Source organism: Momordica charantia, assembly GCF_013281855.1.
Source record: "Momordica charantia cultivar OHB3-1 chromosome 11 unlocalized genomic scaffold, Mcharantia_2.0 BLBB01000011.1, whole genome shotgun sequence".
NCBI classification, from domain to species: Eukaryota; Viridiplantae; Streptophyta; class Magnoliopsida; order Cucurbitales; family Cucurbitaceae; genus Momordica; species Momordica charantia.
The window spans coordinates 11990617-12062705 of NW_028275159.1; the positions used below are offsets into that span (position 1 = coordinate 11990617).

A 72089-nucleotide genomic window follows, 5' to 3' on the forward strand; every position below is an offset into this window, starting at 1 on the left:
ATTGAAGAACTCGACCCTTTCTACGATTTAGAGTCCAACTGGTACAATGTTCTTTTCTAGATACCTGCTTTGAAAGTGGATTACAAATCGTCTCGTAGTCTCGAGCCGAGGTGTTTGATCACGGGACTCCTCAATTTTGACCAGTGGTGCCTACGTGGTAGAGTGTAATCGAGGCAAGTGGGACCAACTTTAACCACATGGCCGTGTGTTTTACTCCCTTTAACAAAATTGATTACTCATTAATAAGAAAATGTTATCGAAATTTTAACTTCCAAAAAACTGATCAAACAACGCAAAAACTGATCTCATTCAATGAGTTTAATTAATTAAGAAAAAAGAAACTTCTCCATTTCTCAACAACAACTATCCTATAAATTAATGACTCGATCTCCATTCTTGACAAACCCAGTGAGATAATATTTGAGAATATTGAATTTCATTCGCCTACAACAATGAAACTCCATGGAAAGACACCATCTATTATGCTCTATTATGCTCTAATCTCAACATATTTTTCAACTTATTTGGCGAATGGAGCATCATCATCTGAAGTGGGCTGTTTTTTCATTTTTGGTGACTCTCAATCAGACAATGGAAATAATAACAACAACACTGGATTTGCTAGAGCGGATTATAAGCCATATGGCATCGATTTCTCTAAGGAAATGAAACCCACAGGGAGGTTCACCAATGGCCGAAATGTTGCTGATTTCATTGGTTTGGCTTTATATTTTTTTTCCTTAATTAAATTCGTCTTTCGTTTATATTTTGTTGATGCTGAAAATCGAAGAGGTCTATCTGTCCGCCCTAATATTCTCCGACGATCAAGTTAGTATTCACAAGAGGAGAGAAATGGTAAGCACCTTAGCAGTTTAGTGAAAAATCTATCATTGATCTAATTAGCTGCTTTTCATTTCTTCTCTCTTACGATTACTAACTTGATCGTAAAAAAATATAAGGTGGAGCACCAAAAAAAAACTCGTTGCTATAGACTTATTTGTTCGACGGTCACCATTTCGAACAACACATGGACCTTTCCAATATTCGACTTCAACATATTCGATGATGACAATAACACTAATAATCCTTTGCATTTTTTGTAGTTGAATTTTTGGGGTTCGATAATTATGTGCCACCATTTAAGAATATGTCTGGTTGGAACATTCTCAAAGGCGTAAATTATGCATCTGGAGCTGCAGGAATTCGTGATGAAACTGGGAGAACACAGGTAATTCTCTTTTTTCTAGTTCTCGTCGAGTGAGAGATTGAGTTCGTCGACTTTTGGGATGGTAATAGGTACTTTATCCACTAAGTTGTGCTCGGATTGACATAATAGAATAAAACTTTACTACGCACCAAGTAAAAGTTCTAACTGTCAAAGTGGTTAAGACATCTCTACTCCTTCCTTAGAGGTTAGAGGTATAGCTTAGCAGTAATTGACATGTATTTCTAACCAAAAGATTGTGAATTTGATCCTCCACCCCACGTGTTGTACTAAAAACATGTTTCATCTCATTTTAGACCTTAATGAACTTCACAAAATGAAGTCCTATTTTGGTTTTTTAACATTTTTTTTAGTTCAACAACATTTGTATGTAAGAATGGGGATTTGAATCTCGAATATCTTGGTCTAAGATATATGTATCAACGTCAAGTTGGCTTTGATTCTTTAACATTAGTTTTCCTTAACATTATCATCGTATGATAATCGTAACTATATCGAACTCTTTTATGATTGCAGGGAGAAAGATCAAGCTTCAACAAACAATTGAAAAACCATAATCTTATAATTTCAAAACTCCAACACTTATTGGGGAATAGAATTGCTGCTGAAGAACATCTCAAAAGTTGCTTATATATGGTTCAAATTGGAGGCAATGACTATCTCAATAATTATTTTATGCCACTTTCTTATAAAACTAGCACTGAATTTACTCCTCACCAATATGCAACGGCCCTCAGTAAACAGCTCTCTTGCAAATTAAAGGTTACCCCCTATAAGTATGTGTGATTTATAATGGAAATGAGAATTTGTTCATAGTAAATATAGAGTTGAAATAATCATCGATTTTGGCTTATTTCCTTAACGTTTTCATTTTTAGTTTCTCACTTTTAAAAATTAGGTTGGTTTATAAGAATCCGTTCGATAACGTCCATATTTTTCGTTTATTTTTTTTAATAAAGAAGAACATAACTGTGTTTGGTAATTGTTTCTTGTTTTTTTTCTTTTTTTTTTCAACGTGTTTGATAATTATTTCTTTTTTTTTCTCCCTTACCATTTTTAAATTGGACAAAAAAAAAAGGCAAAAGTTTTATATGAAAATTGATTTTTTCTTAATTAAGTATTCAAAATTTTTACGTTTTATTTATTTTTAAAATATGTATTATGCATTTTATAAGTCAAGAATGATAAAATATGTTTTTATTTAAATTTTAAAAAAAAAACTAGAAAAGAAAACTAAACTTGTTGTTTTCAAAATTTCTAAACAATTTTAAAAGTGTGGTTTGAAAATGAAACATAAATTGAATGCTTATGTTTCTCAAAAACTTAAAATTAAATAAGAAATAAGAAACAAAGAAATGAAAATGTTGCTTAGTTTTTCATTTTAAAAATATATATATTTTTGACATGTTAGTCAACTTTGAAAAACAAATAAATTAAATTTAGTCGAAGTTGATATATATATATGTATTTATTTATTTGTATATGATTTTTAAAATATTTTCTTTTTCTAAAAAAACAAAAGTTTAGAAAGCAAAGAAAACTTTAGTATAAACAAGTTCAAATTTAGAAAATCATCCAATTAAAAAACACTAAAGCTAGATATCAAATAAGGTCTAAAATATTTTGTTCTCCCGTGTTCAATTAGTTAAGACATATATATCATATCATTGACAAATTAATAAGTAATATTGTTCGAGGTTACATTGTAGGCTCTATATGGACAAGGGGCTCGGAAGTTGGCCATTTTCGGAGCGGGACCAATCGGATGTACTCCGTATGCGAGGGCTAACTTCGACACCAAAGGATCTCCATGTGTAGAAGAAATCAACAATGCCATTCAACTTTTCAATATTGGCCTCAAGTCTATGGTTGATGATCTTAATACCAAGTTGACTAATGCCAAATTTATTTTTGTTGATGTCTTCAACATTGGTACTCATGGTACTCCAACTTCAAATCAAGGTAACATATCTTTACTTTCTTTCAAGTATTTTTAAAGTTTTTCTTTAAAAACGTTCATTTTAGTTCTTATACTTGTTCATTTTAAATTCAAAAGGTCTATTTTAGTACCAATTAAAATAATAATAAAGAATAGTAAAGATTAAAGTGAATAAAAGATCAGATGTTTGGTGTGTTTCTCAAAAAAAAAAAAAAAATTGTTTTTTACATTGTTTGTGAGTGCTTTGAAAAATAGTGTTTTATTTTTTAAAAAATTAAGAAAAAAATATTTTTTGATGATTTTTTTAGTTGCTTTCTTGTAATTGATTTTGTGCCGATAGTGGTGCAAAATACATGAAACTTTTGGTTTGTTCTGTAGTGTTTTCAATATGAAAACTATTTTAAAGGCATCTTACCTAACAAGTTTCCTTATATATATATATAGTATTACATTTTCAACCACATTTTCACATGTCAATAGGGAGTGGACACCGACATAAGAGGTGAATCAACATTTTCATATATAGTGTCGTAAAAATTTGACAAAAATATAATTAATATAGACATAATATTAATATTGATAAAAATTGGGTATAATACTTATTTGTTATTTTAAATATTTGTCATATGTACATAATTTTCTAGAGACATCGACCGACATCGACATTTTATTAATATTGTTATAAAAATTGAGACCTCAACACATTTTGATTAAAATCAACATTTAAAACCTTGCTGATCTCGAGTCTCAGTCGAACCTTTTTGACATGATTTTCACAACACTTATATATATATGTGTGTGTGTGTGTGTGGTTGAATGAATTTTTGCAGGTGAAATGGTTGTAGATAGTCCTTGTTGTGAGGTTCCAGCCGGGAAGATTCAATGTGTTCCTCTTGGAAAAGTGTGTGGAAATAGGAAGCAATACCTATTTTGGGACGCAGTTCATCCAACTGAGATTGGATTCATGTCATTAGCAAGTAGAGCCTACAATGCCAAATTTCCCAACGATACTCATCCTTTTGATATCAATCGCCTTGTTCACCTCTAAAATTACCATCTACTTAATAAGGTCGAATACGACATTTACTCTACATTTCTTTGTCGGGTCACGATTTGTTCAAAAGTCCTCAACTGTTTCGTGGGAATTCAAGATGTTCGAAATAATATCATCTAGAATTTCATGTTTGTATTACTTTTTATATCAACTATATTATGATCATCAAAGCAAATATTTAGGGCTTCCTGTTTTTTATTTTTGGTTTTTATGTTTTTGGTTTTTTGTTTTGTTGAACTTTAACTCACAAGCAAGGACAAAACAGAACAAATAAAAGCTGAATGTAATTAATAACAGCAGCCGAGGACTAAACATAGTAGTTGAAACCAAAGTAAGGGCAAAAATTAAAACAGAGAGATAGGGAAAGAGATGGACAAACAGATTTATAGTAGTTGGATCCAAGTATGATCTACATCCACTTTTTCAGGCCATCCACTCTTACTGTAAGTGAGAAATACAACAGCATCAAGAGAAAATGAAGCAACACTCAAAGAAACCGGTGCCTCAAAAACCCCATCTCAAAATCGGAGACATTACAGCTGCTCTTCTTCTTCAATAACCTCACCACCCAGCTTCCTTCTTGAACAAGAAATTAACAAACCCAGAGACGAAGACAGCCCCTCACTCTAGTACAGAAAAACGCTCACCCAAATCACTCTCTACTTTTTCGGCAGCACCCACGACAGAAGAAATAGGGCAGAAGGTTGGGTAATGACCCGAGAAAAAAGACCCGCTTCAAAACGCCAACCCCCAAAAAATTAGGAGTTGATCTGGAAACATTTTCTAAACTGAGTGGGCTCCACCAAGACAATGAGGTGACAGTTAACTGGTCAAAACTCAATGTAGAAAAATTAGCTTCACCTTGACAGTTAATCGAGGTAATTTAAACAAAAGTAGTAAAAGTGGAAATCAAGCCTTAATAAGCGGTGCTCTGAAGCAACAAAGAACTTTGAGAGTTTTAAGGCAACTCTCAAGTTTCTTAACATCAAGGGTCTTGGTTAAGGCATCAGCTGCATTATCAAGAGTGTTAATCTTCTCTAGCCTTATCTTCCCTAGCCTTATCTTCCCTTCTTATACAATGACCCTAATAAAATGAAATCGGACATCTATGTGCTTAGTCCTTCCATGATACGTCTGATTTTTTGAAAGGAAAATAGCGCTTTGACTATCACAAAAAATCACAGCTTGATTCTCTAAAATTTCTCCAAGCTCTTCAATTAGTTCATAAAGCCACAAAGCCTCTTTAAAAGCATCTGTCACAGCCATATATTCTGACTCTATTGTTGACGGTGATACAACTGATTGCAATGAAGATTTCCAGCTGATTGTATTTCCCAAATATGTGAACACTAGCCCAGTTAAAGATCTTCTTCTGTCTCTGTCTGAAGCATAATATGCATCCACAAATCCCACTAATTTCCCCTGTATTAATATCTGATTTGTGTATAAAAGACTTTTCATGACTGTTCCCTTCACATACCTTATTATCCATTTTACGACAGCCCAATGTTCTTTCCCCGGATTGGACATATATCGACTGACAACACTAAGAGCATGAGCTAGATCCGGTCTTGTACATACCATAAGATACATAAGACTTCCTACGACATTTGCATAAGAAATAGAACTCACCTTTTTTTCTCCCTCTGGTGTTTGAGGTGATTGACTTGCACATAACTGAAAGTGATTTGCTAAGGGAGTACTTACTGATTTACAATTCAGCATCTTGAATTTATCAAGCATTTTCAAAGAGTATAGGTGTTGAGAAAGGAATATAGTCCCATTTTTCTTATCCCTTTTTATGTCTATCCCCAATATTCTTTTGGCTTCACCTAATTCTTTCATTTCAAATTCTCCCTTCAAATTATCTTTAAGTTTAGCTAATTCAAGTTTATCACTGTAAACAAGAAGCATGTCATCTACATACAGGAGAAGATATATGGAAGGCTTATCTTTGGCATGTTTGAAGTATACATAATGATCTAACATGCTCCTATTAAAGCCACAAGATAACATAAATGAATCAAACTTTAAGTACCATTTGCCTAGGAGCTTGTTTCAACCATACAAAGACTTTTTAAGCAAACACACTTGATTTTTTGTACCTTCCTTGACAAATCCAGTCGGTTGTTGCATGTAGATGACTTCTGATAGGTCTCCATGAAGGAATGCTGTCTTAACATCTATTTGCTCCAATTCTAAATTATAGGCAGCAACTATTGACAATAGAACTCGAATGGAGGAATGCCTAACAACCGGTGAAAATATCTCTCCATAATCTACTCCTTTTTTAGTAAAACCCTTTGCAACCAATCTAGCTTTATACCGAATTGGTTGTAATGGATCAACATCGTGTTTTAACTTAAATATCCATTACATACAACTAGCTTTTGGTTAGGCAGCTTTTCAACTAATTCCCACGTACCATTTTTATGAAGCGAGTTCATCTCTTCTTGCATAGCAGATTTCCATTTTTCTCTCTCTAGAGTTCACAGTTTCTTGGTATGTTAAAGGTTCATCTCCAACTTGATCAATTTCAGCTGCAAGGGCATAGTGAACCATACTTACATTGGCATATCTAATGGGAGGTCGTATTTGCCTTCTCTGCATATCAGGAGTAAGGTTATAGTCTTGAACGGACTGAGGTTAAATTGGAATAACAGTAGGTACTTCAGTAGGCTGTGCACCCATATCAAGTTCACTAGAATTGTGTGGAACAACAATGTCTGTTGTTAGAGTTGGTAGTTCCAATTCAATTTCAAGATTTTCTCTACTTGCATTATCTTGACTGTTTTCAATTGGTATCTCTTGTAAGGCTATTTTGGATTCATCAAAGGTTACATCCCTACTTATGATACATTTTTCTTCACCTTTTTCAATACACCAAAGTCTATAACCTTTAATTCCTTGAGGATAGCCTAAGAACAAATATTTTTTGGCCCTATTATCCAACTTGCCATCTTTTACATGTGCATAAGCAATGCACCCAAAGATTTTCAAGTTACTCAAATCTGGTGGATGTTTGGACCACTTTTCAAAGAGAGTTTTGAACTCTATTGCTGAAGATGGACTTCTGTTTACTAAGTATGTAGCTGTCATAAGTGCTTCACCCCAAAAATGCTTTGGTAAACAAGCATTAGACAACAAACATCTTACTTTTTCAAGCAAAGTTTGATTCATCCTCTCGGCTAATCAATTTTACTGTGGAGTTCCTTTCACTGTTAGGTGTCTATTAATCCCTTCTCTACTGCAAAATGATTTAAACTCATTGCTCAAAAATTCCAACCTATTGTCCGTTCTAAGATGCTTCACTTTTCTCTCTGTTTGTTTTTCAACAAGGGTCTTCCACTCAACAAACCTCCCAAAAGTTTCATCTTTAGATTTTAAAAGGTATGTCCATACCTTACTGGAAAAACATCAACTATGGAAAGAAAATATCTTGCTCCTCCCATAGTATGTATTTTTTCTGGCCCCCAAAGATCCGCATGGACATATTCTAAAATATTTTTTGAACAATGTTTGTCTTTTCCAAAGGAAAATCTTGTTTGTTTTCCATATATGCAATGTTCACAAATATCAAGTGAACCTATGGAAGATTTTCCTAAAAGTCCTTGATTTGATAATTCTTTCAAGCCCATTTCACTCATGTGACCAAGCCTCATATGCCATAATTTAGTTTGTTGCTGGTCCTTAGAAGAAGCTATAGCAGAAATACCAACAACGGTGTTACCTTCAAGAACATATAGGCCATTGTGAAGAATTCCCTAAGCTTTTACCATTGCCCCTTTAATAATTTTCAGTGAACCTTTTTCCAATTTGCACATATAACCCGATTTATCAAATACACCAAGGGATATCAGATTCCATTTTAAATCTGGTACATAATGGACTGAAGTGAGCTCCCTTACTTGGTTATCAAACATTCTCACTAAAACATTTCCTTCCCCTTTAATGCTACATTATTGGTGATTTCATAGTAGCACTTTTCCACCCTCAATCTCTTCAAAATTTTTAAACCAATGTTTATTAGGGGTCATATGAAAGGAGCATCCGGAATCCAGAATCCATTCTGAATTAAAATTCCCACCTGCCACAGTTAAAACTTCATCAGTATCAAAATTTTCAGTCAAATTTGCATTGTTATGTTCTTCCTCTCTTTTATTCTCATTCTTCCTTTTGTTCTTGAGTTCATAACAATTTCTCCTTATATGACCCTCTTTGTGACAATAGAAACATCTCTTTACCTTACCTTGAGATTTTGATCTACTTCTATTGTTGTTTCTATTTGGTTTCTTTTCTGCCCTTCCTCTTGCCAACAAAGCTTCACTATCCTTCCCTTTGTTTTTCTTCATCTCTAGATCTCTAGATCTTAAGGCACTTAAAACAATGTCAAGAGTTAAGCTATCCCTCCCATATTTTATGGCTGATTTCACTTCATTATAAGTATCAGGGAGTGAATTTAGCAAAATGATAGCCTTATTCTCATCAGACATTTTTTCATCTATATTGGCAAGATCAAGAACTACTATGTTGAAATCATCTAGATTTTGTTCAAGGTCTTTGCTAACATCCATTTTAAAACCAAAAAAACTTCTCCTTAATATAAAGTGTGTTGGTTAAGGATTTTGTGAGATAAATTGAGTCTAGCTTCGTACAAACTTCTTTGGCAGTTTTAGCATCATGAACTTGTCTCAAAACATTATCGGCTAGATACAAAATGATGGTGCTAAACGCTATTTCTTTAATTTCTACTATTTCTTCTTCTTTTAAAGTTTCAGACCAAACAGGTGAGTCATCTAGGGTTTGGAGGCCTTTTGTTGAACAAGGAGGGCTCTCATTTTCTTCTTCCATAATTAAAAATCTTCCTTCCCATCAAACCTCTCAACTTCAAACTTAGCAGTCATTTCAGAAGATAAAGAATCAAGCCAACTAGGCTTCAAATCGATGAACCTAACTCTAATACCAATTTGTTGAACTTTAACTCACAAGCAAGGACAAAAACAGAACAAATAAAAGCTTAATGTAATTAATAACATCAGCCGAATACTAAACATAGTAGTTGAAACCAAAGTAAGGGCAAAAATTAAAACAGAAAGATAGGGAAAGAGATGGACAAACAGATTTATAGTGGTTGGATCCAAGTATGATCTACATCCACTTTTCAGGTCATCCACTATTACTGTAAGTCAGAAATACAACATGTAGATCAGTAAAGACTGACAATGGTGTGGTTGCAAGTGAGGATGCCTCTCCCACATTCTCATGCTCGTGAAAATTTTTAATCCTCGTCTTCACCTCGTTTTTCAGTCCGAGAGATGTTCTCGAGAAAAATTATCGATTTTATAATTGTTTTTAATTATTTTTAGAATTAAAAAATAAAAAAGTGTAATAAATCTATATTAATTATTTAAAAAATGGAATCGAGGATGGGTCAAGACATCCGTAGAGTCATGAAAATACAAACTATTTGGACAGATGTAAATAAATGTTTGGAAGATAAATTTTAGAGAAAGAAATAAAAAGATTTAAAGAAAAATGAGTGAAAGAAAAGTTAAAGACAAAAAAAGAAAATTTTTAGAGAAAAAAGTTAAATCTAGAGGAAAAGATATGTTAAAAAAAATAGAAAAAAGAGAAAATATGACAGTGGAAAAATATTTAGAAATAAAAAACAGATTCAAAATGTAATTAAAAAAAATAAATAAATACAGAGATAAATAAAAGTTATGTGAAATAAAAGATGAAATTTTAGAGAGAAAAAAGTTAGGAAAATATTTAATTTTTTAGAGAAAGAAATGAAACAGATGAAAGAATAAAAAAATAAAAATTAGTAGAGATTGAAAATTGAGACAAATAATAATAAATATTTTAAATATGAAAATTTTAGGGTGAGAAAGAACTTTTTTATTAGAGATAAATATGAGAAAGAAAAGAAAAGGTTAAGTATTTTTTTTTAATTGACATCGAATTTCAAAATGATTTTTGAAAAACAAAAAGCAAAAAATTGAATTGGTTATCAACCCACCTGCTTTTAAAAAACTAAAAACCAAAAATCAAAAACTAAAAATAAAAATGATTATAAAGGCTTAGAGTACTAAAATATATTAGAGGTCATTACGAATAATGAAATATAACCGATGAGCAGTAGTTATGGACCGGTTTGTCAAAGAAAGAGATCATTAAACCTATCTTGCCGAACTAAGGTATGAAACTCTCATTTTTTATATATTTATTTTTTGTTTTATTTTGTTTTATATGTTTTTTAATAAGTTAAAGGGGTTCGGGAATCGTAAGAAATGAAAGAGATCAATTAAAAAATCCAAATTAGCAAAGTCTACTCATTAATTTAATTGCCACATAATTTTTCTATTAAATATCAAACAACATTTTTTTTTTCTTCAGAAGACTTTTTAGAACCATTTTTTTAAAGGTTGGGACTAAAGTGTTCATTTTAAAATTTAGAGATCAGATAAAAACTTATCCTCACACTCATGAACTAGAAGTATATTTTACACTTAATTTTTCAATTTTTTCAATGGCTTCATCTCAAAAACATTTTAGTTTTAGTTTTCAAAATGTTGACAAGTCTTTTACTTTTCCTATGTATCTTAAAAAAGTTGTTAAAAGGAAAGAAACTTGAATTTTTTTTAAAGTTCAAATACTAGAAGAGATATTTTAGAAGTTCTCAAAATGAAATAAACTAGAAAATGAATATAACTTTAAAAAACAAGCATAGTTCTCTGTCAATTTGATATATATCTCAAATTAAGAACTTATGAGTTCGATCCATACCCCACATGTAAAAAAATAAATAAATAAATAACTTACACCTTTTTATTTCTGATGTGTGATTAAATAATTTTTAAACATTACCATTCAAGGATTATTTTCAAATATCAAGAAACACATGCAAGCCATGTGAGTGCTCACCGGCTTAACTTCTTAAAGAAATCAGAAAATTTTTGGAATTTTACTAAAGATAGAAATATATATAAACAAAATATTTTATAATTAAAGATCTAAAAGGGTAATTGAACAAAGATTGAAGTGCTTTATTTCCACATATTTGGTTTTCTTCTTTTTTTCGTATATTATAATGAAATTAAAAGATGGGTCTTGCAACTTGAAATCAAAGTATAACATGAATAAAGAGACCTTACACTAAAAAAAATAACGAAACACAAACGAGAAGAACAACAACAAACAAAACATCAACAACCAACATAAAAACAAAAAAATAAACATCAGAATTGGAACAAAAAATAATACAACTCAATCCTGAAAAGAATCCCAAGTAAATCTCATCAAAGTTCGATCTCTACAATGAACACTATCACACACAAGCGTGAACACCACCCTAAATTATATGGTCAATTATGAATTCTGAAAGCGATGCAATATTCTCAAACTTACAAAATGATAATGGCAATTCAATCCTACCAATACAATAACCCAAAATAAAAAGTTAAGGTATATATTCTCGATTAAAAAGTCGATCAAATCTCCTCCTCACTGTGATACTCGAACTAAAAAAAGAAAGAAAAAAAAAAGTAATTTGACAAAATTAAGAAGCCAATTCAATTTGAAATTGGATTTTCAGGCTTCTTTTTCCTTTATCATTAATAATGTGAACAAAAAATATAGAGTGGATGAGTTTGTTTTTAGTTTTAGATTTTTTAAAATTGTAAAAACTAAAGAAAAGTTTAATCTTCTAGAATCTCATTTTATCTTCTTTAACAGAGTCCCTCTCTCTAATATATATAAATATTTTTCTAACTTAACTTTCTTTCTTCATCTAAGTTACCTTTCTCTTTCTCCAACAATATTTCTATCTCAAATTTAAGTAGTCCACTCAATTTGGAATTGGACTTTTTAATAATATTCTCCTAACTTTTTTTTAATCATGAATAAAGTGAACAAATTAAAAAATCTAGAGAGGAATATATTTGACATTTGAATTGTGTAATCAAATTTAGGGTCTAAATATGGTCTTCAACTTTAATGTTTCTATCCATTTTTTTTATTTTTGTTTGTAAACTTTTGAAAGTTTGACTTAGATATTTGAATATTTATCCATTTTATATTCTGTTCCTGCTTAAAATCTCAATTTGAATTTTCTAATTTCTGTTAAATTTCACATATAGCCCCATTTTTAATTTACCAAAAGCCAAAGTCAAACCCTTTTGAATCAAAATCAAAACCATTTTTAACTTATTGATCGTAATTTATAAAAAGAAAAAAGAATTTGAGGAAATTGATCAATATTAAAAACCATAGGAGAAAATGAAAGTCAAATGTCTGTATAACACTTTTTTTTCTTTAAGTATAATATGTGGGGTGGGGAATCAAACTCAATCGAACTCAATCACTAAACTATGCTCACCTTGGCAACATCTATATAACACTGATAACTTATAAAAGGGAAATTTTGAATAAAATACTATTGAGTTATAGTGATTGTTAGACGGATTGTTTTTGTTTGTTTTTTTTTAAATAGAAGATTGTTAGACTGATTGTTATGACTACAACCTCACGACTTTTAATCGAAAAAATTAGATCCTTCCATCATCTAATATTAAAAACTCCATCAAATGAGAGAAAAATGTCTCTCTCTTTGAGCTAACATAAATAAAAATACTTGCATAATGTCAAAACGACATAGCTCAGTGGTAATTAGTAATTACCTCCAACCATAAGGTTGTAATTTTGATCCCCAACTCCCACATGTTGTACTAGAAAAAGACAAACTCTTCTATAATTAATTGGTTGGATTTACGTTTTTCTTACATTTTCTAATAAATGGTACAAATCAATTCACTATTTCAAAATTTCCATTGGAAAAAAAAAAGTTAAAAGAAAATGGGAATTAATGGCTCATAAAGAACGGAAAAAAGGCCATCCTACCAAAGGGTACCATCATTTGTATATAAATGGGCCTTAAAGTGGGCCCACAACATGTGAGGGCCATTCTAAGTCGCCATCCAAATTCCAAATTTGGGCTATTTTCTTACACATATTGGAGAATCTAAAATTAGGGGCAACCAGAGGAATAGCTAAATTAAATAGTTTGATTTGAAAAATGGCTAAAATAATTAAATATAAGAAAAATAGCTAAATAACAGTTAGAACTGAACTACGTGATTTTATGTAGACAAATTTACCCTTCCATCAAAATAGGTAAGTTTATCCTACCATTACCCCTATAAATTCGTGATGAAACTACCCTTCAATAAATGTGTAATGCACCTAAATTGTAGGAAAGAAGACAGTGAATGGAAATTATAGAGTTCAAAAATTTTAAATAACATATAGATTTCAAATTTTCCAAATTTGTAAGATAAATCTGTTGAATACTTTGAAATAAAAAAAAAAGATTGAATCAAAGTGTAAAATAAACTATAAAAAAAAAACATAAAATCAAATTAGAAAAGTGGAAAAATAAAGATTGAAGCCGTAAAGTACTGTTTTTAAAATTATAGATGGAGTAGTTGAAGATTAATACCATATTAGGATCCATTATGGAAGGGAAGGCAACTCAAATGACTCTTTCTCACTTTTGCCCTTAACTCCTTCTTCTCACACTTGCCCTAACTCTTCCTTCCTAAAATCAAATAAAATTTGATTCAATCAAGTCTCAAGCCCCTCAAGCCTCGTGCGCCTCAAGCTTTCGGTGTCCCTCTTCGGCGTACACAATCTTCGGCATCCCTCTTCCCACTCTTGCCAGAACCTAAATAACCTCCTTCGAGTAAGCTTTCGGTGTCCCTCTTGGGGTACACAATCTCCTAGCTTCGTAATCTCTGATTCCTCTAGTTGAAATCAAAATCCCTTGATTTCAATAGTGGATAGCTTTATGCAAAATCCCTTGAAATCAAAAATTGAAATTCTAGGTGATTGTGTGATTTCAATTTTGAAGCTTCAATTAAAATCCTCTGTGATTTCAAATTGGGTACAAAATCCCAATTTTAGATTGTGGCATTCCTTCGGCAAAATCCCTTGAAATCAAAAATTGAAATCATCCATCGGCGTTCCTTCTCAAATCCTCCTTCTAAAATCCTCCAAATTTCGACGTTCCTCCTTCAAAGGTAAGTAGTCGACTGTTTTTTTTTTAATCGACTATTTTGTAATACTCCAAACCTCATTGTTTTTGTTATCCAACAGGTTATTCATCGATCGATTTTGAATGTTGTTTAAATAAATGAGGTTTAAATAATTGATCGTTTGTTAGCAACCTCCAATATTCAAGGGATTTTGTTGGACACAACCTATTTTTAGACACCTTGTAGATATGGTCAATTGGGGAGATTATATTGAAAATATAGTTTATATTAAATAATAAATAATAAAAATATTGTTAAAATTAGATTGTGTAGTTTAGTTTGCAAAAAAAAAAAAAAAAAATTAATAAATTTTCATTCTTAAATCTCATCTTAAATTTCAAATTTCAATAAATTTAAACCCAGACCTCAATTATGCGATGACTAATTCTCATATATCAAGAATTAAAATATTGCTTCTTAGAATGTAATAATCGTGGCATATTAGTCATGAATGATAACCCAGTCAAAATGGTCATCTACTCTATAGAATCCTATATCTACCCCGTTGTATTGACGTCTCTCGCTTATTTTGTGAGATAACCTCTAGTAGTCATATATTTACACATCCATCGTATCTCTCCTTAGGTAAATATTAATATATGTTTCCTTGATTGCTAATATGCATTTTTTATTTTGTTGGTTTTGGTTACCTTTTTGTCATATTTTATTCATTGATCTTTGTTCCGATTTAGTGATAAAGAAAGATTAATTATGTGATGCAAAATATGACTATTTTCTGCAGATCCTTTCGAGTAATGTTTCAGTAACTCGATGACTAATTCTCATATATCAAGAATTAAAATGCAACTTCTTAGAATGTAATAATCGTGGCATATTAGTCATGAATGTTGATGGACAAGGATAACTCTATAGAATCCTATATCTACCCCGTTGTATTGACGTCTCTGGCTTATTTTGTGAGATCACCTCTAGTAGCCATATATTTACATATCCATCGTATCTCTCCTTAGGTAAATATTAATATATGTTTCCTTGATTGCTAATATGCATTTTTTATTTTGTTGGTTTTGGTTACCTTTTTGTCATATTTTGCCTCGATATTTGTTTCGATTTAGTGATAAAGAAAGATTATGTGATGCAAAATATGACTATTTTCTGCAGATAGTTTTCAATCTATTTTCGGCGTCTGAACTTTCACTACCCGCGTAGATAGTGTTATATACGGGGACAGTATCTACAACTATGTCGTAGTCGCTGCACCTGACATCCGCCAACAGGGATATGGCCCACGCCACGTCCCTATCTACTAACAACCTCATAATTATCGACTTGTGAGTACCATTTCTGAAAAATGAAAGACGTGTAATTTTTTTTCCTTCTAGAAAATGAAGATCTCTAGAGATACATCCACAGAGTTGTTGTAGGATGGAATCGAATGGAATTGAAACGTGCCTTGTAATGAACCATTGATAATTGTTGTGCTCCTCCCAACTAAAATCGTCGCTAACAATGATTGTTCCCGTGTTGATTGATTTAATTCTTGAAAAAATGTAAAAATAAAATGGGTGGGGATTATACCTTGTATAAGAATATTAAAGAAACACTGTATTTAAGGTTGCTGATTACAGTGGAATGTTCCAACCAATTAGTTAGGTTTGTTTAAAAAAATTACACATTTTAAACTTGTTTGAATCATATATGTAGATTTGGTGGTTTAAATTTTGTGGAAAGATTTTAGGAATTATATAGATTTTGTAGTTAAAGGTGATTTCAATATTAAGTATGATATAGGTAGATTTTGTGGTTTAAATTTTGTGGAAAGATGTTAGGGATTATGTAGATTTTGTAGTTAAGGTGGTTTCAATATTAACTTGATAACCTTGCTAGTTTATGAGAGATTTAAGGGAATGTAGTGGGTAAAATGGGGAAAGACTGCAAGGGCAATATGGGCATGAAATGTGTAGAGGGATAGATAAGGAATTATACAACTCTCCTAAAATCTAGGTTTCCAACTTTGGCCATGTCATGCAATTTATAAAAATTTTGGCCATTTTGCTTAACGATAACTAGTGAGTAGCCATTCCTAAGGATTTCCCAAGAAATTAGTCACTCTCAAAATCTATGAGAAAAAGGAAAACTACAACTGTAATTCCCTTTTAAAAGTTATGGCTCACGTTGGTAATGATTTAGTTTTTTGTTTTTTATTTTTTTTTATTTTCTAAAGCATGTCTTCACGTTTTTTATAAACACATTTGAATTTTTAGCCAAAATTACTTTTTTCTAGCTTTTAAATTTTGGTATAGATTTCAAAAACTTCTTTTAAAAAGTAGATAGCAAAACAAAGGAACACTAAAGTGAAAGTAGTACTTATAAGTTTAATTTTCAAAAAATATAAAATCAAAAACAAAATGGTTGTCACCTTGTATTTTATTTGTTATTTTTGAAAATTTAGCTTATAAATACTATTTGCACTTATATATCATTTGTTTTGTTAAATACTTTTAAAAATGTTTTCAAAATTTAAGCCAAATTTTGAAAATCAAAAATATATATATAGTTTTGAAAAAGTAGTTTTTGTTTTTTAAAATCAAGGTAAGAATTCAACCAAAAAATTAGGATTAAACAAACATAATTGTCTCCCAGGATAGGACGGATATACCAACCTGTGAATGCAGCACTTCACACACAGGACTTAACGAACTCATAGTATTTAAGTATTCGTACGGAGGAAATGAGAGAATTTTGAGGGACCAATTTTCTTGTATTTCCAAAACCGAGAAGAACCACCTATTTATAGATTTTATAAAGTTACGTCTTTTGATAGAAGGACATAACCTTTATAAAAAGACGCACCAGTTCATAAAAAGTTGTGATTCTTCAATTTTAACAAAATAATTTTATTCAAAAAATTCCAACCATCATTATCAAACAATAAATATAGAAAAAATTAAAATATGTATATAACAGTGATTGTATTTAGTCAAGTATATAATTTTTTTTTTGATAAATTAGTCAAGCATATAAATTATTAACCTTAATCAATTGGTATGTATATCAATGGTTATAGTTAATCAATTGATAAGTATACTAATGATTGCTATTATTATATCTAATCAATATATATGTATAGGTTTTTCGAAATACTTTATTTTCAAGACAAATTGCAAGTTGAAAAGTATTAACAAAGGCATAAAGCTCTAGGCACCTAGGGGTGTGACAACGTACATGCTTCCCTTTACTCCATAGGGTCTTCTCCTCCGTTGCAGGGTTTGGTGGCCTGAAATTGACTTGGCTTCGTCGAAAGGTCTCATATCTAGAAGCCCGGCTTGTGTAATTCATAGGAATTTTTTATTATGGAGCTATTGGATTATAGAGTTGCCGTACTTTGAAACTTCGGGTACATAAAAGAGCAACCACCCTAATCATGTTCATAATTTTCTGTTTTTGAAAATTAAGCCGATAAACACTACTCCCACTAATGTACTTCTTTGTTTTACTATATATTTTTGAAAAAGTTTTCAAAATCTGAGATAAAATATTTTTTTATTATGAATAGAAACAAATTTTCAAAAACTTGTTCTAGTTTCTAAACGTGGCTTAAAATCTAAATATGTATTTTAAGAAAGGTGGGAATGAAATTATGAATAAGTAAGCTATAATTTTCAAAAATAAAAAATTGAAATGGCTGCCAAGTAGGATATTAGTAAGCCCATAATTTAAAAGCTATCATAACTGACAAGTCTCAAATGGTTACCAAACGCGTGTTGAATTTTTTCATCAAAACCGAGTCTATGGGATCCATCTCATATGGAGTGAAGTGAGAATTCCTCATTTTATATGAAGGTATAAATATTTTTTTATCCTTGTTTCAATATCACGAGTGGAGACGAGCAAAATGTCTCGATTAAGGTCAATCTCATGACCCTACATCATTCTCGCATAACCTCATTTTCCATGACTTTCCTTCCAAAGAAAAAAATTATGGGATAAAACTCGTTTTGAGATATTTCTTGTCTCCAAGAAACTTTCTAGTACTATGAGAGTACGTAGGTCTTTCATTTATAATTTGACTCGTCATTAAATAATACATATTTTTAATTTCATGGACATCGCACCAATCTTTAATGTCGATAACCATGCCAACTTTCTTGTTAATTTATTTAAAAAGAATTAATAACAAGGAACTATTTTGATCAAGGGCTAGAAATGTATTTATCACAATGAAAGTCTTCCAAATTTTGGGGTCAAAGACTTCATTTTATTTCTTTTCTTCTGTTTAACCAACTTCTTGGTGCAAATGTAATAAAATCCCTAGATTAATATATTTTACTTGTCACACAATCAAACTACCTTTAAAAAAATAATAATAAATACATGGACCCACCCTGAATTTTGTATTATTTGATAAAGTCAACAGGTAGTTAGAATTGGAAATTATTCATGAGGGCATCCACAAAAAAAAAAAAAAGAAAGAAAAATCCTTTTTTTCTTTAGTGGAAAACTTCAATGGGTAATTCCATTTAAAGATATATTTGTAGGCAGATATTTTTGTTAAACGAATAATTATAAATAAGTTTGATAACGATAATCAATATGTTTTTATTTTATATATTAGTAATTGATTTATTTTAATCGATGATTAAACTACCTACGAATTTATTATAGAGACAAAAAAAATTAATTATAAGTATAGCAATTACATATTAGCTTACGTGCTAAAAATGAGTGTAACCATGTTAATCAATTTGCAATTTTTTTTAATTATATTTTATATAAATTAGGTTGAATCTGCAACTTTTATTTTATGAGCCAAATGGATACAACTATTTTATTATAAAAAGAAAAAAAAATGAACACATCTATTTTTGTTGGAGTCCACCACATAACTTATAATTATTGATAATCACTTGGCTTAAACTCGTTCAATTATTAATAATTGTCACTCCTAAATTGTTTGAAATTACAACGGATGACCTTAAAATTTGAGATTGGAATCTTTCCACCCTACCATTGTACTAAAATAAAATTTTGATTTATAATCTATTTATTATTTTGAAATAATATTTTTAGATTTAAATATAGTCCTCAAACTTTAGTGTTTTTTTTTTAATTTGGTCCGAAAAATTTAAAAATTTTAATTGTTTTTTTTCTATAATAAAACTTCATTCAAAGACTAACACGCCATTAAGGCTACAGAAGATTGACACTAGCTTCAACACAAAAATCAGCTGTTCGGTTATTGAAATATTCTCTAGCCAAACTATGGCCAATTTTATTTGATTATCTACACACATGCCTAAAATAAACTTCTTAAAACAATCGAACCACCCCTTTTTAATTGTTGAACTTTACATTAAATTTTATGACTAAGATTAAAATTTTGTAAACTATTTTACAAATTTTGATTAAACTTATAAATTTACTCATTAGATTATGATGGTCATGTTTATTCATCCTTGATTTAAACTAGATTTGCTTTTAATTTTGGTTTTAATAAATTATTGTGTTTTAATTACTTAAATATTGATACGACACATATATTGGACTAGTGAATGATTATTTGAAGTGATGTGAGGAGAGTGAGCAACTAGTCCACATGTTATTATATATATATATATATAATTTAGATTCTTTTTATCCCTTATAGATTTAATTGGTAAACCATATTTATTTTATAAGTTTAAATTTACCAAAATATTAACAAATATATAGTATAGTATTTAGCTATTTAATTGGTAGATAATATTTATTAATTTTATAATTTTTGTTCCTATATCTTTTCAATATTTTATAAAGATTATAAGAATTTTATGGCCTCAGCACCCCTACCGATTTAAAAATGATAGTATTGGAAAGGAAACCAGAAACCAGAAACTTTTTTTTATCATTTCTAAAATTTTTATATAATTTTTAGAATGTTTCTGAGAAATGAAAAACAAGAAACATAAATCATTTTCACATAGCTAATCTTCCTAATAAAATTGGAAACAAGAAATAAGAAACGAGAACGTTACCAAACGGGTCCTTAAAAAATTTTTAGTAAATCACGCCTATAATTGCAAGAAAATAAATTTTATTGAATTCAAGCCACTTTGACATAAAATGTTTTCTTATGCATGAATGTTGAGTCCCATGAATGAACATAAAATCTCCAATTAAGAGGTCGTGAGTTCGATCACACACCCCACATGTTTGTATTAAAAAAACATAAAATATCAAAACAAATACAAGAGAATATTTCCTTCTCATTCCTCCATTTCTAAAGCATCCTTTAATAATGATGACAAATATATTTTGAAATTAAAGGAAGAAACCATAGAAAATACAAGATAACGATTCTATGTTTTCTTAATTCTTCCATATGGTAACTCTACTATTACATATTATGATCAAAATATAAGGAACAAAAAATTAAAAGAAAAATAAATGTTTTGTCTACTCCACACTTGCAACTAGATTCCTAAAATCAAAAGAAAAAAGAATAAATGAGCTATATCAAGTAAATATATAACTTTTTAACCTTTGAGACTTACCGGTCCTTGATTCCAAGAAAATTGTTTGATCACGATAAATGGATCGTCTTGCAAAGGTCTGGTTGGTAAGGCTGACCTACGTGAGAGAAGAAAAGTCTCCAATGATCAAGTTAGCCTAAGTTGGATCTTTCACTTAGAATATATAAGTGGAAGAATAGATACGCGGTTGAATTTTGAGGGGTACAACTTGTGATTTTTCCTTCACCTTCACCTAAGCCTTTTCAGAATTTCACTTCGGTCTTTATCAAAATCTTTGCTTCTTCGTCTTCCTCACCTAGAGTTTTGTCTTTTGATATTTTCTATGTTAGTTTTAGTTATGGTTTTACATTTTTTTTTATTTGTTGTCTTTAAAATCTCATACGTCACGTCACGTCATTTAAAATAAAAACATTAAGAAATGTCATCTAATCCTTTAAATTCTACGGATCAACACTATCTACCAGTGACACTAGTGGAAGTTTGATTCGAGCAACTTTTTAAAACAATTTTCTATAGATTAGAAATAAAATTGTCCGTTTTTGAAACTAAGATAAAAACATATTTTATTCCAAATATTAAAGTTTTAAATTTTATTTTTAATTATTGATGGACTAAAAAGTGGAGGGTCCCGTATTGGTAAAACGATACCATAGTCAATGGTGCTATGTTATTAAATTTATTTCACATCAATATAATTACGAAGGACCTCTTTTCCCACCAATAAAATTAGAAAAAGCAAAAACAAATCTCTTCCCCACAAGGTGGATTCCCCAATTACGGCATTGACCGATTAACTTTGAACCATTCATCATGGAGGAGTTTGTTTTTGGTACATATTGAAGAATCAAAGGTGAGATTCGAGGGATGTGATGGATAGAACAAGACAATTATTGACTTACAATATTTTTCAATGGTCAAATCACTTGTGAGGATGAGAAAACTTAGAGAAGAACAAGAAATGAGATATCGAGGATAAAGTTGTGATTATCAGGTACCCGCTATACTAGGGATTCTATTTTTTAAATAATAAATATATATTTTATCAACTATTTTACTAAATTAATTATTTATACCAAAAGATACTAATTTTTATATATTTATTACCATTTTTATATTTTAAATTCTAAAAATAATAAAAATTAATTACTAAACCGATAATTTTTTTCCACAAAGTTCCCTATCCTCAAACGAAGATTTCTCTACGTGAACCTCCATTCTCGAAACTAGAGAATGAGGTGGGGGGCGGAGAATTCAAAATTTCCTCGAGGACAAGGATGGGAAGGTATGCCCGCAACTCTTGTTCCATCTTCTTGTCACATCTACTATATATACATTTTTCTCCCTCTAGTATATCTCTTCAACTGTCTATCCTTTTAAAAACGTGAAGTCAAGACTAACTATGAAACATGTTTGGTTTCGGATTTTTAAAAATAAAAGATAAAAAACAGTTGTCAAATTTTTGTTTTTTAAAAACTGAAAACTAATAATAAAAACCAAAAATAAAAAACTCAAACCGGCCCTTCAAGTTTCACTCACCCACTTTAATTTAGGGATATAAATTGAACTTTCATTTGTACTCTTATGGTCAAAATATAGTATTTTATTTTTTTGAATTCAAACGGTTGGTTGGTTGATTTTTTATTTTATTTTATTTAATACAACATATGAGGGTGGGAGATCAAACTCACAAATTCTTGGTTGGAGACATATATCAATTACCGTTGAGTTATACTGTCGGTTTTGGCAAGTTGATTATTGATTGTAACCTAGAAATAGGAATTTAAAAGTTACCAGTGTATTAAGCGAGTAAGCTGATCTGATTTTTGTCCCCCTTTTTTTTTTTGTTATTACAACTAAATGAAAAGTTCAATTTTATGCCCATTTGTGACCTTTTAAGTATTGCAACATAATTTTTAAATATAAATCGATAAAACACATATTAACATGTAGATCGGTTCGAACCCCACCCTAATAGTTTTTGAACTGAAAAGAGCAGTACGCATAAAATATGGTGGAATATGATAGGGGATGTTCAAAAAACTCGATTACTAGAAAAACATCAATCCAACCAACCTCATATGATTTGACCGTTATAAAATTGTTGGAATTGGATTGAAATTAAAATAAATGAAAACCACGGGGTTAAATTGATACAAGAGTTGACCTAAAATAAATGTAGGCGAAGCTGACCGAACATATTATTAATTTTAAAATAAATTCGTTTTACTCGCCATGAAATTATATATTGATATTTTAATTTTAATTTCATGTCGTTTAATAATTCTTTACGGATTATTTATTCTCCCCCTGCTTTTAAAAATAAATTTTTAAGTCTTTGAAGGTTAAATTTCTACCGTATAAATAAATAAATATTTCTGAGTGGAGTTGGGTTTATTTTTAATTTGTTTTCAGTACCGTAAATATAAGTTTAGAAGTGAGAAAATACGCTGCGAGGATAGAGTCAAGTTTTCAGCATGACTCGAGACTTTTATCAAAATATCATGTGGACTATTAATCCGTCGGTTTGAAATTCCCGTCACTTTCTCTTCCAGTTCAAGTCTGCATTTAAAAGCAGAGAAAACTTTCAAATGTTCTTCACAATCGATCTCAATTCAAACCTCAGTTCGTACAATTCTCCGTTGATGAACGCGATTGATTTCTTCCGCTGATTTGTGTGAGTTATTTTCATCTCTTCCTCTTTGCTTGATCTGTTGCTTCGTTTCAATTCTCTAATTGATTGTTCTTTATCATAAAGATTTCAGAGTGTTTTTTTTTCTTGCGTCTTGCCTCGTTCTAATTCTCGGCTGGCTGAACGCTATTGATTTCTCACTTTCTGAATGCTTCGTCTCTTGCTTTCTTTCCTGTTTTCGGATTCATTGTTCTTCGGCATATTCTTTCCAAGGAATTCAGAGTGTTTCGTGTTTTTCTTTTGATTTGAGTTGGAGTTTTTCTGCTAGAATTTCAATTACTTTCCGGTAATTTGATTTTCATCTCTGTAAATCGGATCGACTAATCTGTGAATAATTTAGCTTCTGCGCCTTCGATTTGGAACTAGAATCCTTCAAAATCTCACCGCGAAGTTCACCACGCCATCAATTCACAAAGAAATTCCAACTCATCTCAATCAAAATCACTAAATCACCGCCATAATTTCCGTCTCCACCAATCTCGAGAGCCAAAACCAGATTTACTCAGATTCAATCAAAACCAGGAGTCGAAAAATGGCGATAAAGTGGAACGGAATCACAAAAGGCAATCTGGCAGAGGAACTGACGAAGGTAATCGGAGCAGTGGCGTGGTCGGAGTGGGGCGACGCAATGGAGGAATCGGAAGAATCTGTGGAAGTGAGGCGATTAACGGGAGCGATGACGAACGAGGTGTACCAAATCAAATGGAAGAATCCGAAAAGTAGCGGTGCTGAAGATCGGAAGGTGGTGGTGAGAGTGTACGGAGAAGGAGTGGAGGTGTTCTTCAACAGAGACGATGAGATCAGAACTTTTGAATGGTTGTCGAAGCTCGGCCATGGCCCTCGCCTTCTCGCTCAATTCTCACATGGAAGAGTCGAAGAATTCATCCACGCCAGGGTATGTTAAATTCTCTCCAATTTTTTTTTTCTTTTATTAAATATTTTATAATTGTTAAAAGAAAAATACTTCCTCTTACTAGTTAAGCAAAACCAATGTTAATGTTTTGTTTTTCACAAATTTATAAAAGAAATGCGAAAAAGAGAAAGAGAGAAGAGATGTTTGTTTTTTTAATAAATAAATAGTTGAGCAAGAGTATTTCTCTTGAAGGGTCAAAATATTATTATAATTTGTTGGTGACCAACAATTGTATTTTTAATTAGTAGAACAGAGAAATATTAAAATAGAGAGAAGAGAGTTTTTAACCTTTTCTTAAAATTATTTTGAACTTCGATTTATTTGCGTTATGTACTTTTAAAATGTTATTTCAGTACTTGTAACATCAATTTTGTTTCATAGCAGTAATTAAATTTTTAAAATGTTCGTTTTCGTCTATATAAATTTAAAAAGTGACAATTTTGATTCCTTTGTTTTATCTTTAATCTCACTTTTTCTATCACAATTTTAACATGATACTATACTCAATATATTTCTTAAAATGTAACAATTACTTTATAGTAAAGTGTTTTCATTATGGGTAAAATTTGTCCTAAAATTTTTAAAATTACTAGGACCATGAATATTTTGACAGTACAATAATTAAAATGAATCAAAGTTAGAAATATCGAACCCAAAATGAACATTTGTATGTAGACCAAAATAAACCTTTTTTTTTTTTTCTACAACAACCAGTTTAATAAATATGATATTTATTTTCTTTGTGAAGAAAAAGTTGGGGTGCATTTGATTGGTAATAAGAAAACAAATATTTGAAAACAAAGGATTCAATGATTTAGTTTAATCTAAAGTTATATTAATTAATTTATTAACATTTTTATGAATTTTGTATAATTATTATTTTACAAGTTTATATAATTTAGAATACATTATATTTTACCTGTTTTAATTTTAACAAACATAAAATGAATTTATAATATGAATTAAGATATTTATCAAAGTTTTTTTTATCATTTTTAATATAATTTTGCATCTTAAAAATTTTAAATTCTAAATCTGAAAATACTGAAAACATAAAAAATTCGTTTTCGGAATTTCTATGATTTGGATCATAAATCCGAAAATAGTTTTAAAAAACGAATCTCTCAATCTCTAAATATTTTGTGTCCTCGTATCTTCAACTTTGTTAAAAGTTACTTTAGCATGGATTATAAGTTTTTCCTTAATTGTTTAAAAAAATAGCAAATATATTTCCAATTTCAATTATTGACGAGTCATATGTAGTTCAAAACACTCATCTATATAGATACTAATTCTTTTTGCTTAAACACAATTAATAGTAATAATTAGACTTTTTTTTTCGAAGTTCAAAGACTAAAATAACATGTTTAAATTTAGCGACCTAAGTAAAATTAGCATGGAATTTCATGACTAAGATAAGATTCTAAATCTTTGGTTTTTAAAATTAGGTTATATTCCCTCAAGTAAGTATATAGGTAAATATTGAATATTTTACTCTTTTTAAGAAAAGATACTATGTCTTGATTGTTTGATATGATTTTAGAAGTACACCTATGAGAAAAGAAGCATTGTCTAATTATAGAATGAATGCACTAGAGTTACAAATAAACACAAGATTATAAACACTATGATTCACTCATCACTAAGTAAATTTCTCTATATTTTGTCACAAAAAAAAAAAGTTAATTTCTATACATATAATGAAAATCTCTAAAATATTCTATTTCTATCCGTCACGATTATCTTTCAATACAAACAAAGTTTTAGATATCAAAGTTGACAGAAATGACAGAATATTAATTTTATGAAAATATCTATGAAAATATTGATATCAACGTATATTTTGAAAGGTTTATAAAAATTAAAAATGTTATTATGAAATTTAATTAACAAGCCCCTTTTAGTTTTGTTAAATACATTAAAAATTATTATTATTATTATTATTATTATTATTATGTTCCTATCTTATTTTTTTTATAATATAATAAAAATGTTGATTTTTTAAATCAATATCAAATCTATAAACATAAGAAAATGTTGACATGTCAGGGTCAAGTTGGAGATAGAGAAGTGAAACATGAATTTTTTTTAGTACTAAACATGATTTTTATTAATTTTTTTTATTTTTGCAAAACAAATTGATACATGATTAGTTACTCAAATATTGATATGCTTTTGGTGGACCCACCATACTTTGGTCCATAAATAAATAAATAGGGATTTTTTTTTAGAAAAACCAAAATAAATAGGGAAATAACGCAAATAGAACCAAAAATAAATAAATAAATAAATTTGAGAAAAGTCCTACCAAAAGCCAAACCCCACATAATCTTTCCTTAGGGGTCAAAATTTAAGAGATACTTCTTTCTTATTTAAGATTTTGATTCTTGACCTCACATTTGTTATTTGTAATGTTATATTCTAATAAAAGAAGGAAAGGAAATATATAAATTTTTAATAAAAAAATGGAAAGAATTTTATTATTATTTATGTGAGTGTGAGTTTGAGACGACTTTTGAATGATAAAAGGTATTTGTAGCTCATTAAAAGTAATTGTTAAACAAATTCATAACAGAACACTAAAAAATACTTAATAGTACTTTTAGGAGAGAGAGATAATTAGTGTTTTTTAGAGTGACACTCAAAATTTGGCGACTCAATTTTGATTTAAAAATTTTAATTTTATCAAATAGATTTATAAACTTAAATAAGTTATCAAATTTATACCTCTTGGAAACTAAATTGGGAAAAAAAAATCTACCTAAGAATCAGTTAGTAAATCCCACAAAATGCAATTAACAAAATATTGAAGTCACAAATTGTCCAAACTCAATCATAACCCAAATATAATACACACACAAATAATATTGTCTAGCCATAAAATATTCATAACTAGCTAAATCTTTTTTTTTCAGAAAAAAAAAATTAATTATAGAGGGTACTTAATTTCTATTCAAGTTTAAGATTTAATTTGGTGAAATAAAAATTTAAATTAATAATCATGGTTGGTTAAATGTGCCAATTTTTATCTCAACTTAAAAGGTTTCATATTTTATATTAATATTTTACTTTTAAATTAAAATTTTCCAATACCACATCTGTTAAATTAAGTTTATTTTATGACATTTATTTTCTCATCAATATTTATTACAAATCCTAAATCTCACATATCTATTAATATTAATATTAAACTTTAATAACTATTTTTCTCCTTATATGTTAGCCTTTTGATTTTTAATTAATTTGTTTATTTTTCTGAATAAATCTCCAAACTAACATTTTGACCCAAAAAAAAAAAAAGATTTCTGCTGATGTAATAATAATAATCTTTTTTTTAATTTGCAGACATTATCAGCAACGGATCTTCGAGACTCAAAAATATCAGCACTTATAGCAAGTAAATTGAGAGAGTTTCACAATCTTGAAATGCCTGCTCCCAAAAATGTGGTCCTTTGGGATCGAATGAGGTATTTATTTGAACTTCACCTTTAAAAAATTTTTATATTAGTTTTTTTAATTATTTTAATTACTATCAAATATAAAAATATTATAAAAAAACAATCAAAATATATATATTTTTTAAAAAAGTTGTTTTTTATAGTTTGTTTAGGTTTTTTTAGTTTAATTGGTTAAATAACCTAAAATGTCGTGAGTTGAAATTTTCATTTCCATATTGTACTTAAAAGAAAAAGTCTGATTAGGTATTCAATAATATTTTTAAAAACAAACATAAATACAAGGCGGATAGAAACGTAGAAATTATTATAGGATGAATCTTAAATATCGGTAAACTGAGACACCATTTGTTAATGATTTCGTTTTTAAAAATTATGCTGGTCTAGTTAAATTTTTTTTAGCATGTTTTTCTATTTCTTAAAAACACATTTAAGAAGTTTTAAAAAACTACTTTGGTTTTAGTTTTCAAATTTTTGGTTTAGACTTTAAAAAAACCATAAAAAAATAGATAGCAAAACAAAGCAATACATAGGTGAAAATAATATTTATAAGCTTAATTATCAAAACTAAAAAATGATTATCAAACGGAGTCTAAATAATAAATTTATTGATATCAAGGTGAGTTTGTCATACCTTATAATTTAAAGACATATTTGGATTATGCTAAAATTAGTTTTGTCATCTTTTAAAATCACAAGTGTATTTGTACTAAAAAAAATGAAAAAGAAAATCACAAGTGTATTTTTTTTTATCTTTTTTAGTACAACAAATATGAGAATGAGATATTAGACTTCGACCTTTAGAGAAGGAAAAATGTATCTTAATCGTTCATCTAAATTCATGTTGACACTTGTATTTCGTTGTCAAATATTAGTACATGTTTGGAATTGATTTTAGTATTGTCGTCGCCAAAATCACTTCAATTTAAAACAGTTTTGTTACAAGAAAATGGAAAAAATTTATGCAGAAATCACTACCAAACATGCTCTTAAACTTTTTTTTTAATATTTTTTTAAAAAAAATTGTTTTAACAAAATACTTGTGTGTTTAGTTACATTGTTTTGTCAAATTACTATAAAGTGATTATTAGTTAATCACTTTTTTGGAGAATCAAATTTTAAAATTATTTAAAAAAAATGATTTAGGGTGTGTTTGGGAGTGGCCAACATCGCTTTTGCCATTGCTAAAATCACTTTTTTTAGTACAATATGTTGAGGCGGGAATTCGAACTCACAACTTCTTGGTTGGAGGTATATGTCAATTACCATTGAACTATGCTCGTTTTGACAATCACTTCTCTCTTTATTGATCGTGTTTGGCAAATTAGAAAATTAATTTTAGAAAAGCTGAAAATCACCTTAAATTGATTTTTAAGGTATTATTTGACGTTGATTTTATCACTCCTCCTACTATCACTCCCAAACACGCCTTTAAAACCAATTTGATTATTTCAAAATGATTTTTATTTGTTACCAAATACTCTGGATTAAAAAACCGACTTACGAAGAAACACATCTAAGATGCATAATAATTCTTTTTTTTTATATATATTAATATTTTGTAGATATTGGCTAAGTGAAGCCAAAAGATTAAGCTCACCAATTGATGTGGAAGAATTTTGGTTGGAGACATTGGAGGAGGAAATAAATATGCTTCAAAGAGAACTCTCCAAAGATTCTCAACTCATTGGCTTTTGTCACAATGACTTGCAATATGGCAACATTATGATGGATCAACACACATCATCAATAACTCTAATTGTAAGATATTTCTTTTTTATTTTTTCTTTTCTTTTTTTGCCTTCACCATCACATTATAATTATCTTTTATTAAAATGTAGTTTAAGATGTAAACAAAAACATAGCTGAAATGGTTATCTAGCTCCCGAGGAGTAAAATTCAGATGTGTTTTTAAGAAATAAGAATATGTATAAAAAAAAAAATTATGAGTAAACAAATATAATTTTTTAAATCTAAAAAATGGTATCGTAGTTTTTCTTTTTTTTTTTTTTTGTTTTGACTAAATTATTTGTAGTAAGTTGAAACCAAGTAAATATTTTGTATAATTTTTTTGGTTAAGTATGAATTGAAAATTATTGTAAAATTTGGATTTTTGTTTTTTTTGTTTTTTGAATAATTTTTCAGGATTATGAGTATGCAAGTTACAATCCAATAGCTTATGACATTGCAAATCATTTCTGTGAAATGGCAGCAGATTACCATTCTGAGACTCCCCATATTTTGGACTACACTTCATACCCAGGTCTCACCCTCCCTCTTCTTCTTTTTTTGAATTTAACGACATCAAACCATCGAACTTTAGGATAGAAATACGTGTCTCATCCACTTAGTTATTCTCGAGTTGGTCACACCCCGTACCTTCTTTCTTTGCCTTCATTTTCAAATTTAATGGGCACAATTCTATTTTCTTTTTCTTATATTTGACATGATGAGTTAATTTTAATCCTAAATATTTTATTTTCCCTAAGGCTGTGGTTGGATATCATTTTTGTGAATACTACTTCTTTTGGTCATGTTTACTTTTCAGGTAGGTTGAGAATTTTGTAATTGAATATTGAACATGATTTCCTGGTAAATATTGTAAGAGCAAATTATATCCTACTTTCTTTGTGTTTTTTTTTTTTTAAAAAAAATACTTTCTTTGTGTTTTTGCTATGTTAATGAACAATAATTATTTCGTGACATGATACCATTAAATTCATCTTTCATAACGTCTTTTTCGCAACATCAAACTCATGTTTTATGACATTTTCTGACCGTCACGAAATATATTTTTTATGACGCTTTTAAAACGTCATGAAATCAGTTTCTTGTGACATTAAAAAAACGTCACGGAATCTATCTTTCTTTAAAAAACGTCACGAAATCATTTTAAAAATGTCACTAAAAAATGATTTCGAAACGTCATAAAAGCCGTCTTCCATGAAATTTTCTAGTTATGAATTTTGTTTTCATGACATTCTTTAACCGTCACGAAATCTAAATTTATCATGATATCTCTTTTGTCGTGACATTTTTTAAACGTCATGGAACCGATTTTTCGTGATGGGAGTATAGGTGACGACGTAAAAAACGTCACAAGCTAAATTTCTACAAGTGTTACTTCATGATAATTGACACCTATTGTTTGACTAAAAGGTCATAAGTTCAAATTTCCCACCACCACTCGTTCTACTCGAACATGATTTTGTGGCTAGATTTAGGTATTTCGTTAAGCGTTTTGGGGGGCTATTTTACGATCTATCGGTCAATTTTGGAACATTTTTCTAATCTAGCTTGGGGAGAAATTAATTTCATTACTTAATCATTCTTCCTATGGTTGTTTTGCAGATCTAAAGGAACGTAAACAATTTGTTCGTGCTTATCTTACTTCTACAGGTGAAATCTTCCTATGTTTCTGCATTTTTTTTGTCATCCCTATAATACTTGAAAATAACAATTTAGTCCAAAATAATAGAAAATCTAGCACAAATTAAAAAAAAAATTATAAATATAACACAATTTTATCTCACTCTATCACTTATATAGACTTCAGTGAGACACTGAAAGACGTCTATTCGCAAAATCCAATTCTTTTTGCTATATTCATATAGATATGACAAGAAAAGTACAATTTCCTTTTTAAAAACAAGGATCGGAGTTATTTATATATTTTTTAAGGGTTTTCTTTTTCGAATATTATTTCTATAAAATAATCTTCGGCAAAATAGGTTTGAGATAGATGTCTACTTAGTCCTGAAGTTTCAAAATAAACGCTTTTGGTCCCTGAGGTTTGAGATATGTGTCTAATTAGTCTTTAAAATGAACACTTTTGGTCCTTGAGGTTTAAAGTAGGTGTCAACTTGGTCCTGAAGTTTTAAAATGAACACTTCTAAATGGTGCATGATTTTTTTACTATTAATTAATTAATATTAAAATAACATTGCAAATTTCAATTAAATTGTTTATTGTAGTTGCTGATGTAGTAGATTATATTAATTAAATAATATACGTGTAGGTGATGGTACTTTTTCTCTCTCATCTATTCATCTGTTCCGCTCTCTTTCTCCTACCCTTTTCCGACGACCACCACGTCTTTGCTGCTGCCGTTCGCTATTTGGACATAATCATTTAATTACAATTTGCAATATCATTTTAATATTAATTAATTAACAGTAAAAAAATCAAGGGCCATTTAGAACTATTTCTCAAACTTCAGGGACCAAAAGTGTTTACTTTGAAACTTCATAGACCAATTAGACACGTATCTCAAACTTCAGGGACCAAAAATGTTCATTTTGAAACTTCAGGGACCAAATAGACATCTACCTCAAACCTCAGGGACAAAAAATGTATTTTGTCCAATAATCTTTTAAAACTATTTCCTAAATAGTTAAAAAAAAAAGATACGGAAATTACTGGGAAATATGTCTCTTTCATTTATTTTGTATCTTAATTTTAAAAACTAATTTAAAAAATGACTTAGGGCAGTTAAAATATATATATATATATATATAACTTTTTGGTGTAAAAATTTGTTTTAGAATGATAATATTTGAAAAGTGTATATTTTTAAATGGTTTAATACTATTTTGGTCCCTTTATTTTTTACTTTTGTTCAGTTTAGACCCTCTACTTTTAACTTTTAAAAAATGATAAGTTTTTTTAAAGTACAGAGATCAAAATAGACGTTTTAAGACTCCCAATATATGAATAAAAATTAAACATTTCGAAAATATAGAGACTAAAATGAACCAAAGTCAAAATTTCAGAGATTAAAATAGTATTTAATTTTTTTTTAAGATAATAATTGTCTTGGATGTATGAAAACAGGGAGGAAAGCCAATGAAGAAGAAGTGGAGGAGGTAGTGGAGGAGGCTGAGAAATACACTTTACCCAACCATCTCTTTTGGGGCTTGTGGGGAATTATTTCAGTTAGTCATTTCAAATTTCTTCTCATTTGTGACTAATTATGAGACAAAGAATTCTTCATGTTTACTTATATCTTGTGAATTTGAATGTAGGGTCACATCAACAAGATTGACTTTGACTACTTTGAGTATGCAAGGCAGAGGTTCGATCAATACTGGCTAAGAAAGCCCGTGCTCTTGGTTTCTTCTATTGTTGATCACTGTCATCCAACGATGAATGATTCGTAAGACGAATAAAATTTCTTCTCTTTTTTCTCTCTATGTCCTAGTATTTTCTTTACCTACCACTTTGTATAAAAAATAAGTCAACACTTTTAGGTTGACTTTTGTTGTGTAGTTCGATTTTATAAAATGTTTGGTGGAACAATACGGATATATTATTTCTAGATTTTGAATGAAATTTGATGTCTTTTTGGATGGAGGGTCACGTTATTTAGTAGTCTCTTATTTCTTTTGTCGAAGGTGAATTATTTTTCAACTTGTCATCTCGCTTTTAGAAAGTGCAATTTTCGAGCCACGACCTTTCTTCTTCTCTTTTAATCGATTTCTTTCCTATACTTTTGAATCCTCCAAGATAGACAAATTGTCTTACTTTCTACTACCAAACTCTCTATTAATTAGTTCGATTTTGTTTGTGTACTAGAAAGATTCTTAAGATTTATTGAATAGTTCATAGGATTATAATCCTAGTTTTTTTTTTTCCTTTCAGTACAACTAACACAATATGTGGGGTTAGGGATTAAAAACACACCTTTTAATCAGAAATACGTATCTTAACCAATTGAACTATGCTTAGGTGGGCTATTATGATCTTAATTTGTCTCCGGTCTAGCTCAACTAGGCTATTATGATCTCAACTTGACTTTTCTTAAGTCTTCATTTGCTAACAAGAAAAATAGATTGGTTGCTATACTGTTGGATTTCGTGGAGCCTAATCTCAAATAGGCTCTGCGAAATTTCGAGAGGAAGTCTAAAACCAAGCCCAAGAAAAATATAAAAACGCTTCCTAATGTGGCACAAAATTCTTGAAGAAGGAAAGGGAAAGGTTCAATTATACCTATATAAATATCCACTCTCCATTGCTTATTCATAAATTCAAGAGTAGCTTTGAGAGAATTCTGGAAAGGGCTTCTAAATCCTATCACTGTTGAGTTGTGGAGTATGATCAGCAAATAAGCTCAGCTCAGCTCACAACCTTACCCAAGAGGAAAAAGAAAAACGTTCTTAGTCTTGAAGTAGGTTAAAATACGTTTTTAGTCCCTGTACTTTCAACTGTGGTTAATTTTGGTCCCAATACTTTGAAGATTGATAGAGTTTCACCAATGAAAATCTTTTCTAAAAAAAATTGTGGAATTGACCAAGGGCGAAGAGCAGGCCATGGCTAAACTAGGTTGTCAAGTATGGGTCGAGACCCATACTTGCAAGGAATTGTGAAGCTCTTTCGATGGTGGCTCGATCTGGAAGCTAAGACAGGGATGGGTTGGAATTGGATGGGCTGGAGTATGAAAGGCGGTCGACTCAGAGATGAATTTTTGTTTGATTGAAGATTTTGAGAGATGAGATTCTGGACGATGCTTTTGGAATTCTTTTGCACAGGATGAGGTTTCTTAATTTGCCACGTAGTTCTCAATCAAGGCTACATCCCCATTCTGTTAGTTTTTTAGCGGTAGGTTAACAGTAAGAACCTAAACAAACCATTTCTAAAAATATAGAGACCAAAATGAACCAAAGCTAAAGAAAATATAGGGAGCAAAAGAATATTTTAACCCATTAACTCATCCAAAATTTCTCCTCCCTATGGAAAAGGAAACACCAATCACATACATATATAGAAGATCTTGAGACATGCCTAAGAAACATCCTAGAAGTATACTTTATAGAGCACCCTAAGGAAAATGGAATATTCTAGTTGACATAGTATCAGAACAGGAAGTTTGTTCGAACCCTGTAATGTCATTCCCTCCAGATTTTATCTTTTGGGCATGATTTAAGAGTTTCTACGTTTTCATAAAATATAAAGTAAACACTCTTATCATTTGGATTGTTAAGGCAAACCAGACAAAGAACGAAGACTATCAACTATAGAGCCAATTGCAGCATGAGAGGAGCTTGTAGCAGCAAACGCCAAGTGCTTTGGCGCTTCACTTCTATCAAAGTAGAATGCTCCTGACGCCAACTTCTCTTTTGGCTGTAAAGCCAACCAAACAACCGTATCGGCCCCTTCCTCTCTCGTTCTTAGCTTCCCCGAGAGCCTGAAATGATCGAAAAATAAATTGATAATAGCAAACTGTTTGAAGCACTTTACAAAGTATCAGAGATTTTGCTAGTTATCCTTACGATTTAGAGAAACTTGGCAAAGATTTGGCAACACCAGGTGTTTCGGCCCACCCCGGGTGCATCGAGTAGAATCCAATCCCTTTGTTAGAGTACATCTCTGCCCATTTCTCTGTCAAAGCCACCTGAAAAATGAAAGCTTCACTTACCTTAAGTAAGTCATCACACAATGATGAGTGGAATTATGCAAGTTTCAACACAATGCAGCAGAGGCTGAATCAAGCAACCTTAAGAAGTGCCGCGCCTTGTTGGGTTTTTGGCACAATATATTTGTTTCACTTTCGTCTCTGTGTAACATCTCGTACTTTTTGGCGCAATATATACAAAAGCTAATGTTATACTGTATCAACTTCTATGCAGTCACGTTAGCTTTTTGCTACAATTTGGCTTAAAATTGAGAACTAGATTGATAAGTCTATACAAATATCAGAAAAGCTAAAATGAAACAAATGAAATACGAGAGTCAATATGTTATTTGTTCTTTTTCAATGTAGTACACGTCTTATCGTTAATATTTGAAAGTGAAACATAAAAAACGAAATTGCATTCTAACAGCATACAGTAAATCAAAAGCACAATGATTTTAGAACAACATATATCAAAAAAGGAAGTAATAAACAAAAATTACTAACCTGAACTCGTTTGTTAAGTGAATACTGTTTGACCCCGTCAAATTTGTCATCACTAAACTACAAGGAAACAAGTCGACAAATCGAGTAAGAATCAGGTCAGCAATCCAAGAAAGCTCGGAATGTTATTAAAGCAGCCCACCTGCAGATCATTGGTCAAGGGAACTGAATACATTCCACCAGAAGAAACTGTGATGACTTTAGCATCAGGGGCAGCTTTCTCCAGCAATGGCATCATTGATTCAGTCATTGCATAAGTGCCTAATACATTCACAGCAAAGTTCAATTCGAACCTGGAATTCAGAAATTGTTAACAATTACTATGTTAGGATCCTGATTATAAGAAAACGACATTGTAACATCAAATAGAAAACTACAATACTAATAGGCGTTTCCATAGGCCATCTTTCTGATACAATTCTGAATCCACCACAGACTGATTTTACAAAATTCTGCCTTCTATCCTCCCAAACCCCTAACTCTATAGGTAACCATCCACTCTGACCAACTACCAAGTAATTACAGTTATGTCACTACTAATATTCTAATAACATCTCCAATATATTTCTGTCAAGTGTGTGTTTGGCCTGCTTTTAACGTGCTTATAACAACTAGTGTTTCTTTGAAAATGAATGCATAGTGTTTGATTAAAATTTTAAAGAGTAAAAAGTACTTTTGACCAATTAAACGCACTTTTTATAATTTTTGATAGTCAACAGTGATTTGAGAAATTTTAAAAACAAATAAAACCACATAGCATTCTTTTAGATCCATTTAACTAATTTTCTTCCAAAACTGCTAATATAAGAAGTGTTTCACTTAAAAGCACCTTCTTCAAAAGGCATGCCAAAGACACTGAGTGTGTTTGGATTAACTTCCTTAGTGATGTTGGAGGGCAAAAAGTGTTTTGTTAAAAATCTAGAGAGTTTAATACATCTCTTTAGTTTTCTATCAAAAAAAAAAAAATCTAGAGAGTTTGACCAAAAATCACTTTTGAAATAATCAAATTGGTTTATGATCATTTTTTGAAGAATGGCATTAAAACTTGATTATCCAAAAAATAATTCTAAAGTGATTGACCAGAAATCATTTTATGATAACTTAGCATTTGTAAAATTACTTTTAGGAACTACTAGTGATTAAAATCACTTTTAAGAAAATGTAACACAGGTATATTAGTTAACTATTCTTATAAAAAGTGCATTTTTTTATTAAAAAAAATGCTTAAATTAGAAGGTATGTCAAACTCACCCTAGTACTCCTCTAACAAGAATACAGTAAAGTGATACAGAGACTAATAATATCCTAATAACATCCCCAATATATCCCTATTAGTACTCAAATAAACACTCTTTAGAGGAAAATGTTAAAGAGACGGAGAGAAAGGTGAGAGAGAGGTGAAGCACACAAATAATAGAGATTGTACCCTTCAGGCGTCATAATTCGATTATGCTCAAGCAAGCCAGCATTGTTAATCTACATATTTAGTTGATAATTTAAGTCAAAATCTTATCTATCAACAATCAAGGATGAGGTAGAAAGTGAAACCAACTAAGTGTGTGATTGGCATGACTTTTGGAAACGTGATAAATTTGTGGATGATAGACAAAAGAGCCAGTTGATGAGAAATGAAGCAAATGATACTAAGTTTGCAGGCAATATGCAAAAAATGGGTTAAAACTATGACATACAATTTTTTGAAAATAAAAGGGAACTGGTACACAAACACAGAAATTTATTACCAGAATATGGACTGGGACATCCTTTGAAGTTAAATTTGAGGCAAATGACTTAATTTCACTGACTGATGAAAGATCACAGACCTGCAAGCTAAAGTGAAGTTATCAGATAACAGGAAAGCTAACGCTGTAAAGATGTATTCTTTTTTTAAATAAAATTGAGGATAGAGATTAGTAGGTGCACCCGGTTATCCCAACTAAATTGCCATAAACTTATTATCCTCAGTCATTTAATCTATCCCAAAATATTATTAATGATAGCATAAGGAGACAGAGAAAAATCAGAACAGTTCAATAGAACCTAAAAGAATGTTTGCTGCAATTATCATCTACAAGAAAAGAGTTACAAAAGTGGGAGGCTAAGAAGTACAGATACAGACACAAGATACTAGTACAACATGGACACGGTGACACGTTAGGTTTTAGAAATATAGGACACAAGCACAACAAGGACACGTTTATTAAAAATATATCATGTTTATACAAGGAAATTAAGTCAATAAGCATATCCATTTATATGTTTAAAAGAATGAGTTTGATGTAGCCCCCAAGGCCCAGTTGGCAAGGACTTGGGACCTCTTGGTCATATTCGCCTAGAAGTGTCAAGTTCGAACCTTCCAGTGAACTTAATATCAAAAATCCTTAATGTCTCCCAGATTTGGGCCCTACGGCGGGCGCAGGTGCCCCTATGTATAGGGGAGCAAAGCTCTGACTCACCGTTATTAAAAAATAATAATAAAAAAAATAAAAGAAAAAAAAACGACGAATTTGATGTATTTATCTCAAAAAAAAATCATGTATCTATTTATTTATGCTTATTACAATATCCTAACAAGTATCGAACTTATATTTAATTTGTACAACTAGTGTTTGACACAATAAATATTCAATACATGTCCAACAAGTGTGGAGTATCCAAGAAGTGTCAAACATGGATACATTACCCAAACTAAAGTTGCTATGCTTCTTAGGTTAGAGTAGACGACCACCAAGTAGTAAAGACAATACTTTGTTAAAATTGTAATGCTGAAATCAGATTTATTTTAGAACCCACATTTCTATGTGAATGGTGGCCTGAAAAGAATTACCTCCAAATGAATATTCTGGTTTCCTGTTTTAGACTTAATCTCAGAGAGAGCAGCTTCTCCTCTTTCCTTGTTGCGGCATACCATATAGACAGTAGCTCCACTGCAAAAACATCAGAAACCTCATGCTTCCACAATGAATCAACATTTTTTACATTAGTTTCCATTCCTCATCAACTCAAGAAATGTAACAGAAACCAAAAAATGAAAGTAAAAAAAATGAGATCACTACCGTGATGCTAAACCCTCTGCAGTTGCATATCCAATCCCGGAATTTGCCCCAGTAACAATGCAGTTTTTCCCTTCAATGCTCGTTTGCATATCCTCTGGTTTGAACTTCTTAGAATGTTCACTATAGGCATAAAACATTAAAGAAATTTAAATCATATGTATAAAGCTGTTAATCTCTGAACATCACAAGAACTTCTGATCAGTGCACTAAGCTAACAATGGCATGAGTTAAAAATATGAATAATCGATAAAATATATTGTAATCTATCAACTTTAAATTAGTAATAGTTTAACGGTATCAAAGTAAGAGGTCATGAGTTCAAACTTCTTTTACATCATTTCCTTCCCAGTTAATATTGATAGTCACTTGTTGGGACTCACACTAATTTCCAAACGACCAAGTAAAGGGGAGTATTAAGAATATTTTTTTAAATACCTTTACCTATCGATTTAAACTTTTAGGTTCGGAACTAGTTTAACATGATATCATAGCAAAAGATCTTAGGTTCAAACTTCTATAATGTTATTCCTCCTCAATTAATATGTTGAGACTCCTAGCCCACGAGGGAGAGACAGGGTTAAATTCAGAATATGAATTAAAAAAATGAAGTATACAATACTATATCAGCTTAAACTTTTGGGTTAGAGTGACATACAAGAAAACACATTCACGTCTAAATCCCCAAAAAGCTATAAAATCGCAACATGAATCTCTACAAGGAAGTAAATAGCTGAAGAGCGCGTAATCAGCAGATAAACTGCCATAATCAAAGTGAAACCAAGGCTTTTGAGAAAAGCAACCTCTGAAAAGAAGCACTTCCTCTACAAGCACATTTGGAAGAAGAACTCCTTAAGTTCTCTACACTTGGGACTATCTATAAGAATCTTGAAAAATGCTTTTAATTGCTTAAAAGAACTCCAAACTCTTTCAGAAATCATTCCAAACTCACCCCAAAGCAACCCAAATTCGCCTAACCCCCACATTTCAAAATGGAACTCGTTCCCCTTCTAATCCTAACTAATAAACAGCCTCCATTAAAAAATTAAAGAGAAGAAAGAAAGAAAGATTGTTACATGAACCCAGATTTGGTGAAGTGGAGGAAGCCATAGACCCCGAAAGCTGTGGCTCTCCAGGCCTGCAACAACCACGGGAATGGGGCAACAGTTTCAAATACAAAATCGCATCGGTGATCGTACCATATTAAATTGCTGTAATAAAATTACAAGACTTAAAAGAGAGAAATGATTGAAGATGAAGAATTTTTACCTTGAGAAGAAACATTGCGAGAGCTCCAATGGAGATGTTGACTCGAATGTGCAGAGCTCCGCGTTCCATATTAAAGGGCGAACTTCACAATTTCTGATGAAACCGTTGGAAGTTGGAGAAGTGGATAGGATTTTGCCACGTTTTTGCTCCTTGGCATATGTTCTTTCCCGAAAAAGTTTTCTGGTTTTTTTTAATGTCTAATTAAGGTTTTTTTTTTCAAACATATTTTTTTTAATAAATTTATTATAACTTTTATCCCTTTAATCAATTGAAAAAATCCCAAAGAACTTATTCTGATTTAATCGAAGTTAAGGCCTGCTTGATTTTTGGTTTTTGGTTTTTATTATTTTTAATTTTTGATCTTTGGTTTTCTGTTTTTAAAAAACAAAAATCATAACCATTTTTTGTTTTCTATTTTTAAAAAACAAAAAACCAAAACATGTCTGCTAACCATTTTTTGTTTTTAGTTTTTAAAAAATTAGAAAATTGAAAATACATATTAAACAGAGAAAATTTTATTAGCTCATCTTAGCCTATTATCTCTCTCGTAACAAATTAAAGGTTCTTGTTTGGAGGTATATGTCAATTATTGTTGAGTTAGGTTGAAATTTTAACTGGGTAAGTGTTTATGTAATATTAAAAAGAAAAAGAAAGTGATGTTAGATTGGATAAAACGAACATTTGAATTTTATTGTTAAATTTGTCCCATCCAAAAAAAATTGTGGTTAGATAACCAATTGAACCCATTTTGAGATACATGAGTTGAGTTATTCATATTTTTTTAATATTATTATTTTTAATTTTTTTTAATATTGGAGTTTTTATCTGTTACAATTGAAATATTTCAACCATTTGTTTGTTTTTTAATTCTGAATTATTGTTTTATAGATTCAAATATTAATTCAGAAATAATCAGATAATTATATTGTATAATACTTATTTTAAAATATCACCAAAAAAAAATGGAACACGGGAGGTTGCTTGGGATTTATGACAACTTCAATAATTCATTTTGGATTTATGACCCCTTTTGGTTAGTTTGCGACTCCACTCTCCTTTTTTTTCCACCTTTTTGATAATTTTTAAATGTGAAATTATTACGGTACCCTTATGTTTCAAAATGAACAATCTCTCCCTCCTCCTTATAAGAAAAAACAAATTTCTTTTTCATGTTTATGCCCTCCACAAATCTCTCACAATAATCCATTACAAACTTAAAAAGCTAACTTTTAAACTTGAAAAATCAATTACAAATAGAAAAAAATCTAACTTAAATAGTTAATTAAAAATTTAATATGGAAAAAATCGATAACAAAAGTTGAAATTACAAAATGGAATATTAGATATTTAATTGTTTAATATGGAAAATTGAATGTAATTAATTACATAAGATTTGTCCGGATTTAATTACAAAAAGAAAAGTCAATATTTCATAAATTTCGCGCCAATACATTAAATGTCCAAGATTTGATTGGAAACAAATAGGGCTAAGAGGGGAGATAAAAAAATAAAATAAAATATGGATATTTTGATAATTTTACACAGATAAAAAGTGGAAAGTGTCACCAATACCAGAGAGAGTCATAAATCCAAAATGTTTTATGGGAGGGGTCATGTATCCCAATTTCCTATTGTTAAGATAAAAAAATAAATTAAAGTAGTTTTATTCCAAAAAAAAAATAAGTATTATTATAATATAATTATCTGATTATGCCAAAAATTAGTACTTGAATTTATAAAATTATAATTCATACTAAAAAAGGACTAAAACAATAAAAAAAACATAGATGGTTGAAATCATATCTTAAAGACACGATTTCATGGCAAAATCGTCTCTTCAACTAATAAAAATTGATGAACCTAAATATAGTTCAACTGATTATAACATATATGTCCAAGCACAAGGTTATGAGTTCGAATTCCCAACTCAACATGTTGCACTAAAAAACTAGTAAAAATTACAATATTAAAAAAATAAATTTCAAAATAAATATATTTTAAAAATAATAATATGGAAAAAAAATCCAGGTTTTTCAGGTCAATTTTTTTTTCCCAAAAGTTTGTTTAAGACATGGAAATCTACTAATTTACTCATTTTCAAATGTTGAATTAAGAATAGTAGTCCAGCAAATTTTATTTTATGAAAACTTGAGCTCAAGTACTTTTGAGGAATTTGTTATTCTATATAAGTTGTTGAGAATAAAAAATCTAAAAATAATTATGAATTAAATTAAATTAAATTAATATAGTTATATACATCTGTCATTTTATCTTCTTTTTTTTTCAAAAAATAATATGGCGCATTTCTTTTGAGATAATTATATTTTTACGCCCCGTTTACTTACCGCTGGGAATGAATCGGAATGAAAATCATCGAAATTTGAAGGTTTTACCCGAACTTTTTTGTAATCGTAATCAGAATTTGTTTGATATTGTTCACTAAAACTGTCTAAAATCAGAATCGGAATCAGATATATAACAATTACTAGTATACCCCTTTCTCTTTTTTAATTAATTATAAATACATTATTGTTAATTACAAATATGTGCTAATCTTTTTTAATTAAAATAATAATAAATTTTAATTTAATTTATTACTATATTATTGATAGTAAATATTTTTTTATTATAACAGTTTATTTAATATTAATAAATAATGAATAATTTAAATAAAATTACATCAAATAATATCTATTGATATTAATTAATATAAATTTATAATATTATATAATAAAATCACATCAACTAATAAAAATTGAAGTATAAATGAAGGAGAAATTATAAAAATATATAAAAAAAATTAATTAAAAATTGTATAGGTCTAATTAATACATGAGAGACAAGAGAAAAAAGTTGTAAAGTAGTTATAATAAGAGTTGAATCCTGATCCCTAAGGACTGTGGAATTCGAATCTTGATACATCTAGGAAATCTGGTTATCTGAATCTGGGGAGAATCTTGAGTCAATCAATATATCTTGAATATAGGATATCATAATCATAAGGCCATCAAGATATCTTCCATTTGAATTCCTTAAATAAAGGGAATCTGAATTGTAGAAAATCATCCATAACAGTAGACCCCACTCTCAAAGTTAAAGATTGTCAAAGTTCTGCTTTGAGAGTATTTTGTTGCTGTTGGTCTTCATCAAGTCTCTTAATACTGAGAGCAGTTGTTGTTGTCAATTGTCGCCTTTTATGGGCTGACTGTTATAGCCCCCATACCCTTTTGTAATTGACTGTAATCAAGTTTCTTGGTCTACCCTTGGGTTTCTAACCTATTTGGCTTTTGCCAATGGTTTTATACCCTGAATCTAGTCGATACCCTTTTGTTGTAGTCGGTTGTCGTTTAATGGGCTGGCTATCATAGCCTCAATTTGTTGTCGTTGGCTGCGATCAAGTCTCTTAGGCACTGCTATACGGTTAGTTTTAACTGTTAGATTTTGGCCGTGGGATCTAACTTTTAACAGGGCCAGTGGTACTTCCTTTGGGTTTCCAGCTTTTGCCCATGTTTTGTACCTCAGGGTTTACTCTCGGGTTTCTAACCCACTTGGCTTTTGCCAATGGCTTTTATACCTTGAGTTTAGTTGACACCCTTAGGTTTCTAACATATTTGGCTTCTGCCGGTTTTTTACCCCAAGTTAATCAACACCATCGGGTTTTTAACCTATTTTGGCTTTTGCCATATGGTTTTCTACCCGTGGGTTTCATTGATTGGTTAGGCCTGCCTGTTTTCTGTTTTAAACTTGCTGGGCCTGTACGCATGCCTTCTTTAGCACCTTGGGATTCTTTTCCCTGGTTTCACTTATTGGCTTTTAGCTTATCGGCATGCTTCTAGGTTTGTCCCTATCGAGTTCCTTGACCAGCTGTTGATTTACTACCCATGCTCCCACTCGAGGGATTTTCATTTAGAATAAAAGATAAACACTCAAGTAGTAAGGATTTAATTATATTTCAAATGTCAAAAGTCTTATTCATAATTTATAAAAAGATAATTGCTCAAGTAATAAGGAATTAATTAAATTTCAAATGCTAGGAGCTTTTTTAAATCACAAACGAGTAAGTATCTTTGGAAACATACTATTAACATGCAGTTACCAAAAAATCAATCCTGACTCTCGTAATTATGAACTACCAGAATTACACAACAAACTTACCATCGTCTGAAGTAGAAACTCCATATATTAATCAGTTGCTTTTTCTTTTATGGGATTTGTTGACTCGTTTATCCCAGAGTCTGTTTTGGAATCCATCGTTATCTCATCCAGGATTTGTCCTGGGATTTGTTGATTCGTTCGTTCTGGATCCTGTCTCAGAACTCATTGATTTGTTTCGAGTCGTATGGCATTCGTTGTTAGAAAGTTGTGGTCTGCTTCCAGAATACATGTCGATTCGTTTCTCCCCAGATCTCCTTGGATCTAAGTAGTTCTCGGTCAATTCGTCGTCAATCGTCTTGACTTTTAGATCTTAGTCGTTCCCAAAGACGGCGCCAATTGTTGATGCATAAATTTGGCCTTCTGGGATTCCGCCAAATTCGCATCAATCTTCTAAAATAAAGGGATCGACGAGACCTGCAAAACAAAATAACACTAAAGATCGGTGTGGCTCTTGCCACACAGGCTCTGATGCTTAAGTCAGAATCAGAGTAGTTGAGTATAAAGTGTAGAGTGTTGTGAGCATACCTTTAGGGTTTGACTTACTTCCCTATTTATAGGAGTTGAATCCTGATCCTTAAGGATTGTGGAATTCGAATCTTGATACATCTAGGAAATCTGGTTATCTGAATCTGGGGAGAATCTTGAGGCAATCAATATATCTTGAATATAGGATATCATAATCATAAGGCCAAGATATCTTCCATTTGAATTCCTTAAATAAAGGGAATCTGAATTGTAGAAAATCATCCATAACAGGATCTAAAGTAAACAATATACCGTTATGAAGATGTAATTGTTTGGGAAAATTTTAGTATGAATATTATTTGTATTTATTGTATGTCACGTGAGCATGATTTAAGAATAATGTGAAGTATAGTAGTATTAAAGAATTGTCTATAAACACCAACTTAACTGTAACGCAATTGATTAAGAAAAAGTGCAACTAATTACAAACATAGCAATAACATTTAAAATTTTTAAATATAGCAAATGATCGTACTATATCAAAGATAAACATTTGATAGATTATATCATTAGTAGAAGTTTATAAATGATATACGTTCGACTGTAGCACTAAAATTAATACAGGTAAATGATTGATATGCTAGAGTAAATAGGAAATTATGTCTAAATAGAAGTGCAAAATTAAAAAAAAAATGTTATATTTTCAAAATCATAATTCCATTGCTATATAGCTTTGCCCCTATACCCCGAGTATCCACACCTGCCCTAAAACTAAAACTCGAGAGACATCCAGAGTTCTTGATAATAAGCTCGTCGGAAAGTTCGAATTTGAGGTCTCAAACGTAAATTTTTCTTATTTATTTATTTCCGGTCCAAAAAAAAATTCCTTATTGAATTCTACCAATGTGTTAATTCATAAACCTATGACAAAAGAAACCCATGACAATGGAGAGGCTTGGTAGAAACTGAAACTTATTTGTTCTCCTCAAGACAAAATATACACTTAAAACAGCAAAATTACATTTCTAGGGAAATTGATTGATGGCAGAGAAACTTGGTAAGGTTGAAACTAATTTATACTCATCAAAACATTTCACAATAGAGAAACAAAAAAAAAAAAAAAACAGGGAAATTTATATCAAAATCTGATCTAAAACCTGACTTCTATAATTAACTGGAAACTGATTGTCTCTTATCAGATTGATTGCTCCGCCCTCTAAATCCGACTACATTTAGTTTTGGACCCGTGGATTTGATGGCGATCCCAGGCCGCCTTCTGCTACTAGCCATTGGCTTCTTCGATCCTGAAGATGGTTTTCTCGGGTTGTTCCTAGACGAATCTACCGACTTAGAAACCCGAACAGCGGACTTCTGAGACTTTGCTGGAGATGGTGCTTTCCCAGATGAACCCTGTGAACGGATACTTGAAGATTTTGTTGTTGCTGCTGCTGATGATGATTTAGCTTTGCTTTTCTCACTTGAAACCCTGACCAATTTCGCAGTTTTTGTTTTCTGCTCGGTTATACGATCACGGGCAATGTCTCTCCGGACGTTATCTGCAGTGAGAGATTCCAAGCTCTCGTTTTTCCGGATCGCTTCCTCTATGCGAGTAGCCAGAATAGCATCCTTTTTCGCAACCAGGCTCGTCACTTTTCCTACACAGGCAGAAAGAAAATTCAGGTGGCTGATCCATCAAATAAAGAATCTTCAAGCTTGTATTTAGCTCATTGAGTTAATATTTGATAAAATCCAAAGTTCAAAGTTAAAATAGACTCACAAAACCTAATATAATTGTAATTTTCCCCCCTATTTACCTACGAAAAGACGGCATGTTCACTTGAAACAACAGAGTTAGTTACAAAGCATCAAGTAAATTAACGAATATGCAACAAACCTTTTGCACCCATACGAGCCGTTCTTCCAGTGCGATGAAGGTAGTCGATCTAGAAGGCGAAACAAAGTATCATTTACGAGATAAATTGGGAGAAAATGATAGTGGACTCACAAAAAATTATGGTGTATAAATTGGCAAACCAAGTTGATCAAAGATTATAACTCTTACAGAATTCAAAGGGAAATCAAACATGATAACATGATCCACATCCAAGTCCAGACCCCTAGCAGCCAGGTCTGTGCAGACTAATGTGGGACAATCTGCATCATCACTCTTAAACTTCTTGAGATTCTCGACCCTGATTATCAAAACACGGTATGACTACAGTTATACGATGTTATAGAACCGAATGGAAATATATACATATGTCAGAATCTTGGGTTATGACATGCATGCTACAACCCCATGATAACTATGGTCTAAAAAAAATCTTCCTTTTGCTCTCTTTTTCCCTTTAGTTCAGGGTTAGAAGTACATTTCTCCAGATACAATCAATAGAAGGGGAAAATCTAGCTGCAGATTCAAATCTGCTTCTTGGTGCTTGAAGACAAATCACTTGAACGGACAGCAAGTAGCATAATTTAACGAATATCTTAACTTGGATGATTATGACCTTGTTAATAACCATTTTGGCTGTTTTTAGAAATTGAGTTTATAAACACTACTTCCGCTAATGTGTTTCGTTATTCTTTTGTCTACTTTTTAAGTACACTTTCAAATCTAAGTCAAATCTCAAAAACTAAAAAACATACGTAGTTCTTTTTTTTTTTTTTTTTTTTTTTAAATTTGGTTAAGAATTCAAATGTATTTTTTAAGAAGGGTGAAAAACATACCAAAAGAATTGGGAAGAAACAAAAAAATAGAAAACTAAAAACAAAAGGGTTATCAATCGGGCCTAACAACCAACAATCCAGTACTTTATAAAAGCCACATTGAACAACGCCAGAAGAATAGCTAGAACTTGTCGTCATTAAGTAGGGTAGATTTTATAATGTTTCAATGCAGTTCATCATGTAAATTTATTACCTCTTCTGTGCAGGCACTTCTCCGTGGTAATTGACCGTAGAAATTTGATTTTCACCAAGAAAATGATCTACAGCACGGCTGGAATTTAAAGTGTTACAGAACACCATTACCCTATTCCCTTTAGCCAAACTTGGTTCGAGAACCTGCATCCTCACAAAAATAACCAAAAATGAGGCCCGATAGACAGTGCAATAGTCCAAGCAGATAATGTGGATTTGCTAAAAATTGATTAGGCTAAACTAGTGAAAGCAATCCGTTTGGAAATATGGTGGGAAAGAAATTAGAGAATATTTGAAAACAAATGTTCAAAGTGGAGTGAGATTAGGTGTGACTAAACATATAGCAGCTTCTTGAAGTTATTTATCAACCTTATTTAGCAAATACTCTTTACAGGATATCATGAACAATTGAAGTTGGGGGTGGGGGTGGAGGTGGATGTTTGGATGAGCTCCTATCCTAATAACAGTCCTTTGTATGCCCTTCTGTTTTCTTTAATTTTTCTCCATGGAAGCTCGGCTTTTCGTAAAAAAAAAAATAAATAGCAGTCCTGCTTAATTTTGCTTGTATTCTTAGTATCATGGAAAGTCTGTTTCCTTTACAAAGAATACCCACCCAGCAACCCTCAAGGGTGCATAAAAGATATAAAGCTTGGGATAATTGGAGATACTATTTGTGATCCTGGGTTCAAGTCCCTGCTTGAGAACTTCAACTTAATAACTTAAAACTCTTCATCTTCTAGAGCTTGTCTCTTGGAGTTGGACTTCAGGTAGGGAAAACCCCTCTGAAGATTAGTGGAAATCAGGCATGAGCATAATTCAAGGGGTGAGACTCGACACCATGATTATCAAGAAAAATAATACCCACCCAGCAATCCCCTTTAGCCGATGGCCCTATCCTAGAAACGAGTAATGTTCTGCTGATGCTCGTTCACAGGAAAGCACAGAACCAAGGATAACCCATGACCTGGAAAACACTTTTCTACTTCTGGTAAATCATATATGATAGAATCTCTTTGCTTCCTGAATGTCAAACCGTCAAAGATTTTTAGCAAATTGAAAATATATCAATCGTTCTTGTCAAAACGATTTCACCCTCTACACTTGGTGCATGCTGGCTGGACAGTATCCTAACCGACAATTTTATCGTCTTGGGTTGTGACTCATCCATATGTTCTCCAAACAAAGTGTAGAAGACCTCATTTGAACCAAGCAGAATGGAGTAGAATAAAGTGGTCAGAACTCAGAAGTGGTTTTTTCCAATCTCCCAACTCTAGCCTCTCGAAGCTTATCATAAACTAGGAATTCTTCAACAACTGTATGAATTTCCCTATTTCTTAAGTCAAACCACGTGAGGAGGACATACGCATAAATTTATGAAAAATAGAATGATGCATCCAAAGGCCACAAGCCAACAGCACAAGTATGAACTTCATGCAAATAACTAAATAAGGAGAACTAGAGTCTATAATATTTATGGGTACATCCATAGCCAACTAAGAATCATCCAATAAATAAATATAATATTCAGACCTGCAATAATGCCTCCAGCTTGTTTTCAGAACCTGAAAGTTTGATGAAATCATGGCGAGCAGATGCAATTTTTTTATGCAACGTTGATGTGCGTAAGTGCACAATGCCTTGAAACTCCTCATCAATCAGCTTTTGAACTGCCTGCAATGGCCAGACCATACAAGACCAAGAATTCTAAAAACCAAAATCCACACTGAAACAAGTGCAGCATAGTAATTAAATCTACCGGCTATTGACTAGAAAAGGAAATCACTTTCGCATATAGAACACATTGTCAAAAGCATTCAAAGAACATTTAATGCCCTTCTACAGAAACAACAACAAACAGGGTTCCATCAAATTAAGCATGTCCAGGTTAGGGTTTTTCTTACATCTAAAATATCAACCCATACATTGATTTGAAGAAAAATCTCATTCAGCAGGATAAAACAAAATACATCTATCATATTGAAATCAATGACGTCAAATTAATATCTAAGTATACCTTTGTCATTGTTGCAGTAACCAGTATAGTTTGAAATCCTTGGTCTTCATGTGATGAGGCACGATGCTTTAACGGGCTAATAAACTTGCGAATGTCAGGTCCAAATCCATGATCAAACATAGTGTCTGCCTCATCCAGAACCTACTAAAATGGCATCACAATCATGAAGGCACAAGTATACATTGCAAAGAAAAAAATACAAAACTAATGCAAGAAATGAACTGCACAAAAATAACACGGAACTTAAATAGTTCTGGCTTGAAGGTTATAAAAACCATAATCTAACCAAGTATTTGATGTCACCATACACGATGTTGCCTGCCTCAATATGTTGAAGAACTCGTCCTGGAGTCCCAACCACCATCTCTATTGGATTACTTAGCGAGTCCTCCTGTGGTCTTAGCCGACCACCACCACTTACCATGGTAGACCTGAATCGTGCATGATGACTGATAGATTTCGACACTCGAAAAACCTATGGAGATCATTTGATCGATGTTAAATGGATACAATATAAATTTGCATACCAGTACATGAAGTAAAACCAAGTAACTCTGAGATACCTTGGAGAATTATATCTAGTTTCAGGATTAGTCCAGAGAGATGATCAACAAATGTATTCTCATTATATTCGGTACTCAGTGATCAAAAGACAAAGGGTATTTACAGCCCATTGTCTAATACAGAGATAAATAACAATAACAAAACTAATCTCAACTCTCAGCTTAACAGACTAAATAACACACCAATAACTAATTACAAGTTTAAATGAAAACATCTAGTCTGCTATCTTAACTTCTAGCAGATGATAAAATCAGAAGAAAGAATAAAGCTAACCTGTTCAGATAGTTCCCTCGTGGGACATAGCACAACAGCTCGAGGACGCCTGGGCTTCATTAATTTACCAAATAATTCTTCATCCCGCCTCAACAACTACAAATCAACAAATCAGAATAGCATGTATTAACTGACAGACCATAAAGGAACACAGATTACTCAATATATAAACTTCCACACCAATAGGTTCCAGAGCCAATATCTACATTACAAGCACAAAGAGAGAAAAATAGATAAAGAAAAAGATTATACCGCTTTGCTTAAGTGGAATCAGGCAATCCATTGAGTTCAAAAGGGAACACAAATATCAATGTAGAAGGAGGCATTATCAGAAAAGATTCTTCTAAATTTAGAGCATTGTACAGTGGCAACACGAAGCACAATGAAGCACGACATCATAGCCAGGCTTAAAATACTAGAAGACAATTAAATGTACAACGAATTAAAGCGAACCCACAACAAAAATACCGTTGAATTAGAAAAACTAAAAGCACCTGAACAAGGGGTAGCAAGTAAGCCAGAGTCTTGCCGGACCCAGTATGAGAACCCAGAATCACACTCTTTCCTTCCAACACAGCAGGGATTCCAATGCACTGAATCTCAGTCGGAACCTCAATTCCCATTTCCCTCACAGCCCCCATCACCTCCTCATTCAGCCCCAGTTCCTCAAAACTTTCAACCAAATTCTTCTTCTTCTTCTTCTCCGCCTTGTTCATTTCATCCTCAGCACCTCCCACAGACGGTGACAGCGTACTTCTCGCCTGCTTAGTTTTAGAAGCAGATTCTTTGAGATGCCTGGCCCTCAGCCTCTCGAGCAGAAGAGAGTGCTTCAAGGGTTCAATCACTTGGGTCGTTTCCATGGACTCGGTAGGGGTCGTGTCCGCGGTAGCAGAGCAAAGAGGCCTAAATCCTGAGAAAATTCTGACGGGTTTCGGAATTTTGAGGAGTGGGAAGCATTTGGGAGGCGAAACACGAGACATGAGTAAGAGGTTTGTGGAGATTGAAAGAGAGAGGAGAGTTCTTCCTGTGCCTCCCATGGCGTTTACTGCAATGGAGTTTCACCTCAAATTTGAAGAATCGGCGAACAAATTGGTAGAGATGGAGGTTTTAAGTTCCTTCATTTGCTCTCCCCATCCGCCACGCTTCAGGGTAAGACGTTGCTAAAACCCCTATACGCTGATATTTTGGCTTTCTTTTTCTTTTTCTTTTTCTTTTTTCATTTTTCATTTTTCCTTTTCGAAGAAACTTTATAAAATCAGAAGGTTTTTCTCTAAGAAAAAAAAAATGAAAAAAATCAGAATGGCTACCGTTTCATGTTTAAATAAATTGTTCAATCAGTAGATCTCCTCATATGGTCTATATCCTCTTTTTGTTCTTGCATTTTCGAGTTGCCGATTGTGAAGCAATTGAAATAAAGTGTGCTGGTTGGTCTTTTTCAATTGTCTTCATCATGCTTTACAAGGTTTTAAATGTCGATGTCGATGGAAATATCGGGGTCTCAATTTCATGGAAATATCAATAAAATGTCGAAGTCTCAATTTCATGGAAATATTGATAAAATGTCGATGTCGATGGATATTTCTGTAAAAGTTATAGAAATTGAAAAATCATAAAAAATATTTAAATTAACAAATAAATATTTTTCATATTTCTATTTTTTATCATGTTTATAATACTCTCACTTAGATGCCTATTGTATATATAAAATATGCCTTATTAAAACTTTACTAGGAAAAAACTCATTGGGAAAAAAATCTTGGTGAAGAAAAATAGTACATATTTCATATAATCTAACAAATCCAAAAGAATACAATATATCTTGCTCCCCCTCATGAAAACGTCATTTAAGATCTCTGAGTCGTCGTATTCCAATGTCGCGCACCAATCTTTCAAAAGTTGCAGTATGTAATGCCTTTGTAAATAAATTTGTTAAGTTATTCTTCAAACAAATTTGTTGAATATTGATGGTGTCATTTTCTTCAAGATCATGAGTGTAGAAGAGCTTAGGTGATATATGTTTTGTTCTATCTCCTTTAATATATCCTCTTTTGATTTTGGCTATACATGTTGTGTTATTTTCGTATAATATCGTTAGAAGATTATTAGAAGACAAGCCACATGTTCTACGAATGTGTTGAGTCATTGATCTTAGTCATACCTATTCTCGACTAGCCTCATGAATTTCAAGAATTTCAGCATGATTTGAGGAGGTAGTTGTTATGGTTTATTTCACTGATCGCCATGATATAGCAATTCCTCCACATGTGAACAAATAACATGTTTGAGATCTAGCTTTGTGTTGATCAGATAAATATTCGTCATCTACATAACCAACTAGATCAAAATTTGATTTGTTTGAATAAAACAAGCCTATATCAGTTGTTTCTCGAAGATAACAGAACATATGCTTAACTTCATTCCAATGTCTTTTTGTTGGAGAAGAACTATATATAGCTAATAAATTAATTGAAAATGTTATATCTGGTCTTGTATTATTAGCAAGATACATAAGTGCATCAATTGCACTTAAGATATGGTACTTCAAGACCAAGAAGTTCGTCATTATCTTTTCGAGGTCGAAATATATCTTTATTCACGTCAAGTAAACAAACTTCCATTGGGATGTTCAATGGATGTGCATTGTCCATATAAAATCGTTTTAGAATTTTTCATGTATAAGTTGATTGATGCACAAATATCTCATATGCTAAATGCTCAATCCTTTCCACTTAAGCCAATCTTTTCTCTGTCGACATTCTTCAACAGATTTTAGTTCAAGATCCTTACTTTCAGATACAATGTCAAGAGCAACATTATAAGCAAATATGTTGTCAATAACTACATTAGCTCAATTCCATCTTTTTTCTGTCATGATGTAATTTATTGAAAATCTCATTATTATCTTCAGATACTTGACATTCCTCGATATTTTTATGAGTAGTCATATTTTGGTTTTCTTCTAGAATATCCACATTCCCAATCAAGTCATTTTGATTATTGACTACTTTTCTTTTTCGAGGATTTTTATTTTTGGAACCCATTGATCTCCCACGCTTCTGGTATATCGCATACTCATTAATGGAGCATCTGCGCCGGAATTTATGACTTAGTCACTTTCCTAGCATCTATATATTAATATTCATGGGGTTCCATCTCAAAATCAATTGACAATGAGAGGAGTAGCCCATGTCTATTATAAACCTATGTAAGATCCCTTCTTTTATCAATGTGAGATCCTTAACACTATAAACGCATATGGTAATTGATTTGCTATATTTTGTAAATGAATTATTTTCTGAACTTCACGTTCACATTGATCTGTACGGGGATCTAAATGAGACGATAAAGATGTATTCCATGTAATTTCTTTTTCCAACTTCTTAATTTATCCCCCTAATGTTGGAAAATTTGTCTCATTAAAACGACAATTAGCAAATTGTGCAGTAAATACATCACCTGTCAGGGGCTCAAGATATTTAATGATTGATGGAGAATCAAAACCAACATATATTCTCAACCGCCTTTGATGGTTCATCTTAGTACGTTGTGGTGGCCTAATCCGTGCAAGTGATGTTGCATGCAAAATAGCATGTTCCCATACAGATGTAGGAAGCTTAGCTCTCATAATTAATGACCTAGCAATTAACTGCAGTTGTTTTATAAATGATTCGGCTAAACCATTTTGTGTATGAACATGAGGTACAAGATGTTCAACACTTATCCCAATTGCCATACAATAATTATTAAATGATTGGATGTAAATTCACCTGCATTATCAAGACGAATGCTCTTAATTATATAATCAGGAAATTGTGCTCGTAACTTAATTATCTGAGCAAGTAGTCTTGCAAATGCAAGATTTCAACATGTGTGACCATCTGCTCGATGCATCTATTAGCACCATAAAATATCTAAAGAGTCAGCTTGATGGATTAATAGCTCCACATATATCACCACGAATTCGTTCTAAAAATATAGGTGATTATGTCCCCAATTTAGTTGGTGATGATCTAATGATTAATTTGCCTTGAGAGCAAGCATTACATGACAATTCATTAGATCGAAGAATCTTCTGGTTTTTCAATGGATGTCCATGTGAATTCTCAATAATTCTTCTCATCATTATGGTAGGGGTGTTCAAGGAACCCGATAACCTGACGAACCCGACCAACCCAACCGGTTGGGTTGGGTTGAATCTAACATTGGGTTGGGTTAGGTTGGAAAAATCCCAACCCGACGGGGTTGGGTCAGGTCTCGAGTTGACCCTTGAAAATCTCGGGTCAACCCGACCCGACCTGAGATTATAAGTTTTTTTATTTATTTATTTATATTACTAATAATCTAATATTACATATATAATAAATTAATAATTATTAATTAAAATCTTATTTTTTATATTCAATCTCATCCATCCATTTCATTAAATCTCAATAATTGATTTTAGGTTTCAATTCAATCCTCTTCATTTTGAATCTTTAATTCTCTCTCTTTTCTAACACTTTCAATTTCATTTTCCTCTCCTTCATCTTTCTCTCTCTATAATAAGGTTTAAGCTTTTAATATTGTTGAATTAGGGCTTACATGTTGGTTGCAATTTAGATTTGGACTTTAGATAAACTTTGGATAATGTAAAATTTTAAAATTTGTAATGTTGGTTTCAATTAATTTGTGCTTAAATTAAGATTTTGATTTTTCAATATTTTTTTGGTCCATGTTATAAACAAAACAAAAGTAAATTAATTAACCAATTAAAAAAAAAAGAACCCGACAACCCAACCCAACCCGAATTTATTGGGTTGGGTTGGTTGAGTTGGGTTGGCCATCGTTTTACAACCCGACAGTTCCCACAAATTCCCAATCTGAAAATTCGGGTTGGTCCCAAAAATACCTCCAACCCGACCCAACCCAACCCGTGAACACCCCTACATTATGGACCTTGGATGACCCAATCGGTCATGTCAAATAGTAAATATATCTGGATTCATGAACTTCAGGTTCATTGTTGCATACAATTATTCGTCTATGAGTATAATATAACCCAGAAGTTACAGTATGTAGCTTTTCTAGTATACGTTTGTCATGTGAGATAATAGATATAATACAGAGATGTTCTATATTATTCTTGTTATCAGTCTTAATATGATAACCATTGCAATGTATATCTTTGAAACTCAATAGATTTCTCTTTGATTGACTAGAGAATAATGCATTGTCAATTATAAATTTTGTTCCACTAGGCAAAATAATATTTGTTTTTCCAAAACCTTCAATCAAGTTTGCAGAACCTGATATTGCATTGACTTTTGCTTCCAGCATTGTCAATTTAGAAAAATATTTTATACTTTTCAGTATTGTGTGCGTAGTTGCACTATCTACCAAACATAGATCTTCATTGCTCATCTTTGAGTCATCCAATATATGAAAACTCGTCCATGCTTCTTCATTAAACAAAATAATTACAATAAGAAGAAGAAAAGAAGAAAAAAAAAACTTGAAACACAAAAAAACTAACCTCAACAAAAAAAAAATGAAAGATAGAAAAAAAAACATTAATGCTTTCAATGCATTCAATGAGATATAAAGCTTTTCAAGTGTCAACCATTTTATTTCCATTGTCAAAGCGAGACAGTAATTGATATGTATCTTCAACCAAGAGGTTGTGAGTTCGATCCCCCACCCTCACATGTTGTACTAAAAAAAATCATTTTACTTCCCTCCTTAAAAGATATTTTTTCAAGCTTTCTTGTCAAGTCAAATCCCTAACTCAAAGCAACTTTATCTTGGACTCTCTATTTCTTCTCACGTGCTAGCTAGCGAACCACCAAATTTTAATATTGAGACAAAGATGTCTTTTGAGGTGAGAATTCAAAACTGCTCACCACTCTAAAACTTTAAGCCTAGCCCGTTTTGAGCCTAACTTACCTTGAGCTTAATCTACCAGATATGTGGTAAATATGGTAAATATTGAGAGTTGGCCATTTACTGTAAAATTGTCTGCTCAACTCATCACATACAATATTTTTTTTTTTTATGAATATCCATATTTGTCTATCCACTGTAGAAGCCTTTTGGTAAGCGTGCCACATTTAATTATGTAGTAAGCGTCCAAAATTATCCACCTAATATTATCCTAAATTGTTCTTATGATTTGCTAAGCGTGCCTTTTGCTGAACTTGAAGGTTTGCCAATCGTCCAAAATTATCCATCTAATAGTATTTGGCTCTTATGATTTACTGCTTCAGAATTGGTATCTTATAGTTGCACAAATACTTCCATATTTCGACTTCCTTTTATTCATATCTGAAAATTTCTTCCCAAATCTATTTCATCTTGTTCTTCAAGCTTAATCCTTCGTCCATTTTCTTTTTTTGAGTAAAAAAGTGATTTCAGGATTGAGGATAGTAATTTTGAGAATTGGGAAGTTAACGACCTAACAAATAGTCTCAAAATCTTAATCTCTTTTGTGATGAGTTTCACTTGAGAACAATTTCATCATGCTACTGAAGCAGCATCGACAAGGAAATACCTTGGAACAACTGCTAAGGTTGTAAATGATGACTTATGATTGACTGCTACTTCTTCTTGTTTTTCATTTATTATTTTTTTAATATGTGATTGCACCATATTTTTTTTGTAAAAAAGTATGTCTAGCCAACAAAAAACAAAAAAAAAAACGCAAAAAAGAAGAAAAAGAAAATGGATCAACAATTCTTTAGTTCCATCACTGGGGCAATCAATATGGATGAGCAATAACACTTTTAAAGGCTTCAAAATCTTCTTTGAAAACCTTCACGCTGGGGCAAAGTCGAGCATTGCTACACTGAAGCAAAGTTGTCACTGCTTCATAATTGATATAAAGCTTATTGAGACAAATGCTAAGTTCAGATTCAAGTGAAAAATTTTTCTCTGCAGAAAGTCTTTCAATTTAGAGAAGTCTTTCACATTCACAAAAGTGGACTGCAGCCATATTCCTGTGAATAACAACACTTCGAAGCTAAGGTTAAAAAGAGAACCTTTACATTCAAAAAATTGACTGCAACAACATTTTCTTGAAAAACAACATTTTAAAGCTAAAGGCAAGAAAAAAGATTTTTATCAAAGATCTTGAGCTAAACTTGAAGAAGGGGCGAGATATACAAGATGAACTTGGGGAGTTACACAACCAGTTCTCAAAGTTATTTATCCAAAGAAATTGGATCATTCATACTCTTCTATTCATTTGATGATTCTCTTATCTCTTATTAAAGTTTTAAAAATTTTCTAGTTTCTTATTGTTAAAGAGATTCGTCAAAAATATCCCTAAACTCTTATTTTTCTTTTCTTTAAAAAGGAAGCCCGTTGACTTTTATTCATCGTTAGAGTTTGTAGAAAAATTGTGATTTCCATTCTCACTTGATCCTAATGTCAAATTTGTTCTCTTGTATTCAAAATTCTTTTCAATCACAAGACTGAGTTAATGAAGCCAGTGGTGGATCCAGAAATTTTATTCGGGGGGCTTTATCCTAGTTTAACAAGTAAATAATTCCAATAACTCATAAATGAAATGAACTATAATTTAATTCATCACAATTGTTCTCTACGAATTTTCATATTATGAAATCGCTGCATAATAACTACATTATCTATCTTATCAAATAAATTTTTATAACCCAAGTTTTTACTAACTATTATATTTAAAATAATTTCAAATTCATATCATATATAATGTAAAGTTTTTTTTTACTACATATATAATGTAAAAAAAAAAAGTTAAGAAAATGTACCTTAGACATGTATCTATAAATTGTCGACTTCTTTTAAACTCTGTAAACTGGAAAATTCAAATTAAAAATTATATAAAATAAAAATAATTAAATCTTGAAACTGATGATTTAAAGATTAAAAAGATATCGATAGACGATACAATAATTTTTAGAAAAAATATAGACAACGTACAAATTGAAGAAAAAAAGTAAACCTTGAAATTGCCAGGAATAATTAGATGGTAACAATAGAGAAAAATGTTTTCTAGGTTGAAAAGAGTAGATAATGGCTACAAAATTTAAAATAGGATTTAATCAATTTATATATATATATATTTTTAAAATTTTCCATTTTTTCTTCTCTTTTATTTTTTTTAAATTACTTAATTATTTTCCTGGTAAATTTAACCACAATTTTCCTTATTTTAACCATAACAATAATTGGACATCAAAATAGAATCACAAAAAATTAGGTACCATTTGTGGAAAAATCTAATAAACAATACATATTAAATAAAAAAAATGAATATGCTACATGATTAGAGGTAGAATCAAACCCACACTATTGAAGTCAATAGGGCTTGGGTGCATCTACACCACCACGCCAAAGGAACTTTTATTATCTAATATTAAAATTTTACATACTAATTATGAATTTTACTAAATTCAGAGGGGAGATCTAAGCCCCCTCTAGGCCCCACTAACTCACTACGTCAGAAAACCTCCCACTCCCCTACAATATTGCAGAGGAGTTAATATTAATAATAATAATAATATTAATAATAAATATATATATATAATAATTAATATATATATAATTAATTAATCAAATTAATTAATAAATATAATTAATTATTAATCCAATTAATAATTAATAAATATATATATATACATAAATAATTAACACTTAATTATTTATTATAAAATTAGAATCATATTCTAAAACATTTCTCTCGTATAACCTATAGTTTTAATGTACATCTTATGCACATTATTTTTAACCTATAGTTTTAATATGAATCTCATTCATATTAATTTTATTTGAATCTCATTCAAATAATATCTCTCATAATATATAGTTTTAATTTACAATTAACTATATATATTATAATGTATCAATATACATATAATCCCTTAAGTAATTTGAACAATTCAAATTATTCCAAAAACTTGATCCTCGTTTTACCCGTTATGAGCTAGCAAGTGGACCTAATGGACCTACAGATCCGAAGCTCCAACGATGCAAGATTAATCGGTCAAACTCATTGACCGAGTTAATTTAGATTCGTTAACTACGGGTCATTCCACTAAAGACCCGCAGTTACACTCTTCTCACTGCAGAATGTTTTCGTGTCCATGGATATACGACCATTAATGACGAGTCAATCCTTCACGAGTGTTTGTAACTCAAGTTGGGTCAAATTACCGTTTTACCCCTGAGTTACATTTTTCTCTTTAAACACCACTGCTCCTCTAATGAACAACCCGGTTATGGTCCAACCAATAACCGGAAGTCCCTCTCGGCCAATGAGAGGGTGGGGCCCCTTGTTCAAGTCCCGGAGTCAGCATATATCGGGGTGGAAGATGGAATCAGGGCGGTTGGCTGCGGAGCCTGATGCAAGCCTTCCCCAGGCGGAATTCATATTTCAGTAGAACCCGGGAGAGCTTTGACTATTAAAAATTCACTGTTCTGGGGTGTTGGTCGAGATAGGTTGGGTAGGGCCCCAAAGGTAGTTGCCCCATCTCTCTTCCACCCTTTCCCGTGATATAGAGTCCCGCACAATTCCGAAGGTGAAGGCGAATTGATTGATTGTTTATTCAAAAAAATGCTGAATTGTCAGCTTAAGGGAACACTCATCTACTCCCCTAAAGTCGGGGAGAAGTAAATTTCATCTTGTGAAGTTATGTTCCCAGCTCCCCACTCGGTCTCGTCCCCAAAATGGTAGGAATGTTGAGTCGGCGACTCGGGCCACTCTCACCCATACAGATCAAAGGACGAGCCCTCACGGGCAGGAGTCCATAACTCACTCAGGATTGAGAATGAGTTGCCTGGTCATCCTAAGAAATAGCAACCTATTAGTTAACGGTGTTACATCTAAAGATTGCCTATTTCGTGGTCCGGTCTTATACAAACTCATTGTACAGGATACCCCCACTCGCATGTCTCCACACGAACGACCTGGATCGAGCCGTCTGTAACATTTACAAAGTGAGCCATATCCATAGTGTTGCCAGGATAAGGTACCCAGCCTTATCCATATACTATAGACCCTTTAGGTTATTCACGTGACATTATCCATTCATATATCAGGGGTATATCAAATATATACCCCGTATATCAAATATATACCCAGTATATATACTGTCCCGATTACATTAAAATAACCTTGGATGTTTAGTTTATTGGATTTGGACAATGTAATGCTATGTTTCAACAACAAATTTATTGAATAAAACTTTATTGAATATACATTTGTTTTTACATAATACAAACTACGAATTTAGGGCAACACACCCAACATGAATATCATGCATATGTGTTGCATTCATCACATATATCTTTGCTTCATCACCCATATGAATTATGCATTCATAATCACATTTCATTGGTTGAGCCAAGACAGAATATGAATATTATGCATAGCTATTGCATTCGCCTAGTCTTGGCATGCATACCTACCTTGCATTCAAAGTCAAATTCTTTGGTCAAGCCACAAAACAATATAAATATCATGCATACGTGTTGCATCCATCAAGTTTTAGCATGCACATGACCATGCATTCTGTCTCAAATACATATTAACCTAAAGATAAAGCTAAAGTAGAGCATATATTCATACATTGTCAGTTGCATCGACAATTTTAAAAAAGAAATTATATTGAAAAGAGAATCGTTGTTCGTCACTTATCATTCATGACATTAAGACAATGCACATTTGCAAATGCATGCACTCTTCATTCTTGTAAACATCATTCACATGACAAGTAATGCATATAACATATGGAAGTTTGCACTTCCATGAACAGTTAGGGGGCGTTCAAGCCGCAGAGTGGAGTTGTTAAATCTTGGGAGTTAATTTGGGGAGTTAATTAGTCTGGAATTGTTTAATACATGTTCAAGTTGCAAAGTTTATTAATCTGAAGTTTTCAAGTCTATATTGTGTGAGCTGCAAATATTAAGTATGAAGTTGTGTAAATTAGATTTATGTTAGTTTTTTTTCTTTTTTTGTTAAAATTACAATTAGATTTAGATTCAAATAAATTTTTATTTAAAATTTGTTTATGTCAATTCTAAAATTTAAATGTTAAGTTATATTATTTTATGATAATTCTTTTAAAATTAAATGAGTTACGATTACAATTATATATTATTTATTTCTATTGCATAATCTGAAAATTTTATTTAAGTAAAGATAAAATTACTTTTTTTATATATACTTTATGTTATTTTAATTTGATTACCTTGAAAATAAAAAAATTTTCTAGCTCTTTTAAATTCACTATATTAAAAATAAAAGCATACATATTTATATTAATTTAATTGACTAGACTCAAAATGAATATCGTACATCTATATTTGTTATTTATAAAATTTAATTATAATTTATATAATTGAATTTTAATTTATATAATCTATAATAATTGAAAATTATATATATATCTATGAATTAAAAAAAAATATTTGCATTACAATTTAGAAAACTTAATTGTGAGTATGGAGGGAAATGAAACTGAAGCAATAAAATTGGAAAAAGAAAAAAATTGAATAATTGGAAATTAGAAGAAGAGAAATGAGAGAAAGAAAGGGTAGTAAAAAAAAAATATAAGAAAGAGAAATGATATAATCCATCAAAATTTTAAAAAAAATGGTGGGACCCACCAAATTTGAGATGATGTGGCCACATTATGAGAAAAGAGATATGAGGAAAAATGTATAATTTGATGTGGACCAACTTGAAGAAAGAGAAATAAATAGAATAAAATAAAATAAGGAGTTGAATAGTAATTTAGGGGAGTTGGATAGTAAATTGGAGTTGAATAGTGGATTTACTGTTTAAATTTGGAGTTTTTAAATCATTCACTTGAACAAGAAGTGGAGTTTCTTACTCAACTTCACTCCTTGCAAGTCCGTCGCTTGAATGACTCCTTAGGTGTCAATCATTGTTTACGTTGTCAAAGCCCACATTTCATGCATTTAGGCATTTTCTATTAACGAGGATTTCTAAACTCTACACTTAGGCAAAGAACTTCCTAACAAAGCAAATCGCTTTAACTTTTTAGCCAAATTGCATTTCCATTTTTTTTTGTTAAATCGAACCCGATCCAAGATCAAGGTCGAAGCTTGTGTAAAGCGCAAGTCCGATGCTTTCTTACTTTTTTGGTTAAATCGAACTCAATCCAAGATCGAGGTCGAAGCCTGTGTAAAGCGTAGGTCTGGTGCATTTTCTATTGGGTTTTATGCCCTAAACTTGTGGTTTGTAAACATAAAACAAATATTTATTCAATAAAGTTGTTGTTGATATTTCTCTCAGAATTGCATTAACCAAAATCCAATAAACTAACATCCGAGGTTATGTCATGTAACTGAAACAATATATAACAAATATATATTATATATTTAATATACATCGTATCTACTTGATGTATAATGTATATATATACAGTATATATTCGATATACAGATGGATAATATTCCAGTAATAACCTAAAAGGTTTATAGTATATGGATAAGATTGGATACCTTATCCTGGTAACACTATGGATACGATCCACTTTGTAATAGTAACAAATGACTTGATCTAGGTCGTTCGTGTGGAGACATGCGAGTGGAGGTATCCTATACAATGAGTTTGTATAAGATCGGACCATGAAAGAATTAATTTTTAGTTGTAACACTGTTAGCTAATAGATTAATATTTCAATAGGATGACCAAGTAACTCGATCTCAATCTTGAATGAGTTTGGACTCATGCCTGTTAGGGCTCGTTTTTTGATTTGTATGGGTGAGAGTGGCTCGAGTCACCGACTCAATATTCCTACTATTTTCGGGACGAGACCGAATGGGAACATTCACTCATTCTCGACTTTAGGGTAAGTAGATGAATGTTCTCTTAAGTGCTGACTCCAGGACTTGAACAAGGGGCCCCACCCTCTCACTGGCTCGAGAGAGACTTCCGGTTATTGGTCGGACCATAACCGGGTTGTTCATTAGAGGATCATCGGTACTTAACGTCCAAGATGTAACATAAGGGTAAAACGGTAATTTGACCCAATTGCGGTTACGAACACTCGTGAAGGATTGACTTACTGTTAATAGTCAAAATCCTTGGACGCAAAATATTCTACAGTGAGAAGAATACAGCTGTGGGTCTTTAGTGGAGTGACCAACAGTTAACGAATGTTGATTCATATGGTTAATGAGTTCAATCAATTAATCTCGTATCGTTGGAGTTTCTGATCTGTAGGTCTATTAGGTCCCCTTGCTAGCTCATAAAGGATAGTTAAGAACATTTAGTCTTGAAAAGAATTTGAATTGTTCAAATCTATTAAAGAGAATTAAAGTTAATTGTATGAGATGTACTTAATATAATATATGTTGATACATTATGATAAAAAATTAATTTTGAATTGGATTCAATATTATGAGAGAGATGTATATTAGAATTTGATTATAACATGGTTGATTAATTTAAGTTTAATTTAATTAAATATGATTTAATTAAATTAATGAGATATATTAATTTGTTTAATTAGATTTAATTAAATTAAATTAATAATTCTTTTTGTAATTAATTATATTAAAATTGTTTTAATTAAATTAAATAAGAGAAAAAAAAGAAGAAAAATGGAAGAAAAACCTCGTAATGGTGGGAAGTGGGGAGGTGGTGTCTGGGAAGTTGTGACTTCCCCTCACTCTTCCTCCCTTATAAAGGGAGGTTCCCCCATTTTCTTTTGGTTCCCGGTCGTCGGTTGATTTGAGTTTCCAAACCTCCAACCAGAAAACCTCTCTCTCAATCTTTCGATTTCCCTCTCAATTTTAAAATGGTTCCCACAAATCGAATTCTTAACATCTTGAGGATAGCGAGGAAGGCTTTTTGGTGGCATTGGTATCTACATTGAAGAAGTGTCTTCAAAGGTATGTTTCACTACTTCCTTTTAATCATGCTTATGTCTTTTCTTTGTTGTAATTCTAAAACATGATCGAAGCACACACGTTCGAGCGCTTCCACCGTGGGATTCGATCCCTTCAGTTTCATCTGTTTTGGTTAAATTGAACTCGATCCAGGATTGAGGTCGAAGCCTGTGTAAAAGCGCAAGTTCAGTGCATTGTTATCTTTTTTGGTTAAATCAAATCTGATCCAAGATCGAAGTCAAAGTTTGTGTAAAAGCGTAGGTCCAATGCATTTTATATATTTTTGGTTAAATCATCGAACCCGATCCAGGATCGAGGTCAAAGCCTGTGTAAAAACGCAGGTCCAGTGCATTTTATATTTTTTTGGTTAAATCATCGAACCTGATCCAAGATTGAGGTCAAAGCCTATGTAAAACCGCAGGTCCAGTGCACTTTTACCTTTTCTTGGTTAAATCAAACCCGATCCTATATCGAGGTCGAAGCCTGTGTAAAAGTGTAGGTCCAGTAAATTTTTATCTTTTTTTGGTTAAATCGAACCCGATCCAAGATCGAGGTTGATACCTGTGTAAAAGCGTAGATTCAGTACATTTTTATCTTTTTTTATTAAATCGAACTCGATCCAATATCGAGGTCGAAGCCTACGTAAAGTATTGAGATATTTTCTACCACAAAAGATAAAAGAGACGTGCAAACATACATGGTCACAAGTAATAAATGAAATTAAATCCTGTTAGATCGGTATGACAACCCTAGAGGGGAGAGAGGTAAATAGGATTAAATCACAATTTATAATCTTTTTAACACAATGGGCCCAATTTAAATAAGTAAACATTTTATGAACAAATAATTTTAACACAAATTAATCAATAAATTAGAAATAACATTTCAAGCACCCAAATTAATTTCAATGTAATATTTCACATAAAACATGAATAACAAATTCTAGCGACTAATTTCATGCAATCTATGATCAAGAAAATTAATTGCAAAAATTAAATAGAATAGGGTTAGAGAAAATGACATCGAAAAATTTGTAATGGTTCGGCAACACCGGCTCTACTTCCCAAGCTCCTCTTGGATGTTCAATTGAAGAACTCGACTATTTCCACGGGTTAGAGTCTAACTGGTACAATGTTCTTTTTTCGGGAGCAAGAACAAACTCGATCCTTTGTACGGTTTAGGATCAACCTGTTACAATGCTTTTTTTACGTGCTCAAGAGCAACCCTTACAAAAGATTTGAAAATTGTAGAACAAACATACAAACTCTTTCAAAGAGTGGATGTACAAATTTTAGCTCACAAATTTTGCAAGAAAAATTCTTATAAAATAAAGCCTACAAATGGCTTAGAGAAATAAAAATTACAAGTTCAATGTCTCTCAAATTAAAAACTTCTCTCACCCGAAATTATAAGAACATTGAAATTTTGGAGAGAAAAACATGAAGAGATTGGAGAGGCAATTGGAGAGAAAATTGTTGTGTAATTTTGAGAGAGGAAGAAGTCGTTTAAATTGAGGGAAAAGAAGTTTGAAATAAGTTTGAAATCAATTTTAATCAGAACTATTAGATCTACCGTAGAAAGAGATGATGGGTTGAGATTAATTGAAAAACTAATAATAATAATTATTAAAAAAAAAACTCCAATGTTTACTTTAGGATTTCCCTTTTTTTCCTTTCTAATTCAATCAAACTTATTTGACCTTTTTTTTTCTTCTTCTTTCCAAGTTACCTTCAACCCTAACTTTCCTTTTTTTTTATTTTCTTTTTACTTTTCTTATTCTTATTCTTTATTTTCTATTTTATTTTCCTCTTTTATTTATTTTTCTTCATTTTTCTTTTCTTTAATTTCTTTCTTCTTTTTTTTCCTTTTAACCCATGCCACATGTCAACTTTTCATTGGTATGCTCAGATAAGTCAGCCGCCACATCAACGCCAAGTGTATTTTTCATTTCAACTTCATTCGGCTGTAATTTCTCCGTTTGAGCTCCGATTTAGGTGATTCAAGATTTGTTGGAATCGTTGTATTGGGCTCTACGCTGTGGACACTTCAAAATACTAAAATTGTCAATAAACAAAATTATGTTTGTTATCATCAAAACATTAATTAAATAATTTGAGATTAAGGGCCAAAAAGCCAACAATTTCGAGGTTGAATCCTCACTGACTTTTGTTTTCAAAATGAATTGAAATGAAATGTTTCAAATTGCAATCGAGTTTTATGGGTAAAAATAGGTGATAAAGTTGAGATTTTGGTTTGCAAATATCAAGCTTCTTTATAAAAACAACCCCTCTATTTTTTTTGCCTTAGTTTTGAGTGAAAGGAAAAACGGTGAAGAAAGCGCCAGACAGTACTTGACACTTTTCTGAAAACTGAGTTCTACTCTTATCACGAACCGCTTTTGATTGTTTTAGAGCCTAGGGTAACCTACTGTCATATGTATAAGCGTGGTTACAATCCTAGAATGTTATTATCAACTCATTTGCTTTTATGAGTCAAATGACCTATGTCTAGGACCATGGTTTATGCGCTTATGTCTAAGCCACATCTCATATTAGTTCCTTAATATTTTTACTTAACCCAACCTTCTCAGTATTAGGCTTCAATGTACAGATTAATTTCCTAGCGACCAACGTAAGAAATCACTTGAGGAAAAACTTTTAGGAACTAGCCTAGAAAAGTGCAAGGTGCAACTTGGGTTTTTCCAACTTTGTTAAAATTACAAAATTTTCCTAAGACATTCCACAGAGAGGTTGGAAACTAAATTAGTGCATAAATAAAGGAATAAAAACGCTCGAAGAAATAAAAGAAATATTTTCCATTGATTGAATTTAAAGAATAACAACGTACAACGAGCCTAGCTTAACCTTGTTCTCTTTTGAGCTTGAAGGGAGTTAAAACTCGCGGAAAACGTGAAAGGAATGAAAAAGATGAAGTACGAATGAAATAAAACTCGAATTAAAGCAAGAACAAAATTCAACAAAGGTTTACCATGAACTGCGCTTTCAAAAACAATAAATGACAAATGAAAAAGAGTACAACGAATGTAATCTATGAACTAAGACCGGAAACAAAATGAATTGGATGTTGCAACTGTTGAAGGAGCTCTCCATTAAATAGAACTTGAGGTTGGTTGAACTTCCCACCAAAATTAGAGGAGAACGTTGAGATTTTGTAAAACTGAATGGTTTTGACTCAGACTGGGTCGAATTGACTGAGGCAATCCAAATGTGAGATGACTTCTATGTCATCGTGATCAAAACTTGCGTTTTAATTGATCCCAAGTAGCACCTAACGTTTTTCCCCTGCAGAGTGAGAAAACGTGAGTTTCGGCCAAGTTTGACCACAATTTATCTCTGAATACCCCTATATTGCATTTTTCCTAGAAATGTTAAGCTTTTATCTTACTTTAACAATGTGTAAGCACTTTTAATAAAATATTTGGAGAAAGGGGTCGTTTTTACACTCAGAAATGCCTAGAAAATAAGCTTTCTATAGTAAAAGGTTCAACTTATCATAAAGCAAAGTCCAGTGCATTTTGCTTATTCTTGTTAGTTTAATCGAACCCGATCCAAGATCGAGGTCGAAGCTTGTATAAAAGTGCAGGTCCAACACATTTTTATCTTGTTGGTTAAATTGAACCCGATGCAATATCGTGATTGAAGCCTATGTCAAGTGTTGGTCCGCTGCATTTTACTCATCTGTCGTTCCAATCGAGGTCCAACCTAGTGATAAGAAGGGTCCACCACTATTTGGCCATCTTTAAATAAAAATTTCGTCTTCCCAATACTTAGTCTTTTATCATTGTCTAGCCTTTGAATTCTGCAAGAATACACAAAGGGGTAAGTCGTAGACACCATATATGGTCCGACTCTCATGTTTATTTTATTTTATTATTTATTTATTATTATTATTTTCTTTCTTTTACTTTATTTTTGTTAGTTTTTTTATTTTTATTTTGGTTAGAAATACTAAAGTCTATTTTAATTGTTTTTTAAGGTAAAGTTTTAATTAAATTAGAAAAAAAAAGTTTAGATTTTGTTTAAAGAATTTGATTTGATTATTATTGTTTTTTAAGTAAATAAAAAAAGATTTTTTTTTAAATTAAAAAATTTTGGTTTTTTAAAAATAAACTATTTGATTTTTTTTTCGTCAAAGCACAACAACGTGGCTTTCTTTCCTTCACTTTCTCTAAATTTTATTTGACCCTCCCATATTACCGCTTTTTTGTACTTTAAGAGATGACTTATGAAAGGGAAGATGACACACAGAGAGGAACAGAAGGCATAAGAGCATAACAAAATGAGGTGGTAAAGGCAGTAGATTGGAAAGAACTTTGTTTAGGAAAGTAACCTCTCTCTTAAAACACCATTTACAAACCCTAGTTTTTTTTTCCTTTCTATTCCTTCTCTCTCTACAACCCCACCATCTTCCTCTGTTATAGATGGGAAAAATTCATATTTTCTACCATTTGAATTCCCTTTATTTAAGGAATTCAAGAGTAGAAAATATCCTAATGGCCTTAGGATTTTTCGTAGATTAAGAAGAAATATACTATATTCAAAAGGAGAAGATATATCCTGATAGTCTCAAGATTTCCCTAGATTCAGGATAAGATATCCTAGTGACCCTAGGTTTTTTTCTCTATAAATAAAAGGAAAATACTCATAATTGAGGTAAGCTACAAAATCTATTATTTGCTACACTTCACATAAAACTCCAATTCTTACTTAAGTATCGGAGTGTGTATGGCTAGCACCACATCAGTGTGTAATCCCTTTTATTTTGCAGGTTTCATCAATTCCATCTATTTTAGAAGATTGGTGCGAATTTGGTAATTGTCATAGGTCAAATTTCTAAATCAACAATTGGCACCGTTTGTGGGGACGACAAAAGCAATGCTCAAGCGTAGTGTTAAAGCGACAAAAGTGAATGAAACAATGCTCAAGCAGAAGGAGTACTCAAATAATGGAAATAGTGTTGAAGCGACAAAGGCAATAGAAGCTATAACAAGCAACATACTTATAGAATTCGACACTAACAAGGGTTAAAAAAAAAATAAAGAAGAAGAAGAAAAATATGTGCCACGAAATAGAGATTGAAATTTTTGGTGAACAATATTCCCTAAATAAAAGTCTTTTGCTAAATCTGTTTTCTCTCTCCTCATTAAAAAAAGAAAAGAAAAGAAAAGTTTTTGGTGACATCATCTCTTTCCCTTTCCCTAATAAAATCCTAGTTGTCTTTTCTTTCCCCACCCCCCCTCCAAAAAAAAAAGCCGTTTCTGAGCTCCTTCCTCTCCAGGGACATCCAACAACGGTCATCGACTGTTTTCATCCACAAATAGTGACACGGCCCAATTAGAGTGTGAGTGGCGATGACCCCTAGATCAAACCACGACCGGCGGTGCGTCTTCGAGCAGTGTGACCCACACGTGAAGAACCGACGTTAGTGACAACATGCAATGGTGTGTTTCAAATAGCAGACCCACGCATGACTTGCAATGGTGCAACCCAACCTAGCGACAAAGCAAGTACACAGTCCAGCAACCAGATATGAAGTTAGGTGATTTGCGATGACCCTCTTTCGACAAACACGTGCGTGAGCGACTCACGACAAGGAACGACACCGTCCCTCTTTGAACAGCGAACCTCCACACCTTAACCCTCCACAGTGGCAATTCCCTCTACGAAGTGTACTCCGACGACCTTGAGCCTGAATCTATAAAAGTCGAACCAGATTTGCAACTCTTGACCATATCTGATGACTCGTAGCAGATTGATGATGGCAAATCCAGCAAAAACCCATGGTCAGTTGCAACATGAAGACCCCCAAACTAGTAACGACGAGTAGTAGTGAGAATGATTCTTCGAGGAACCAAATCTATGATCCACGACGCTCGATGATGGACAAGATTCACAACGATTTCTTTCTACTAACAACTTTCGATGATCTATAGATCTATTATATCCATTCCCTCTCGACATCTAATTTGTAATCATATAAAAGGGAAGATGTTTCAACTATCGAAGATGTAGCTGAATCTTAACTAACCAAACCCCACCAAATTGGGATAAAGGAGAACGATAAGGCTTGGAGGTGATGAATTGTTAAAAAAGAATTTAAGCATGTTGTTTGTTTATTAAATTTCATTTAAGCATGATATGTGATTTTTCTGTAATATTTTATTATGCTGTGATGTTCTAGTTCGATATGAATTAATTATTTCCTATGTTATATACTTGAGAAAATTTTTATTTAATACCCTAGACAAAACCTCCTCAAGTCAGGGCCAGGTGAGTAACAACAGTTAAATAGAGTTTATCAAAGAACTCGAAAGGGGACAAAGCGAAAGCAAGCAAATAAGCTAAAGCCAGTTAGTAAAAACGGGGAAGATCAATGACAAATTAAGCCTAAATGATAAAAAACCCAAAGGTGCTGAAAAAGACAAGCAAACGAGCCCAGCAAGGTTAAAATTGAAAGTGGGCAAATGAGTGAAGTGAAATCAACAAAACCAAGGGTATAAAACCATTGGCTAAAAGCTAAAATAGGTTCAGAAACCCAAAGGTGTTGAAGGCGAGCAAACAAGCCCAGTTGGTTAGAGCCCAAGACCAATAAAAGACTTACAAATAAATCAAATCATATAACAGTGTTAAGAGACTTGATTCAAAACTAACCTACTTGACATTTCTACTCCAACTATTAGAAAATCTACACCTAGAGCTCATTTGAATTAATATACTCTCAAATTAGAAGTTGCATTTTAAAACAACACTTCTACTTTGAAAGTGGGGGCTACTGAAGGAGATGTGAATCCTGGAGCGGAAGTAGTATAACGCGTTCTTGAATTTCTTTTTAAATTTAAAGTACAGAAAAATATAAAACATGGAAGAATGTTGGATTTTACCTTTGAAGACTCTTTTTCGTGTAATCCCAATGAGACAACACCACTTGATCTTCCTTGCTATGTCTCTCGATCGAGAATTCAGATTGTGAGATCCAATTGCAAGAAATTGAGAGAGTAAGAGAGTTGAAATATTTTTAGCCTTTAGCATCCCTTTAGGGTTCAACTTACTATTATATTTATAGAGAGGAAAAATCCTAAGACCATTACGATATCTTATCCTTTTGGATATAGGATATCTTCTCCTCAATCTAGGGGAAATCCCAAGACCATTAGGATATCTTCTTCTTTTTAATTAATAATAAACAAATTAATTTAATCAATTAACAATTAATTATTAATTAGATTAATAATTAATAAATTTAATAAATAATTATTAATTTAATTAATAATTAATTAATTTAAATCTAAATATTAAATAAATAAATAACAATTAATTATTTAACTTTTAATTAAATATGATTTAATTAAAACTATATATTTGAATCATGTTCAAATGCATCTCTCTTGTATAACCTATAGTTTTAATATGAATCCAATTCATATTAATTATTTGAATCCTATTCAAATATTGTTTTCATAACATATAGTTTAATTATTGAATCTTTATTAAAAAATATACTATATATATAACGTATCATAATATACATTATATACGTTCACTAATATATAATTTGAACATTTCAAATTCTCTCAAAATCTTGATCCTTGTTTTACCCGTTGTGAGCTGGCAAGGGGATCTATTGAACCTACAGATCAGAAGCTCCAATGATATGAGATTAATAAGTCAAACTCATTAACTGAGTTAATCGACATTCGTTAACTGCAGGTGATTTCTCTTGTTTACAAGGGTAAAAAGAAACTAGTT

At 31.5% G+C, this 72089-nt stretch overlaps 4 protein-coding genes across 7 annotated transcripts; 2 read left to right on the forward strand and 2 right to left on the reverse strand.

Moving 5' to 3' along the window:
* Positions 1-419: 419 nt before the first annotated feature.
* On the forward strand, positions 420-4227 carry LOC111013501 (GDSL esterase/lipase At1g29670-like). Its single transcript, XM_022287948.2, has 5 exons — positions 420-717; positions 1104-1228; positions 1742-1987; positions 2935-3187; positions 3995-4227. Exons 1-5 carry the CDS (start codon positions 453-455, stop codon positions 4210-4212), a joined length of 1107 nt encoding a protein of 368 aa, XP_022143640.1. The 5' UTR covers positions 420-452; the 3' UTR covers positions 4213-4227.
* Positions 4228-23265: 19038 nt separating this feature from the next.
* Positions 23266-33190, forward strand: LOC111013484 (putative choline kinase 1). 2 transcript variants are annotated; one of them, XM_022287934.2, is made up of 8 exons: positions 23266-23459; positions 23815-24369; positions 27733-27854; positions 29408-29603; positions 29988-30105; positions 31194-31241; positions 32676-32776; positions 32867-33190. In XM_022287934.2, the coding sequence occupies exons 2-8, from the start codon at positions 24007-24009 to the stop codon at positions 32999-33001; spliced, it is 1083 nt and encodes a 360-aa protein (XP_022143626.1). In that variant the 5' UTR covers positions 23266-23459; positions 23815-24006; the 3' UTR covers positions 33002-33190. The 2 variants fall into 2 exon arrangements, with proteins under 2 accessions (XP_022143626.1, XP_022143627.1); XM_022287935.2 differs by having other exon boundaries at positions 23841-24369.
* A 1383-nt stretch (positions 33191-34573) lies between these two features.
* On the reverse strand, positions 34574-40209 carry LOC111013479 (NAD(P)-binding Rossmann-fold superfamily protein). Of its 3 annotated transcripts, XR_015788669.1 has the most exons (11): positions 40059-40209; positions 39866-39927; positions 38793-38912; positions 38564-38663; positions 37479-37559; positions 37163-37212; positions 35879-36029; positions 35740-35796; positions 35335-35411; positions 35111-35246; positions 34885-35025 (listed from the first exon to the last, which is right to left on the reverse strand). XR_015788669.1 is itself a non-coding variant. In XM_088119346.1 (10 exons), the coding sequence occupies exons 1-10, from the start codon at positions 40125-40127 to the stop codon at positions 34818-34820; spliced, it is 1044 nt and encodes a 347-aa protein (XP_087975472.1). In that variant the 5' UTR covers positions 40128-40208; the 3' UTR covers positions 34574-34817. The 3 variants fall into 3 exon arrangements, 2 of the variants coding, with proteins under 2 accessions (XP_087975472.1, XP_022143618.1); XM_088119346.1 differs by lacking the exon at positions 35335-35411 and having other exon boundaries at positions 34574-35025; positions 35111-35256; positions 40059-40208; XM_022287926.2 differs by lacking the exon at positions 35335-35411 and having other exon boundaries at positions 34574-35025; positions 35111-35232; positions 40059-40207.
* Positions 40210-45633: 5424 nt separating this feature from the next.
* RH39 lies at positions 45634-51612 on the reverse strand. Its single transcript, XM_022287973.2, has 9 exons — positions 50943-51612; positions 50449-50544; positions 49898-50086; positions 49612-49752; positions 49128-49268; positions 47599-47741; positions 46741-46870; positions 46573-46621; positions 45634-46333 (listed from the first exon to the last, which is right to left on the reverse strand). The coding sequence occupies exons 1-9, from the start codon at positions 51483-51485 to the stop codon at positions 45849-45851; spliced, it is 1917 nt and encodes a 638-aa protein (XP_022143665.1). The 5' UTR covers positions 51486-51612; the 3' UTR covers positions 45634-45848.
* Positions 51613-72089: the final 20477 nt, after the last annotated feature.

Excerpts from the sequence above, each read along its gene's own strand:
- LOC111013501 (XM_022287948.2), top strand. The coding sequence starts at position 453 with ATGAAACTCCATGGAAAGACACCATCTATTATGCTCTATTATGCTCTA. Across the intron at positions 718-1,103 it reads AAATGTTGCTGATTTCATTG|TTGAATTTTTGGGGTTCGAT; the intron begins GTTTGGCTTTAT and ends CATTTTTTGTAG. Across the intron at positions 3,188-3,994 it reads TACTCCAACTTCAAATCAAG|GTGAAATGGTTGTAGATAGT; the intron begins GTAACATATCTT and ends GAATTTTTGCAG.
- LOC111013484 (XM_022287934.2), top strand. The coding sequence starts at position 24,007 with ATGGCGATAAAGTGGAACGGAATCACAAAAGGCAATCTGGCAGAGGAA. Across the intron at positions 24,370-27,732 it reads AAGAATTCATCCACGCCAGG|ACATTATCAGCAACGGATCT; the intron begins GTATGTTAAATT and ends TTTAATTTGCAG. Across the intron at positions 32,777-32,866 it reads GCTTGTGGGGAATTATTTCA|GGTCACATCAACAAGATTGA; the intron begins GTTAGTCATTTC and ends ATTTGAATGTAG.
- LOC111013479 (XM_088119346.1), bottom strand. The coding sequence starts at position 40,127 with ATGGAACGCGGAGCTCTGCACATTCGAGTCAACATCTCCATTGGAGCT. Across the intron at positions 39,928-40,058 it reads TCGCAATGTTTCTTCTCAAG|GCCTGGAGAGCCACAGCTTT; the intron begins GTAAAAATTCTT and ends TGGTTGTTGCAG. Across the intron at positions 38,913-39,865 it reads TTCACCAAATCTGGGTTCAT|TGAACATTCTAAGAAGTTCA; the intron begins GTAACAATCTTT and ends TTATGCCTATAG.
- RH39 (XM_022287973.2), bottom strand. The coding sequence starts at position 51,485 with ATGGGAGGCACAGGAAGAACTCTCCTCTCTCTTTCAATCTCCACAAAC. Across the intron at positions 49,753-49,897 it reads ATGGTGACATCAAATACTTG|GTTCTGGATGAGGCAGACAC; the intron begins GTTAGATTATGG and ends CCATTTTAGTAG. Across the intron at positions 46,871-47,598 it reads GAAGTGCCTGCACAGAAGAG|GGTCGAGAATCTCAAGAAGT; the intron begins GTAATAAATTTA and ends TTTGATAATCAG.